A 72,089-nucleotide genomic window follows, 5' to 3' on the forward strand; every position below is an offset into this window, starting at 1 on the left:
TCTTGGACCCCTGCACTATTAAAGAATAAATTTGTCATTTCCAGCTACCCAGTTTGTTATGGCAGCCCTAAGAAACTAATACAGAAGTCAATTAAAATGAGGATCTATGGGATATACAACAGAGAGGTAATTTTCATCTTTAGTAAAAGTGGGACAGTCTCATGGTTGTGTTAGAAGTGGAATGTAAATTAGAGGCTGAAAAATGAAGAAAAAGTGTGAAGTGTAGATAGTAAATGTAAATAGGAGTTTACTTGGGAAACCCTCTGCTTTTTTGTTTGTTTGTTTTTTGCCCTTTAAATATTTTTATTAAGTTAAAAAAATTTATTCCAGTATAGTTAACACAGTGTTATATTTCAGGTGTACAATATAGTGACTTAACAATTCTATCCATTAGGACATCATAAGTGTGCTCTTTAATCGCCATCACCTATTTTCCCCATCCACTCCCCTCTGGGAACCATCAGTTTGTTCTCTATAGTTAAAAGTCTTGTTTCTTGGCTTGCCTCTCTCTCCTTTTCCTTTAAATTCCATATATGAGTGAAACCATATGGTAGTTCTTCTCTGACTTATTTTGCTAAGCATTATACACTCTATTCATGTTGCCCATGGCATGATTTCATTTTTTTTTATGGCTGAATAATATTCAGGGGTGTGTGTGTGTGTGTGTGTGTGTGTGTGTACACAACCTCTTCTTTATCCATTCACCTATTGACAGAGACAGGCAGTTTCCGTAGTTTGACTATTGTAAATAATACCGCTATATTTCCCTGATAAGGAGCGACGTTGAGCATCTTTTCATGTGCCTGTTGGCCATCCGAATGTCTTCTTTAGAGAAGTGTCTATTCATGTTTTCTGCCCAATTCTTCACTGGGTTATTTGTTTTTCGGGTGTGGAGTTTGGTGAGCTCTTTATAGATTTTGGATACTAGCCCTTTGTCCGATATGTCATTTGCAAATACCTTTTCCCATTCCGTTGGTTGCCTTTTAGTTTTGTTGGTTGTTTCCTTTGCTGTTGGCAATGAGAAAGAACGAAATATGGCCCTTTGTAGCAATGTGGATGGAACTGGAGAGTGTGATGCTAAGTGAAATAAGCCATACAGAGAAAGACAGATACCATATGTTTTCACTCTTATGTGGATCCTAAGAAACTTAACAGAAACCCATGGAGAAGGGGAAGGAAAAAAAAAACAAAGAGGTTAGAGTGGGAGAGAGCCAAAGCATAAGAGACTCTTAAAAACTGAGAACTGAGGGTTGATGGGGGGGTGGGAGGGAGGGGAGGGTGGGTGATGGGTATTGAGGAGGGCACCTTTTGGGATGAGCACTGGGTGTTGTATGGAAACCAATTTGACAATAAATTTCAAATATTGAAAAAAAATAATACCGCTATAAACATAAGGATACATATATCCCTTTGAATTAGTGTTTTTTTTTTTATTTTTTGGGTAAATACTTGTAGTGTGATTTTTGGATCATAGGGTAGTTCTAATTTTAGTTTTTTGAGGAACCTCTATACTGTTTTCTACAGTGGCTGCACCAGTTTGCTTTCCCACTAAAAGTGCAAGAGGGTTCCTTTTTCTCCACATCATCCCCAACGCTTGTTTCTTGTGTTTTTGATTTTAACCATTCTGACAGGTGTGAAGTGATATTTCATTGTAGTTTTGGTTTGTATTTCTCTGATAATGATGAGGAGCATCATTTCATGTGTCTGTTGGCTATGTGTATGTCTTTGGATAAAGGTCTGTTTATGTCTTCCCATTTTAGTGAGATTATTTGTTTTATTGTTGACTTATAGAAGTTCTTTATATATTTTGGATACTAATCTTTAACTGGGATATGTGGTTTGCAAATAATCTTCTCCCATTCATTAGATTGTCTTTTAGTTTTGTTGGTTGTTTCCTTTGCTATGTAGAAACTTTTTACTTTGATGTATTCCGAATAGTTTATTTTTGCCTTTGTTACCCTTACTCAGGAGACATATCTACAAAGATGGTGCTATGGCCAACATCAGAGAGAGTACTGCCTATGCTCTCTTCAATGACTTTTACGGTTTCCTGTCTAACATTTAGGTCTTTAATCCATCTTAAAGTGTGTGTGTGTGTGTGTCGGGGGGGGTGGTATAGGCAAGTGTTCTAGTTTCACCCTTTTGCATGTAACTGTTCAGTTTTCCCACCATCATTTGTTGAAGAGACTGCTTTTTTGCCATTGGGTAGTCTTTCCTCTTTTGTGGAAGATTCATTGACCATATAATGTGGGTTTATTTCTGGGTTTTCTATTCTATTCCATTGATCTATGCGTGTATTTTTGTGCCAGTACCATACTGTTTTGATTACTACAGCTTTATAATGTAACTTGAATTGGAGTTGGAATAACTCTAGTTTTGTATTTCTTTTTCAAGACTGCTTTGGCTATTTGGGATCTTCTGGGATTCCATACACATTTTAGGATTGTTTGTTCTAGTTCTGTGAAAAATGCAGTTAGTATTTTGACAGGGATTGCATTAAATTTTTAGATTGCTTTGAGTAGTATGAACATGTTAATAATATTTGTTCTTCCAATCCATGAGCATGGAATGTCCTTCCATTTCTTTCTGTCATCTTCATTTTCTTTCATCAGTGTTTTATAGTTTCCAGAGTACAGGTCTTTCACCTCTTTGGTTGAGTTTATTCTTGTGTATTTCATTCATTTTGGTGCAGTTGCAAGTGGGATTATTTTTTTAAGTCTTCTTTCTGCTGCTTCATTATGTAAAGAAATACAGCAGATTTTGGTACATTGATTTTATACTCTGTGACTTTACTGATTTTATTTATCAGTTCTAGTACTCTTTTGGTGGAGTCTTTTGGGATGTATATATATAGATATATATAAATACATATACATATATATTCATGTCATCTGCAAATAGTAAAAGTTTTACTTCTTTACTGATTTGGATGTCTTTTATTCCTTCCTCTTGTCAAATTGCTGTGGCTAAGACTCACAGTAGAATCTTGAATAAAAGTGTTGAGAGTGGACCTCCTTGTTTTTAATCTTAGGGGAAAAGCTCTCCGTTTTCTCCCATTGAGTATGACTCATTAGCTGTGAATTTTTTTTTTAAGATTGATTTATTTTGAGAGAGATAGAGGGGCAGAGAGAGAAAGAGAGAGAGAGAGAATCCCAAGCAGGCTTCAAACTGTCAGCACAGAGCCTAACGTGGGGCTCGATCCCATGACCTTGAGATCACGACCCAAGCTGTTATCAAGAGTCAGACGCTTAACCGACTGAGCCCCCCAGACAGCCCTGTGGGTTTTTCATATAAGCCCTTAATTATGTCGAGATATGTTCCCTGTAAACCTACTTCACTGAGGGTTTTTATCATGAATGGATGTTGTACTTTGTCAGATGCTTTTTCTGCATCTGTTGAAATGACCGTATGGTTTTTATTCTTATTGACATAACGTATCACATTGTGAATATTGTACCATGGTTGCATCCCAGAAATCAATCCTACTTGATCATGGTTAATGAGTTTTTAGATGTAGTGTTGGATTCAGTTTGCGAGTACTTTGTTGAGGATTTTTGCATCTGTGTTCATCAGAGTAGAGGCTTGTAGTTCTTCTTTTCGCGGCATCTTTATCTGGTTTTGGTACCAGGGTTATGCTGGCCTCATAGAATGAATTTGAAAGCTTTCCTTCCTCTTATTTTTTTGAATACTTTGAGAATAGGTACTGACTCTCTAAATGTTGTTAGAATTGGTCTGTGAGGCCGTCTGGTCCTGAACTTTTGTTTTTGGGAGTTTTTTGATTACTGATTCAATTTTATTGCCAGTAATCAGACTTCAGATTTTCTATTTATTCCTGCTTCAGTTTTGGTGGTTATATGTGTTTCTAAGAATTTATCCAATTCTCCTAGGTTGCCCAGTTTTGGGGCAATTTTACATAAGCTCTTACAATTGTTTGTATTTCTGTGGTATCGGTTGTTATTTATTTTCATTTCTGATTTTATTTGTGTCTTTTTTTTATGAGTCTGGCTAGAGGTTATTCGTGCTCTTTCCAGATTTTTTTCTTGTGGTTGATTTGTAGTTTCTTAGTATTGTGGTCAGGAAGGATGCATAGTATGACTTTGATTGTTTTGAATTTGTTTAGACTTGTTTTGTGGCCTAATATGTGATCTATTCTGGAGAACCTTCCACGTACACTTGAAAAGAATGTGTATGCTGCTGTTTTAGGATGGAATGTTCTTAACATATCTATTAAATCCATCTGTTCCAGTATGTCATTCAAAGCCACTGTTTCCTTGTTGGTTTTCTTTTTATGTATTTATTAATTTTTTCATTTTATTTATTTATTTAGAGAGAGAATATGAGCAAGGCAAAAGGGCAGAGGGAGAGAGAGAATATCTCAAGTAGGGTTCATGCCCAGCACAGAGCTGAATGCGTGATTGATCCCTTGATTCTGGGATCATGACCTGGGCTGAAATCAATGGTCAGATGCTCAACTGACTGAGCCACCCAGATGCTCCTGATTTTCTTTTCAAATGATCTGTCCATTGATGTAAGTGGGGTGTTAAGGTCTCCTACTATTATCGTAATATACTAGTGACTAGTTCATTTATGTGTTATTAACTGTTTTATGTATTTGGGTACTCCTATGTTGGTGAGTAGTCACGTACAAAAGTTATATTTTTTTGTTGGATTGTCCCTTTTATTACGTAGTGTCCTTTATTTCTTGTTACAGCTTTTGTTTTAAAGTTTATTTTGTCTGACATAAGTATTGCTAACTTGGCTTTCTTTTGACATCCTTTTGCATGAGAAATGTTTCTCCATCCCCTCACTTTCAATCTGCATATGGCTTTATGTCTGAAATAAGCCTCTTGTAGGCTGCATATAGATGGGTTTCCTTTTTTTTTTTTTAATTCATTCTGTCTCCCTATGTCTTTTGATTGGAGCATATAGTCCATTTATATTCAAAGTAATTATTGGTATGTGTTTATTACCATTCTGTAACTTGTTTTCTGGTTGTTTTCATAGTTTTTCCTCTGAAACTTTCTGCTTTTGCTTCCTTTCATGGTTTATTGGCTCTCTTTAGCAATATACTTGGATTTCTTTTTCTTTATTCTTTACATATCTATTACTGGTTTTTGATTTGTGATTACCATTAGGTTTGTATATAACATCTTCTGTATATAGCAGTCTATATTAACTTGATAGTCGCTTAAGCTTTAACACATTATTACTCTTCACCCCCCCCCCCCAATCACATTTTAGGTATATGGTGTCATATTTTACATCCTTTTGTTTTATGCATCCATTGACTGATTTTTACAGATACACTTATTTTCACTGCTTTTGTGTTTGTTACTTTTCATATTCTTAATTATGATCCACTCTAAGAGGCCCCCTTAACATTTCTTGTGGGGCTGGTTTTGTGGTCATGAACTCCTTTAGTTTTTGTTTGTCTGAGAAACTCTTTGTCTCTCCTTTTTTTCTGAAGGATAGCCTTGCTAGATAGAGTATTCTTGGCTACAGATTTTTACTTTCAGCCCTTTGAATATATCATTCCACTGCCTTCTGGCTTACAAAGTTTCTGCTGAAAAATCCACTGGTAGCCTAAGGAGTTTCCTTTGTATGTAACCCTCTTCTTTTTTCTTGCTGCTTTTAAGTTTCCTTATCACTACTTTTTGCCATTTTACTTACTATGTATCTTGGTATGGACCTCCTTGGGTTGATTTTGTGGGGGTATCTCTGTGCCTTTTGCATCTGGATATCTGTTTCCTTCTCCAGATTAGGGAAGTTTTCAGCAATTATTTCTTCAAACAAATTTTCTTCCCCTTTTTCTCTCTTCTTCTGGGACTTCTTTAATGTGAATGTTATGCTTGATGGAGTCACTGAGTTCCCTAAGTCTATTCTAATTTAGCATATATTTTTTTTTCACTCACCTGCTCAGCTTGATTACTTTGCATTACTTTGTCTTCCAGGTCATTAATTTGTTCTCTGCCTCCTCTAGCCTGCTATTTATTCTGTCAAGTGTATTTAAAATTTGGCTTTTTAAGTTTATTTTTGAGAGAGAGAGAGGGCAGGGGAGGGCAGAGAGAGAGACACACACAGAATCTGAAGCAGACTCGAGGCTCCAAGCTGTCAACACAGAGCTCGATACAGGGCTCAAACTCATGAACCATGAGATAATAACCTGAGCTGAAGCCATATGTTTAACCAACTGGGCCACCTAGGTGCCCCCATCAAGGGTAGCTTAAAATTTCATTTACTGTGTTCTTCATTGCTGATGGGTTCCTTTTTATCTCTTTGTCAAGAGTAGCATTGATGTCCTCCATTATTTTCTCAAATCTAGTGAGTATCATTATGATCATTATTTTAAATTCTCTATCAGGCATATTACTTGTAACTGTTTCACTTAGGTATGTTGCTCTGGTTTTGTCCTGTTCTTCCATTTGGGACATAATGCTCTGTCTCCTTATTTTGTCTAACTCTCTGTGTCTGTTTCTGTGTGTTAAGAAAGTCAGCTATGTTTCTCACTCTTGAAAGTAGTGGGCAGAGTGCTCACATTTATTGAGGTGGCACTGGCCCTCTTCCACAGGAGACACATAGCTACTGCAGAGACAGGCTGGTGGGGCTGCTGTGCAGTGCATATGTGTGCCTGGGGTACAGTTTTAACAAGGTGCATGCATCCTCCTGAGAGATGACCAGCCACCACTCCTGGGACTGAAGTCCCACAAAATGTGCAATTTGGGAGTTCCAGTGTTGGTGAGGTTTATGCTAATCATCTAGGGGAAGGGACGTTCATGGTAAGGATTAAGGCAATCATGACTGGAAAGGGTGGTTCCAATGAAATGTGGGGAGTGGGGCTTGGTGTAAGCAAGTTAGGTAGTGAGTATTGGCACTGTGCTGGTTTCTGCAGGTGGCCCTTTGTTTATGCTGAGGGGTGAGGGAGGAAAATGGCGCCTGCCAGCTTCTCTGTTCCTGTAGGAGTCTCCTTGTGATCCCTGCCTTTCTAGGACATGCTCTGAGATGATTAAATAATTCCTTCCTGTAAGGCCCAGGTGATTTTCAAACTGTGGCTTCTAAACTGGATTTTCACAGGGTGTTTGTAGTGCTGTCTCTTTAAAGCAGGGACTCAGCTTCCTAAAGCTTTCTGGGCTTCCCCAGAGCTGAGTGAGATAATTTTTAAAATTCAAGACTTTAAGTACCTCTGGTTTTAAGAACCCATGAAACTCATTCCCTCTCTCTCTTTCAAAACAAAATATTATGGGGATTCATCTTCCCTGTGTGGGCTCCCCGGTGTAAGAGTCTGGTTCTTGCCCTTCTCCCTGCCTCCAGCTCCTTCCTGACCCCAGAAGGCCAAGGCCTTCTTATCTCCCCATTTTTCCTACCCTCTTTGAAGTGACCTCTGCTCCACCTTTAGTTGTGGAGTTGGTTCTGCTAGTGTTTGGGTAGTTTTCTGTGATATTTACACTGATGTGAATATCTAGCTGTATTGGTGTGACAAGGCAAGCCATCTTCCCAGACTCCTTCAGAAAAACCTGTTTTTCTTTTAAGGTGAGAAGAGAATTAGGAAGGTGGTCAGCAGAGGTTTTGTTGTTGTTTAACGATGTCTAGTAAGGTATGTGTGGATGCTAATGGCAAGGACACAGTTATGGTAGAAGAGTAGAAGTTGTAAAGCTTGAGAATGGGTTGACCAACAAAAGGAGATTTCTGCAAAGACATCAAGGGAAAGGGCTCAGGTGAGAGTGCTCAGACGCTCTCTAAATTTTAAATAGAGAGAAAGGGTACAAATTCAGCTGGATTTGTACACCAACGACATGAAAGCTATCATATTAATAGCTTTTATTTTCTTTTTAAAAAAAATTTTAATGTTCATTTTTTTTATTTTTTTATTTTTATTTATTTTTTTTTTAATTTTTTTTTCAACGTTTATTTATTTTTGGGACAGAGAGAGACAGAGCATGAACGGGGGAGGGGCAGAGAGAGAGAGGGAGACAGAATCGGAAACAGGCTCCAGGCTCTGAGCCATCAGCCCAGAGCCTGACGCGGGGCTCGAACTCACGGACCACGAGATCGTGACCTGGCTGAAGTCGGACGCTTAACCGACTGCGCCACCCAGGCGCCCCTAATGTTCATTTTTGAGAGTGAGAAAGATAAGAGTGTGAGATGGGGAGGGACAGAGTGAGAGGGAGACACAGAATCTGAAGCAGGTTCCAGGCTCTGAGCTGTCAGCACAGAGCCTGATGTAGGGCTTGAACTTACAGACCATGAGATCATGACCTGAGCTGAAGTTGGACGCCCAACCGACTGAGCCACCCAGATGCCCCATATTTTCTTGATTAAGAATACTGCAAGATAACCTGTTGAGTATTATAGGATGAAGAAAAGCTGGGCATTCCAGGGAAAAAATGGTATGAAATTGTAGGTATGAAGAAAAGAAAACTGGTAAGATTGCTGAGTTGTACGTAGTATTGATTTGAGGACAGAGGTTGCAAGTTGATGGTGAAATCTACCTGCCCAGCTGGGGATTAGAACCCAAAATTTGAAAAGATTTTTGAGAATCTGATGTCTAATACAAAAATCCCTTAATTTTATTCAGATATGTCTTTTGTTTCCCATTTATTGGTGATTATTTTGAAGGATCCTGATTCTTTAAAATAATACAAATGAAAGATTCTGTAGTCCTCAAGGTAAAAACAAAGAATCGCCAGTATTTTTGTTCTAGCTCTTTCTCTTTTTTTAGTGTCTATTTCGAGAGAGAGAGAGAGAGAGAGAGAGAGAGAGAGAGAGAGAGTGTGTGTGTGTGTGTGTGTGTGTGTGTGTGTGTGTGTGTGTGAGTGTGAGTGTGTGAATGAGTGGGGAAGGGGCAGAGAGAAGGAGAGAGAGAATGAGAGTATGAGAATGAGAGAGAGAATCTCAAGCAGGCTCCACGCTTGAACTCATGAACCATGAAATCATGACTTAAGCTTAAATCAAGGGTCCGGACACTTAACTGACTGAGCCACCCGGGCACCTGTGTTTGAGCTCTTGTATTGCTATTAATTGACCTCTCAGTGATCCAGTTTGCACCATTAAAAGAGTTAATACAGTAATACCCAATGGCCAAAACTTAAGAGAAAAATAACTGAGGGACTAGAATATTAAATATGAGCTATAACCATAATCCAGAGTAGTGTAGCTTTTAGGCTATTCTTTTTTATTTTGTAGATCAGTTGATATTTGAGAAGGGGTGGGAAAAATCTAAAAGCTCTGAAATTCCTAAAAATATTTAGAAAGTTAATATCTTGAAAATCTTTCAAAAGATGTGATTGAAAGTGACTTCCCTTGATTGAAAAGTATACTGCTTCCACAATGTAGTGTAGCCCAATAATAATCTATTTTGAAAGCTGTAATTCACTTTTGACATTATCATTTGAAGTCTTGGATGCTGTCAACTATAATGATTGGCTCTGAGCTACAATGGGAGATTTCCTGAGAACATTACTTAATAACAGCAGTCAGAAGAGTGCAAAGTCAAAAATGTGTGGAATCACATGGTTTAAGTCCAAAGCACCCAGTGACATAAATCAGAATAGCAATCTATCATTAAAATCATTGTAATCCTTGGGCTACAAATGAGTGAGGGATGAAAAATAATTTTAAATAAAATAACTGTGAAGGTTAACAATTTTAAAAAGCTTTCAGTTCATGTGCCTTAGTTAAACACCGGAAGCAAAAAAAAAAAAAAAAAAAAAAAAAGAAACAAAGAAAATGGCAGATGAAAATACTGTCTTGAGCCTTTAGATAGCATTTAATAAAGTTTTTAGGCTGTTTAACTGAGTCTGGTATATAAGTTTGGAATTTAGGTTTGTGGTTAATTTAACCTAGCAGTTCACAAAAATACACATCTAGAGGATGTTGTCACCCGTTCTTCAACTCACAATATGATCCTCAAACAGTACGAAAGATTATGCGGGAATAAAGAGATTTAGATTTCATTTTCCTATTCTCAACATGATTATTTCAGTATAGGATTTTGCTGTGGAAGGCCTTCAGGATCACCTATGTATTACTGCAGATGATAGGGAATAGGAATTGAATACTTAATAGGAGATAAAGACCCACTTGCGCCCCATTGGTAGTGAAAGCTGGTTGAATTTGGAATATGTGGAATTAACGTGTGCTACTTTGCCAGAAGGACTTCTGTTGAAGAAGTTTTTAGAGCAATTCTGCAGAACAGAGGGCTCATTACTTTTGCCTAATTAAAAAGGGGAAGAAAACAGTAGGAACTAAAATAGCAAGGCGGTATCACATGATAATCCCTTATTAGGTCCTTTAATTTTTTTCCCAAGTCTCTGGAGAATAAGTAACTCTCCACTACTGAGGCCAAGTTCTATAAGTTTCCATTCATCCAAGCTGTACCTGGAATTGAATGTGACTCTAGTGTTTACCAGGCTGAATGTTGGACCAGAATCTCCCCCCAGATTTAAAAAAAACAGGGGAGAAAAGTAACTATTGAGGTTACAATTGAATGTTCTATATGAGGAATAAGGAAACTGGAAGTCTTTAAGGAGGGATAGGTGAACTGATAGGAAAAATTGAAATGAATTTTGCTAATGCCATCTTTTTCCTGCAGAAGCATGAGGCTAAGACTTAGGGAGGGGAGAAATGAAATGATGGAGTAGCAGTAGGAGGCAGGGAGGAATAGGAGAAAGTGTAGCTGAAAATGTGGGGGGAGGAAAACAGGATAGAACAGGAAAGAAATCTGAGGAGGGAATGCAGTGGGAATCTCTGAGCAATGCTTGGGCTGTCAACCGCCTGTTTAAAACCTCTTGTGTGGCTAGATTTTAATCACAAATAAACGATAACCTCAAAGCAGGAAACAGATTATTTTTTTTTAATTTTTTAAAACATTTATTCATTTTTGAGAGACAGAGCATGAGTAGGGAAGGGGCAGAGAGGGAGACACAGAATCTGAAACAGGCTCCAGGCTCTGAGTTGTCAGCACAGAGCCCAACGTGGGGCTTGAACTCACAAACTGCGAGATCCTGACCTGAGCTGACGTGGGACGCTTAACTGACTGAGCCACCCAGGTGCCCGGAAAGAGAAATTTTTTTTAATTTAATATTATATAACTTAAAAATTCTTCCTTCTGATAGATAAATGCTCCATTTACACGATAAATACCTTATTTTCATTACCCAGGAATGTAAGTTCTTTTTCCTTGTTAAAAACAATGCATATTTGCCTCCCATTCTCTATCTATTTTGTAGATCTACAAAGAAAGCCTCAGTTGATTAATGACTTTGATCATCAGTTTGGGAGGAAAATCTGCTTTGATAATTTAAAACATTTTCTAAGGAATCTTTGCACATCTTTAAGAGTGGAAGGTTGCTTGGCCTTTATTATGAAATATATGTAGACCGCAGAGGCGCCCACAGAGGGAGTCCTGCAAGATCATTTCATTGCAAGAGATGAGCACCCAAATTTGCAGCACTTTATTCTCATTTTCTAATGCTGCCTGATTGTCTTCAAGTTTCGGCAGTTTAATGATTTAATAGACTTAATTATGTAAAAGAAATGTCGTTTACTGTTTAAAAAATGCCTCCCTTCTCTCTGACCTACCCATTCTCCTTGGATGAGGTTTCTTTTGCTCGATATAATCGTCTTCAAAAGTATTTCATTATAGAAAAGTCCCTAAAGTTTCCGTGAAATATTATGCTTGGATATACTGTGCTTTAGGCATGTAAATTATTGAAAAAGTAAATTAGATCTTATAAGGGTCTGTTTTCAAATTGGAGTGTGCCCTCTTTTTGTTTTACCCCTTCGGTGCTAGAAACTGTAGCGTAAAAGTGGCATGTCTTCTAGAAGCATTCATGGAAATTGAAAATGCATTAATTATATTAACTCAAATGTGTCATGGAAACGGTATAAAACTAGTTGGCATTTAAAAAATAATATAGGAGACTTCAAAGAAATCTGGAGGTTAGGGCAGACTTCGACTGTTCTCTCTTTTGAGGGTTTCTTGTCAAAAAAGGTAAGGTAAGCACTGTTACAGGGTTTAATAATTGTAATTTATTAGTCCCTGCTAGATAACTAAAATGTGCTCTGCTTCTCTGAAAGAGTTGCCATCATTCAGGGACAAACATTTCCCAATTGAAAAAAGTTTGCATTTGATGACTCAGATGAGTAGACTCAGAAACCAAAAATGTTCCTGCTCACGTGAGTAATACAGACAGGTAATAGATTATTACAGTGTTGAGCTAAACGCACTGTCCACGTGGATTACTCTGAATTCAGCTCCTCACTATTTTTCTCTTCTGTTCTGTTATTACCAGCTGATTCCGGCAGACAGTATTGGGAGATAGGAAACATGATTAAGACGCACTGGCATTTTTAATCCTCGAATACATACAATTTTCTAGTATCTTTTTATTTCACTGTATACAGGTAGAATAGGAACAATAAAAATTCATTAGAATTTCTAAAATGAAATAATAATGTATGAAACAGATGATTAATTTGACTCTTGCAAAAGCAGCAGGCACCCTTAGTTTTTTTTTTTTTTTGGTAGCCTTTAATATTATAAGTACGTTAATAAACATTTTTTTAAATTGTTTATTTATTTATGAGAGAAACTCACAGTGTGAGTAGAGAAGGAGTAGAGACAGAGGGAGACACACAATCTGAAGCAGGCTCCAGGCTCTGAGCTATTAGCACAGAGCCCAATGTGGGGCGCGAACTCATGAACCACCAGCTCATGACCTGAGCCGAAGTCGGACACTCAACTGACTGAGCCACCCAGGCGCCCCTAAGTACGTTAATAAAGAATAGGAAACAGCAACCCTTTAAAATTTACCAAATGCTTGCAAATACTAAAAACAATTTTTTTTTCACACACCATTCACTTTCCTAAATTCTTAGGTAAAGATAAAAGTAGTTCTTTTGTTATTTAAATATATTTAAAGTAAGTTGGCCCTTCAGAAAATTAATATTAATTTCCTTTTTCTAAATATTAGGACTTTCTTAATCTCATCAAAAGGAAATGCATTTTAAACCTTCTTAAATTTAATAGGGTTATTATTTTGCATTGTAAGCAACTCATGTAAGTAATCCTCAGTCTGACAGGCTGGCACCATTAGAGACTGGTTAAATCAAATATTTCCGTGACCTATAATTTCAAGAGCAGACGAATTCTAGTTCTGATTTACAAAGCTTTTCTGTATCTTGTCTTCCAGGTAATTTTCAACTCACAAAACCAATGTCGGATCCTGTCAAGTCTTCTCTTTCTTACACAATCTCTCAGAATTAATATGTAGCCTGTGAACTAGAAACTGCTATTAAAGTGCTTTCTTCTTATTCCAAAGCATTATGTGGATTTTTCTGCTCTTAACCATTGGCGTTCAGGGGGATGTTTAGTCACATGACGTACCAATGCTTTCATATCTCCTCCTCTTTTCCTCTGAAGCTGCAAAGGAATGTGAAATGATACACAGCTTGCATCTGCTCTCCATGCCTCACCACCTCTCAGCTTTACAGACCACATGCCTTTGTTCTTCCTCCTAATTCATGAGTACTGGAGTTTATAGCATATTCTCTTACGCATTTGTCATTCTCTCTCTTTCATATTAATATTTCCATTTTCCCTTCAAACTTCAAAGTTATTCACTTACACCTTGGATAATGCTGGTCAGAGTAGTGTTAAACTAAATGAGTTTTACTTTGTAAATGTATTTTCTGCATGTATTGAGATGATCATATGGTTTTTATCCTTTCTCTTTTTAATGTGATGTATCGTGCTGATTGATTGACAAATATTGAACTACCCTTGGATCCCTAGACTAAATCCCACTTGATTGCGGTGAATGATTTTTTTTAAATGTACTATTGGATTCAGTTGGCAAGTATTTGGTTGAAGATTTTTACACCTACGTTTATAAGAGACAGTAGCCTGTAGTTTTCTTTTTTACATAGCGTTTCTCTAGTTTTGGTATCAGGATAATGCTGGCTTTGTAGAATGGATTTGGAAGCTTTCCTTGCTCTTCTATTTTTTGGAACAGTTTGATAAGAATATATGTTAACTCTTTTTTAAGTGTGTGATGGAATTCATCTGTGAAATCACCTGGTTCTAGACTTTGGTTTGGGGGGAGTTTTTTGATTACTGATTCAATTTAATTGCTAGCAATGTCTGTTCAAATGTTCTATTTCTTATTCATTTTTGGAATGCTATAGGTTTCTAGGAATTTATACATTTCTTCTAGACTGTGCAATTTTTTGGCAATAATTTTTCATAATCTCATAATTCTTTATATTTCTATGGTATTGGTTCTCCTTCATTTATAATTTTGTTTGAATCCTCTTTTTTTAATGGAGTCTGGCTAAAGTTTTATTAACTTTATTTATCTTTTCAAGGGACCAGCTTCTGGCTTCATTAATTATTTCTTCCTCCCTCCCTCCCTCCCTCCCTCCTTCCCTCCCTCCCTTCTTCCCTCCCTCCCTTCCTCCCTCCCTCCCTCCCTCCCTCCCTCCCTCCCTCCCTTCCTTCCTTCCTTCCTTCCTTCCTTCCTTCCTTCCTTCCTTCCTTCCTTCCTTCCTTCCTTCCTTCTTTCCTCTGTTACAGCTCTTCTCTAATTGTTATTATGTCCTTTCTTCCATCAGCTCTGGGTTTTGTTTGTTCTTTTCTTTCCTAGATCCCTTAGGTATAAGGTGAGATTGTATTTGAGATTTTTCTTGTTTCTTGAAGTAGATCTATATTGCTATAACCTTCCTTCTTAGAAGAGTTTTTGCTGCAACCTAAAGATTTTGGATTGTTGTGATTGATTTTCTTTGGTTTCTTGGTAAACCCATTCATTATTTAGTATCATGATAAAACTTCCATGTATTTGTGTTCTTTCCAGATGTTTTTCTTGTGATTGATTTCTAGTTTCATATCATATGGTCAGAAAAGACGCATGATATGATGTCAGTGTTTTTGGACTTGTTGAGATTTGTTCTGTGGCTTAATATGTGATTTATTTTGGAGGACATTGCACTTCAAAGAATGAATAATGTTCTGTGTGTATCTATTAAGTCCTTCTGGTCGAATGTGCCATTCAAAGCCACCATTTCCCTGTTGATTTCCTGTCTGAATTCTCTCTCCATTGATGTAAATAGGGTATAAAGTCCCCTACAATTATTGTATTACTGTCAGCCTCTTTCTTTAGTCTGTTAACTGTTGCTTTATGTGTTTAGGTGCTCCCATATTGGATGTGTAGATATTTATAATTCTTATATCCTCTTTCTGGATTGTTCCCTTTATTATTATGCAGGGTCTTTCTTCATCTTTTCTTATAGTCTTTGTTTTAGTGTCTATTTTGTCTGATGTAAGTATCGTACCCCAGCTTTCTTTTTACTTCCATTTGCAGGGTGAATGTTTTTCCATCACTTCACTTTCAGTCTGCATTTGTTTAGGTCTGAGGTCTCTTGTGGGCAGCATATAAATGGGTCTTATTTTTTGTTTGTTTATTTTTTAGCTATTTGGTCATCCTATGTCTTTTGCTTGCAGCATTTAGTCCAATTACATTTAAAGTAATTATTGATAGATATGTAGTTCTTGCCACTTGTTACTTATTTTATGGTTGTTTTTTATAGTTCTTCTCTGTTCCTTTCTTCTCTTGCTCTCTTCCCTTATAGTTTAATGGTTTTCTTTAGTGTTGTGCTTGGATTCCTTTCTCTTTATTTTTGTGCATCTCTTACAGGTTTTTGATTTTTGGTTACCATTAGGTGCATATATATAACCTCTTATGCCTGTAGCAATCTATGGTCAGTTGATGGTTGCTTAAGTTTGAACCCATTATAAGAGCACTAAATATTTTATGTATATAGTTGTCATACTTTACATCCTTTTATTTTATAAATCTCTTGACTGATTTTTGTAGAAATAATTGATTTTACTGTTTTTGTGCTGTAACCTCCATATAAAATCCATTTATATTAAAAACTCTCAACTTATTCATGTTAAAAATTCACAAGTAGCTTTAGAGGGAAACTGAACATAATAAAGACCACATAAAAAACCCCACAGCTAATGTCATATTCAATGGTGAAAACAGAATTTTTCTTTTTTTTTTTTTACTTTTTTAAAGTTTATTCATTTTTGAGAGAGAGACAGAGACAGAGACAGAGAGACAGAGACAGAGCATGAGCATGGGAGGGGCCGAGAGAGAGGGCGACAGAATCCAAAGCTGGCTCCAGGCTCTGAGCTGTTGGCACAGAGCCCCATGTGAGGCTTAAGCCCATGAACTGGGAGATCATGATCTGAGCTGAAGTCAGACTCTTAACCAACTGAGCCACCCAGGCACCCTCAAAATTTAGAGCTTTTCTTCTAAGATCGGGTATAAGACAGGATGTTCACTTTTAACACTTTTATTCAACATAATACTGGAAGACCTCACTGTAGTAATCAAGCAACAAAAAGAAACACAAGGCATCAAAATTGGTAAGGAAGGAGTAAAGTTTTCATTATTTTATGATGAGATGATACTATATATAGAGAACCCTAAAGACCCCACCAAAAAATTCTAGAACTCATAAATTGAGTAAAGTCTCAAGATATAAAATTAATATACAGAAATTGGTTGCATTTCTATTCACTAATAATGAGGTAGCAGAAATGGAAATTAAGAAAATCTCATTTACAATTCCACCAGAAAGAAGAAAATATCTAGGAATAAACTTAAACAAGGAGATGAAAGACCTGTACTCTGAAAACTATAAAATATTGATGAAAGAAATTGAAGATGACAGAAACAAATGGAAAGATTTATGATGCTTATGGATTGGAAGAACCAATATTCTTATACCCATATTACCCAAAGCAATCTATAGATTTAAAGTAATCCTTATGAACATACCAAAAACATTTTTTCACAGAACTAGAACAAACAATCCTAAAATTTGCATGGAACCACAAAAGATCTGGAAGAGCCAAAGCAATCTTAAGAAAAACAAAGCTAATGGTATCACAATTCCAGGCTTCAAGTTGCATTACAAAGCTGTAGGAATCAAAATACTATGGTACTTGCAAAAAAATAGACAACACAGATCAATGGAACCAAATAGAAACCTAAAAATACACTCACACCTATGTGGTCAATCTATAACAAGGGAGGCAAGAATATACAATATGGAAAAAGGAGTCTCTTCAACAAATGATGTTGGGAAAACTGGAAAGATACATGCAAAAGAATGAAGCTGGAGCAGTTTATAACACCTTATACATAAATAAACTCAAAAAGGATGAAAAGACCTAATGTAAGACCTAGAACCATAAAATCCTAGGAGAAAACATAGGCAGTGATTTCTCTGACATTGGCCATAGAGACATTTTTCTAGTTATATCTCCTAAGGCAAGGGAAACAAAAGCAAAAATGAACTATTAGGGTGATATCAAAATAAAAACTTTTTGGACATTGAAGGCAACCATCAATAAAACAACAAGACAAAAAATAGAATTAGTATGTGATCCAGTAATTCCACTACCAGATATCTACCCAAGGAAAATAAAAACACTAATTCAAAAACATATGAACCTTGTTTATTGCAGCATTATTTACAAGAGCCAGGGTAAAGAAGCAACCCAAGTATCCATCAGTAGATGAATGGATAAAGAAGATGTGTGTTTGTGTTTGTATACTGGAGTATTGCTCAGCCATAAAAAAGAATGAGATCTTGCCATTTGCAGCAACATGGGTAGACCTAATGGGTGTAATGATAAGTGAGATAAATCAGAGAAAATAAATACCTTATGATTTCACTGTACTAAATTAATTTCTTCTAATAGTTTTTTGGTGAAATCATTAGGATTCTGTATGTGTAGTATCCTATCTGCAAATAGTGACAGTTTAACTTCTTTGCCAATATGGATGCCTCATATTTCTTTTTCTTTTCTGATTGCTGTGGCTAGGATGTCTAGTACTGAGTCGAATAAAAGTGGTGAGAGTGGATGTCCTCGTCTTGTCCTAACTTTAGAGAGGATGCTTTCAGTTTTTCACCATTGAGGATGATGCTAGCTGTGACTTTTTCATATATGGTCCTTATTATGTTGAGGGTATTCTTTTTAACCCCTTTTGCTGAGAGTTTTCTAATAAATGGTAGTTGGTTTGTCATATGCTTTTTCTGTACCTGTTGAGATGATCATATGATTTTTATCTTTTATTTTGTTGATGTTGTATATGACATTGATTGATTTGCAAATATTGAGCCATCCTTGCATCCCCAGAATAAATCCCATATGAATGTAGTGAATGATCTTTTTAATGTATTGATCTATGCATTTTGCTAATATTTTATAGAGGATTTTTGCATCTATGTTCCTCAAGGACATTGGCTTGTAGTTTTCCTTTTTTGTGACGTCTTAGTCTGGCTTTGGTAGTGATTAATGGTGGCCTCATATAATGTATTTGGAAGCTTTCCTTCTTGTATTTTTTGGAATAGTTTGAGGAGAATCATTAGTAATTCTTCTGTGAATGTTTGGCAGGATTCACCTGGGAGTCCATCTGCTCCTGGACATTTCTTTTTTGGTAATTTTTCAATTACTGATTCAATTTAGTTACTTGTAATTGGTCTGTTCAGGTTTTCTATTTTTTCCTGGTTCCGTTTTGAAAAATTGTATGTTTCTGGGAATTTATCTATTTCTTCTAAGCTATCCAGGTTTTTGGCTTATAATTTTTTATAATAGTCTCATAAAATCCCTTATGTTTCTGTGGTAACAGTTGTTACTTCTCCTCTCTGAGTGATTTGGATACTTCCTCTTTTTTTTTCTCAATGAGTCTGTTTAAGGGTTTGTTCCTTTTGTTTATCTTTTCAAAGAACTAGCTCTTGGTTCCATTGGTCTTTTTCTTTTCTTCTTCTTTTTCTTCTAGTCTCTACTTTTATTTCAGCTCTGATATATTTATTATTTCCTTTCTTCTACTCACCTTATTCTTTATTCTTATTTTTCTAGTTCTTTTAGGTGCAAGGTTAGATTGTTTGAGTCTTTTTCTTGTTTCTTGAGGTAGGCCTGTATGGTTATATACTTTTCTCTTAGAACTGTTTTGCTGCATCCTGGAGATTTTGGACCGTTGTGTTTTCATTTTCATTTGTCTTTATGGATTTTTTAAAATTTCTTCTTTAATTGCTTCATTGACCCATTAGTCATTTAACATCATGTTTTTTTGCTTGCAATTATTTGCTAGTTTGTGCTTTATTGCTAATTTTCATACTGTTATGGTTGGAAAAGATGCATGATATGATTTCAGTCTTCTTAAATTTATTAAGGCTTGTTTTATGGACTAATATATGATCTGTTCTGGAGGATTTTCCATGTATACTGAAAAACAATGTGTATTCTATTGTTTTTGGATGGAATGTTCTGTATGTATCTGTCATGTTCATCTGGTCCAATGTGGCAGTCAAAGACATTGCTTCTTATTAATTGTCTGGACGATTTTTCATTGTTCTTAGTGGAGTGCTAAAGTCTTCTCCTATTATTGTATTACCATTAACTTTTCTCTTTATGTCTGTTAATATTTGCTTTATGTATTTAGGTGCTCAAGTGTTGGGTGCATATATATTTAAAATTGTTATATTCTCTTCTTGAATCGATCCCTCCATCATTATGTAATGCTCTTCTTCATCTTTTGTCACAGTTTTCATTTTAAAGTCTATTTTGTCTGACTTAAGTATTGATACCCTGGCTTTCTTTCACTTCCCTTTGTATGGTCAATGTTTTTCCACCCCTTCACTTTCAGTCTGTATGTGTCTTTAGGTCTGAGGTGAGTCTCTTATAGGCAGCATGTAGATGGATCTTATTTTTGTATCCTTTTGATCATCCTATGTCTTTTGATTGGAGCATTTAGTCCACTAACATTTAAAGTGATTATTGATAGATATGTACTTACTGCCATTTAAAAAATATGTTTTCTGGTTATTTTTGTAGTTCTTCTTTGTTCCTTTCTTCTTTTGCTCTTTTTTTTTATGATTGATGAGTATAAGCAATGTTTTGTTTGTCATTTTTTCTCTTTATGTTTTTGTGTATCATAAGTTTGGGGTTTGTGTTTACCATGAGGTTCATATATAACATCCTAAGTAAATAGCAGTTCATTTGTTGAAAAACAGCAGTTAATGTGATCATTATTTAAATTCAAACATATTCTTTAAAAAAATATCAGAGAAAGAAATAATCTTTTTTCCCCTTCTCTTCCCTTTTTACTCCCTTTACATTTTATGTACATTTTGTCATATTTTATACCTTTTTACTCATATTTTTCTTGTGTCTAATTATGGCCATTTCTATTCTGCTTAATGAAGTCCCTTTGACATTTCTTGTAAGGCTGCTTTAGTGATGATAAACTCCTTTATTTTTCTGGAAAATCTTTATCTCTCCTAATCTGAATGATAACCTTACTGGGTGGAGAGTTTTTGTTGTAGGTTTTCTCCTTTCAGCACTTTGAATATATGTGCAACTTGTTCTGGCTTGCAAAGTTTCTGCTGAAAAATTAGCTGATAGCCTGATAGGTTTTCCCTTGTAAGTAACGTTTTGTTTCTGTCTTACTGATTTTAAAGTTCTCTCTTTATCTTTAACATTTTAATTATTATGTGTCATGCTGGGGACTTCCTTGGGTTCATCTTTTCTAGACCTCTTTGATCTTGGATATCTTGGACTTGTATATCTTAGACTTGGTTATCTATTTCCCTCCCTTGTTTAGAGAAGTTTATAGTTATTATTTCTTTAAATAAGTTTTCTATACTTTTCTCCCTCTCTCTTGGACCACTATAATATAAATGTTTGCTTGATGTTGTCCAAGAGATTTCTTTATCTCTTCTCATTTTTAAAAATTCCTTTCTCTTTTTGCTGTTCAGCTTGTGTGCTTCCATTACCCTGACTTCCAGGTCACTGATATGTTCTGCATCCTCTGATCTACTGTTGATTCCCTCTGGTGTAGTTTTTACTTAAGTTATTGTATTTTTCAACTCTGACTGGTTCTTTTTAATATGTTTTATCTCTTTATTAAAAGTCTCCCCGAGTTCTTCCATTCTTTTCTCCAGCCCAGTGAGTATCTTTACAATCAATCATTTCTTTAAATTTTTTATAAGCATGTCGTTTATCTCAATTACATTTAGTTCTTTTTCTGAAGTTTTTTCTTATTCTTTTGAAGCAGATTTCTCTATCTCCCCATTTGGCTTGACTTTCAGTGTCTTGTTTCTATGAATTAGGCAAAATGCAACTTCTTCTAAAGTTGAAGTAGTGATCTTGTGTAGGGTGGCCCTATGCAGACTGTGCTTTGTGATTTTTGCTGGCTGGCTGGAGTTGGCCATATTGAACCCTGGCTTTTTATTTTTATTATTTTTTTTTAATTTTTTTTCAACATTTATTTATTTGTGGGACAGAGAGAGACAGAGCATGAACGGGGGAGGGGCAGAGAGAGAGGGAGAGACACAGAATCAGAAACAGGCTCCAGGCTCTGAGCCATCAGCCCAGAGCTTGACGCGGTGCTCGAACCCACGGACCGCGAGATCGTGACCTGGCTGAAGTTGGACGCTTAACTGACTGTGCCACCCAGGCGCCCCAAACCCTGGCTTTTTAAAGAAAGAATAAAAAAATAATAATTATAATAAGAGAAAGAAAGTAAATAAAATAAGAAAATAAAGTAAAAAAAAGAGTAAAAAGAAGAAAAAAACAAGACCAAAAATTAAAAAAAAAAGAAAAGAAATTGATAAATTTAAAAAAGTAAATAAAAGTTAAAAAAGAAAAAAAAAATTCCACAAAACTGCAGCTTGTTTTCATGCCCTATCACCACAGGGTGGCTTATGTGGGCTTGTGGATCCTGGGCTCATTGAGATCTCAAGTTCACCATGAGATGGACCCTACTCTAGCCTGTTCTTATAAGGTGGAGGGGCAGATAACATTCCCGTAGCTTCTTGGCCCTTTTAAACTGTGTCACCTTTCTGTGTCCCAGTGTAGCTAGGACTGGTATGGGCTTGTGTACCATGAGTTTGCTAAAGCTGCAAGCTTCTTGTGAGGATATGACCCACCAATCATGGCACCAGGGCCCACTTATTATTGCATCTGAACCCACGAATATGGTGTCAGACCCTGCTCTGGTCTGGGGTTGTAAGGTGGAAGGAGAGAGTATCCCTACTGCTCCTTGGCCTTTTTAAACTATGGTTTGTTTTCTGAGCCCTGGGCTCCCTGAAGTTGAAAAATTCACTAAGATGACCAGACACAGCTGTTCTAGTCTAGCTTTTAAGGTAGACTTTTAAGGTAAACAGTGTTGTTCTCCTGTCACTCTGACCTGGAGAGCTTTCTCACAGAATTCTAGTATTTTCTCTTTTATATGCTAGTTGCTCTTGTAAACTGTGGCATTTTTTCTGTGTCCCAGGAGAGAGGGAACTGTTCTCCATTCCCCAGTATTGTCCCTCCCCACTGCTATTTGCAGTGTTGGGGGCGGGGCTTCCCTTTGTTATTGTGTTTCTGTCTCATTTGCTGTTTTCTTGCCATTTTCTCTGTATTTGGTTGTTTAGTAGCCATTAAGTCAGTGCTCAATTCTTCAGGAGGAGGAAGGAGGCGCACTGAGATCTCAAGGTCACCATGAAATGGACCCTTCTCCAGGGTGTTCTTGTAAGGTGGAGGGGGAGAGAACATTTCCACAGCTCCTTGTCTTTTATTAATTGTTTTATTAATAAGCGCAAATTGGTGTGTTCCGGAGGAGATGAGTTCAGGTTTCCTACATCACCATCATGAACCAGAACTTGCCACAAAAAACCAGACTCTTAAATACAGAGAACAAACTGGTGATTGCCAGAGCAATGGTGAGTAGAGGAATGAGTGAAATAGAGGATTAAGAGTATATATATCATGATGAGCACTGAGTAATGTATACAAATGATGAATCATTATATTGTACACCTGAAACTCCTATAACACTGTGTGTTAATTATACTTCCATAAAAATAAACAAAATGAGTTTTTCTCCCCATAAAATATATTCAAGAGGTTAACTCTGTTTAGAGATGAGACCACTTTCTTTTCTTGTGTTTACGGTCTTAATTTTGAGTCTTTGTGGAGGTAGATAAATGAACAGCTTATTAGAAAACTGTGCTGTCCTGTGTATTCTTTTCAGTTAAAAATTTTTAGTACACATGTTGAGAAAATGATGATCCAGAAGCCAGAAAGCCACTAGGGGTCAAACAAGCTGTTTTAGGATCTAGTACCACTATTAAATAAAAGAGATTCTTTAAACTTACATTTTCTCTTATTTGAAAGTGACTTTTAATGAGATGGCTCTAGCAGAAGTTCCTGATGCCCTTTATGTACAAAATGAATGGCTTCTTTCCTGGTTATTAACCTGACTCACATTGTCATTTGACATTGTTGCTCATATTGAAAGTCTCTCTAACTTTGGTTTCCTGTTTTCTTCCTTATTCCTTCTCTATTATCTTTTTGGTTCTCTTCTGTTTTCTACCACAGTGTAGACATTTCTCAGGATTTTATTCTTGCCTTTATTTTTTTCCTCGACATTATTCCACTTGGCACTCTACTTTCACCACTTCCATTTGCCTTTACTTAGTGTTTTCCAAAATTGATATTATAATTCTTGAATGCTCTTCTATTTCTGATGTCTTGTGACCTATTTCTCCGTTGTTATTTTGCTAACATCTGAAACAAGAATATTGGTAAATGGTTATTTCCTAGTATCTAATTTTTATAACTCATTCTTATTTATTGTTGCCATGTTAATCTTTGCACTGTAACTTCCTATTTCTGAAACACGAGTGGTTTTTGAATGCTTTCTTGCTCTTCTCTTAACATGAACTAGATTTTCCCTCCTGTATGCTTTGCTTTCCTCAAGTTCCCATCACCACCATGCCTTCTCATTTTATAAATGCATATAAAAATATTGTGTTTTCAAAATTCAGTTAATACTTCATCCATCCTTAATTTTTTCAATCAGATGCTATCTTTCTCTCCTAAAGTTTGCACTATGTATTGTGATAGCATTTATGTGGAATCATGGAATCTTTGATTCTAAGATGCACATACGCTTTAAAATCATAATTTAATGTCCCTGAAATTATGAATCAACTGATAGTCAAAGGTAGATGTAATAAATTCTAGTATTTGCTCTGGATCAGATTGTCATGGCCCTTAGGAAGAAAATATTCAATTTTTTAACTCCCATATTTCCTTTTCAGTAAAAATCTGTCAAACTCATATATGCCACCATGTTTCTATTCTAACAAATCAAATGAAAGTGTGAGAGCCATCAGGTACTGTTCTCACAGGAAAAAATAATCAGAGGTTGATTTGATTTAGATTCTCCTGTATTTTTAGGAATATTACCATATTAACAATATTAAGTCTTCACATCCATACTCATGGTATCTCTTTTTATTCAGATCATCTTTAATCTGTTAACAATGTTTTCTAGAGTTTAGTATACAGATCATGTACTTTTAATGATAAATCTATCCCTCAGTATTTTATTCTTTTTGATGTTTTTATAAATGGAATTTTCTTAATTTTGTCTTTGGATTGTTCATTACTAGTGTATAGAAACACAATTGGTTTTTCTATATTGATCTCATATCCCATAAAATTGCTGAGTTCATTTGTTCTTTCTTTAAAAAACTGGATTAGGATTTTCTGTGTAGGTCAAGTCATTGCAAATAGAGATAGTTTTAGTTCTTCCTTTCCCATTTGGAAGTCTTCCATTTCTTTTTCTTGACTACTTGTCCTTGGTAGGAATTCCAGTACAATGTTGAATAGAAGTGGTACAAGTAGACATCTTATTCCTCATCTTAGGGGAAAAGCATTTAGTCTTTCACCATTAAGTATGATGTTAGCTATTGGTTTTTGATAGATGGACTTTGTCAGGTTGAGAAAGTTCTATTCCTAGTTCGTTGGATGTTTTTATTATGAAATAGTTTTGGATGTTTTCAAATGTTTTTTTACTGCATCCATTGAGATGATCATGTGGATTGTATGTGGTCTGTGTGATCCCAGAGTACCCAAAAGGAACTTGAGAAAGAAGAAATGGAGAACTCACACTTCTTACTTTCAAAACTTAACACGAAATTAAAGAAATCAAGACAGTGTGTATTAGCATATAAATAGATATATAGACCAATGACATAGAATTGAAAGTACAGAAATAAACTCTTACATAGATGAGCAATTGATTTTTGACAAGGGTGCCTAGACCTCTTAATGCGGAAAGAATAGTGTTTTCAACAAATGACTTTGGGAAAACTAGATATTCACATGCAAAAAAGATGAAGTGGGAATCCTATCTCACACCATATACAAAATGAACTCAAAATGGTTTACTGGCACAAATCTAAAAAATTAAAACTGTAAAGCACTTACAACAAATTACAATAGTATGTCTCTGAGACCTTTGATTAGGCAATGATTTCCTAAATGACACTAAAAAAACAGATACAACAAAAGGGGAAATATACCTAAATTAGACATCAAAATGAAAAAACTGTTCTTCAAAGGACACCATCAAAAAGTCAAGACAACCTACAGAATGGAAAAAATACAAATCATGTTATTGGTAAGTGATTTGAATCTAGAATATATTGAGAACGCTTATAATTCAACAATAAGTCAAATAAATAATTAAAACATGGGAAATGGGTTTGAATAGACATTTATTCAAAGAAGATACACAAATGCTCAAATAGATGTCTTAGCATCATTAAGCATTAGGGAAATGCAAGTCAAAATCACAATGAACTATCATTTGATACAGGATGGCTAAAATTAAAAAAAAAATTGGTAATGGTGTTGACAAGAATGTGGAGGAACTGGAACACATGTACTGCTGTTGGATGTGTAAAATATGGCAGGCACTTTGAAAAACATTCTGACAGTTCGTCACATGGTTAGTGTACATTTCCAGGTGTATACACAACAAAAATGAAAACATATTCATACAAATACATACAAATACATACAAATGAATGTTCATAGGAACATTATGCATAATAGCCAAAAAGTGGAAATAAATGTTCATCAGTTGAAGAATCAATGAACAAAATGTGAACTATTTGTGCCATGGAATATTATTCGCCTATAAAAAGAATTATGTCCAGATACATATTACAATATGGAGGAACCTTGAAAACATTTTGCTAAGTGAAAGAATCTGAATAACTACTGGATTTTATCTATTATATCATTCCTATAGGCATACATACATGCTTTAGGAGCTATTAAATAAAACCTCCTTTTGGTCCCAAAGTGTTCCTCTAAGTGCCCCATCTCATTTTCCACATTTACAGAAAAATACTTCAAAATACTTTTCACTCATTAGTTTTGCTTCTTCAACTCCCATTTTCTCACTCTATCTAGTCTCTTAATCTACCACCATTATGTTGAAAGAGCTCTTTTTAAGGTCATGATGAACTTTTTTTTTTTTTTTTTTTTGGGACAGAGAGAGACAGAGCATGAATGGGGGAGGGGCAGAGAGAGAGGGAGACACAGAATCGGAAGCAGGCTCCAGGCTCCGAGCCATCAGCCCAGAGCCTGACGCGGGGCTCGAACTCACGGACCGCGAGATCGTGACCTGGCTGAAGTTGGACGCTTAACCGACTGCGCCACCCAGGCGCCCCGTGGTCATGATGAACTTTTGACAAAGACAATGATTACTTTTCTTTTATTATCTTAACCTCTCAGTAACATTTAATATGGTTGACCATAGCCTCCTTCTTGGGACATTTTATTTTTCAGGCTTTCAAATAACTGTATGTTAAGTTATGGTTTTTCCCCTATCTCACTGTTCCTTTTTCATCTCCTTTGATAGCTTTGCATATCTACTGAACTTCTAAAATGTTGATGTGGCAAGATTCCATCTTTGTTCTTCTCTTTTTGTCTTGATGATTCTTCTAGGTGATCTCTAGTCCCATGACTTAATAACATCTGCCTTAGATCAGGTGGCTTAATATACACCTCAACATCTGAGAGTATGTTAAGAGTAAAAATGGAACATTTACCCTTAGTAGGCTGCTGCGCACATGAAAACAGAACCTAGTAGGGAAGGCAGAAATGTACATGTATACTAGGTTGCCATAAGTCCATTGAATTAAACATTATTGATGTTACATTGTGGATATTAAGGCAAGTTTTACTAAATATTCAAGTAACAAATATTTGTAGGGAGTATAAAAAGAGCAAAAAACCTGTAACTCGTTTAGGAATCTAGTACAACCTTAATAACAACTATGGAAAATGACAGTAAAAGAAAAGAAAATCACTTATTATAAATGCAAAATTCTTAAATATAAATAAATTTTGCACCTATTTAAAACATGTACAGGGGCGCCTGGGTGGCACAGTCGGTTAAGCGTCCGACTTCAGCCAGGTCACGATCTCGCCATCGGTGAGTTCGAGCCCCGCGTCGGGCTCTGGGCTGATGGCTCAGAGCCTGGAGCCTGTTTCCGATTCTGTGTCTCCCTCTCTCTCTGCCCCTCCCCCGTTCATGCTCTGTCTCTCTCTGTCCCAAAAATAAATAAACGTTGAAAAAAAAAATTAAAAAAAAAATTAAAAAAAATAAAACATGTACAGCATTGTGATATGGTTGCTCAATAGATACCAAAAAGTATTCTTTATCATTGAACACATATTCATAACAAAAATAGGGGGAATCTATTTCACCTAATAAACAATATCTACCAAAATTCCATAGCAAATACTATATCTAATAGTAAAATTTTAGATTGAATCTTTCACAAATAGAAAAAAGCAAGGTTGCCTACTATTTCCACTTGCATTTGATATTAGATTAGAAATTCTATCCGGTGCAATAAGGCAAGGAAATTAAACGAGATATAAGAATTAGCATAAAAACTAAATTGCCTTAAATACACAGGAATTGATTATATGAAATAGCATAATTTACATCCATATATATGATTCATATATTTACTTACTCTGTCATCATAATAACATCGAAAATATATTAAGTACCCACTAAATATATGTTGGATTAATGGATGAAATGTGCAATCAATTATTACAGCTAATAACAGAGCTCAGCGAGTTTGTCAGACTGAAAATAAGTATACAGAAATCAAAAGGATTTTTACATGACAGCAACAACCATGAAAAAATGTAATTAACCACAGCAAAAATACATACGAAGTAGTCATTAATATTAAAAAGTTATTTGTACAAAGAAAACTAATTGAAGGACACAAAGCCAAAGAAGAGAAATACATGGCACTTAATAAGACATTATAATTAATATTATAAGTATATAATATTATAAAGATATAAATACCCTTCCCCAAATTAAATTATAAATACAATTTCAGTCAATATGGATTTTGACATACCAAGATGGTCCTAACACTTACACAAAAGATGAAATAGTGTTTGTTCATAAAAAAGCTAGCTTCAGCCAGTCTGCCTATTTTCAAAAAACGACTTAACCAGCTGTTACCTGGGACATGATAATTAAACACTTTCTGGGTCTCCTTATCTGTATCTTGGAAATGAAAAATACTATCTTCACAAATTGTGGGGGCCATTTTTGGCCCTTTGTCATTGCTTATAAAAATTAACTTTATTAAATGTTTTGTGCTCTTACCACAGTGAGTAGAGGTAGCAGCAGTGAGCATCAAACATATAATTAGGTAAGTCTGATAAGTGCTTACACTGATTTATGTTTTAGGAAAATCACTCTGACTAGTGCTTGCCCTTAGAGGAAAGGCAAATGTAAAGAAAGACATCTCAGGAGGCCATTGCAGTGCTTTAGGCAAGAGTTTAAAGAACTTAAATTGCAGTCACAAAAATAGTGCAAAGTGTTCACATTCATAGAGTGTTATGTATATATGTGTTTGATAGCTAACAAGGCTTACTAGTTGATTGGATGTGTGGAGTTTAACAGAAAGATAGCAGTACACCAAATATTTTGACCTGAACTACTGAATAGATGCTGCTGCCACTGGCTGAAATGAGAAACACTGAATTGGAAAATAGAAAACATAGAAGACATGAAGGAGAGATATGGTGTACTGTTTTGGCCAATTCAATTTGTAATACTTACTAGAAATCCAGTGGATCTGTTGGGTATGATGTTGGGTATACATTTGGAGCTCAGAAGAAGAGATACAAGTGAAAACAAAAAATTAAGAGCCATCTCATATGATATAAGAAGTACTATTGGTTGGATTCCTTGGAATTTCCTTTACTATCTCAGTTGAGAATTCCCATTCTATAGCTGCTATCAGTACTTCAACTAATGGTCACATCTGTCATTTTTTTCAGATGTTTACCTTGGACAACTTTAACCTCTTTATACACATTTTACCTTTAGTAGTAGAGATAAAATTATTCTAGCTTAATGTTCATTCTCTAGTTTGCTCCCCTTTTTGTGTCCAAACATTTTCTGTGGATGTTGATTTATTCTTGTTATTATTGCTGTTATTTTTAAGTTTCTATTACTCTGTACCTTTAATTAATATCCCCAGATTGATTGTAAGCATCTGTAGGGCAGAGACTGTGTTTTATTCTTCTTGTTTGTTTTCACTGCAAATTCTGGCTGAGTGCTTTATAATGTGTTGGTATTCAATAATATGCTGTTTGCTTGATGAATCACTTGTCTCTGCCTGATTAACTTAGTTGTTGAGTACAGGGTGTTAATGAAGCCAGGGTCATAAGAACAAGCCCTGTGTGGATCAGTTAGCTTTGGTTTATTTGATAATCCTAGTATGTACTTTACCCTAAATCAACATTTACAGAAAATGTGTTGGACACAAAAAGGGGAACAAAGTCGAGGATGAACATTAGGCTAGCATAATTTTATCTTCACTGCTAAAGGTAAAATGTCCAAATGGTAAAGGCTTTTCCTAATGATGGATCTGCAGTACTTTCAGAATATTTTTCTTTCGTTATTCATATCAAAATCAGTAAGCTACTTAATTTGTTTATAAAGGTAATCTCAAAAATTCCTAAGTGACAGGAAGGTTAAGTTTCCCAGTCATATAATTTATTGCAAATTATTGCCATCATAGTCCCATCTATTATTTTATAACAACCTCTTTAGTGTTGAATTTTCAAATATTCAAAAGCAATATACTTGATCAGCCATTTCTGTGACCTTTAGAAAATATCAAAGTTATTTTTTTCTAAAATTTCTAATGTTTAAGATTTATAGATCGATATGGCACAAATTGGTTTTTGCACTATGAGGTGGTTTCACATAAATGTATAATAGTCATTCTTTTTTATATTTACTATAAGAAAATCTCAATCTACAGAGATATAATTGTAAGATGAAATAAGAAACAGAGCTGTTAGGATCAAACGATTAAACAGAAAAATGCACATGCAATGTGGGGAAAAATGTAAAAACAAATTACTACGTGATGTTCTTTTTAAGCCCTATTTGATAGGAAGCTAGTAGAAAGATAGCACTATTTTTACTTGAAAGGAAAACATAATAAAGAACAAAGTAGACAAAACATTGAGTAAAAATATTTTATGCTTTCATAGGAAATTATAATATGTAGTTGGAAAAAAGTAATTGGAAAAATGTAAAGTAGATTTGTTTAAATCAACACATTTCCTACAGAATTTGTAGAATTTTTCAATGAATCATTAAAAGATAGTTTTTAAGATTCCTTAAACATTATAAGCAATCTCAAATCAGTATGGCACAATGAGGCCACAGGAACAAATAAAATTTTGATTTTTCTGAGCTGATGGATATTGCCTTTCATTTGTCTTGTAGGAACAGAAAACACACACACACACACACACACACACACACACACACACACACACACACACACTAGCCACTTCCCCAGGGTACCAAACACATAGTCCAATAAATTGTCCCTTTGAAATACTATGTTGAGTATGTACTCATTTTTCTACCTAGTAAACTGAGTGACTTCCCTATTTCTAAATATAATATCACAAACTTTTATTAATGTTAGAATTCTGCTTCATAGCTTGAGTTGATCAGAGATTTCTTATAGGAAGATAAAAATGTTCACAGGAATTTGTTTTGGATTATCCTCATCTGTTTGTAAAGTACAGCATATTGATTGAGAGCACAGGCTTTGGGTGATTTTCAGACCTGGTTCTTTGGCTCACTAGATGTCTGACTTTGGGGCAAATTGTTTAACCTTTTTGTGTGTCATGGCTTCATCTGTAAAATGGGACTAATAATTGTGCCTACCTCAAAGGACTATTCTGTATCTTAAATGAGCTATTATAGTTTAAGGGCTTTGAACCATGCCTGGCAAACAGCAGATACTCAGCAGATGTTAGCTATTAGCTGTAATGTTATAATCCTGGTTGGAAATCACCGAGGTGGTCATCACTCCCCCTGATCCTTGTTCCCAGTGGTATTTGTGCTCTGGGCCTTAAGGCCTTGCATGGTTCAGTTGTCTTTAAACTTCTACCACAGCCCTCCCATGTGCACAGGAACAATGGACTATTCTCCTGCATGTCTCTGGGCTTTGAACAACTAGTGGTATTGAAAATTCAGTGGCTTAACCATAATCAGTCTTAAGTTTATAATACTTGAGATGTAGAAAGCCAAAAATCCCAGGGACCACAACACTTCACAGCTATCATTGTTTGTAGAAAGAAAAAGACATTTTCAGTACATAAAATATTAGTTAAATTTTAGTGTTTGGTAGGGAGTACTTTGTAAACTTCATGTTGGGGATAGTGGGAGACATGCAATGAACAAAATGTAAATATATCTTTTTATCATCGGGGTAAATGTAATCAGAAAAATAAAGCAGGGATGGGAGATAGGAAGTGTCTAGAATGAGGTCGGGGTAGCATTTGCAATGGAAGGAAGGTTTCAATCCAACTTTTTATTGGATTATTAAGCAAGTTTTCACTGAAAAGATGAAAATAAGATCTGAGGCAGAGAAAAGGGTGAGCCATGGAGATCTTGGGGAAGGAATGTTCATGGTGGAAGGGACAACAGGTTCAAAGGCCCTGAGGTTCATTTGTGTGCCTTATGTTTGAGGAACAGGAAGGAGGCCAGTGTGGCTGAAACACAGTGAGCAGTTGTTAGGAGATTATACACTGAGGGGGAAAATGGAGGCCAGATCGTGTAGGTCTTGGATATAAACATGTCATTTCTCTTTACTTTGTTTCAGTTAATCATTTTATTATCAGTACTTGATTTTTCAAACTTCTACTCCACTTTTAAATGGTTTAAAAATCCCAAAGGGTAAACCCAGCTCCAAGGAGTGTGGTTGCCAGTTTTCTTCTATGCCAGAGGGACCTGGGTTCTCGAGTTCACTGATGTATTTCTTCCTGCTTCCCCACTGTCCTACTCTTCTAATGCAGTCTTCTAAGTTCTGAGGGATACTCTGCACCTATTTCAGGTCTAAGTCACTGCCTACCTATAGCAGGGCTCATGCTTGGACTTAGAAGATACCATGTTCCTAGACCACAGTTGTATGCTCAGCCGTAGTTTATTGAATCCTATCTCCTATGCCATCGTGGTTGGGTCTGGTGGGGTAACTTCTAACAAAAGTCTCAGGCTGCACCTAATCTGGACCTCCCTTTGATTGTTAGACCCTTGACTTGGGCCTGTGTGGTCAGACAAGCCTCCTCTAGCCCATGCAGTGCCTTGGTGTGCATTTACAAAGGCATTTCCTCATGATTTCATGATTAAGTGACACCCTTGTGAGAATTAGGATGAAATATTTCTTTTCTCTAGATACATACAGCTCCAAGGCTGAATGAACATCTGCTGGACTTCAGCTTCAAACCACCACTTCTCCAGCTGGTGCTTTGTGCAGGTCACAATCCACCTAACCTTAAATGATGGTGTTAGCCTAGACTTTTTCCCTCAGGTCCTGGGACTCCTTATATAAATAAATCTAATCCTTGCCTGGCTATGTTTCCAGTGGCCTCAGGGAGCATCAAATTTAGAAATGGAAAGGGTCTATTCTACTTGAATCACAGGACAAATGGTTGTATCCTTAGGCTACCATTAAGAACCCATAAAAGACTTCCAAATAATATTTTTTGAAAAAACAAGGTGATCTGGGATGCCTGGGTGGCTCAGTCGGTTAAGCGGCTGACTTCAGCTCAAATCATGATCTCGCAGTCTGTGAGTTTGAGCCTTGTGTTGGACTCTGTGCTGACAGCTCAGAGCCTGGAGCCTGCTTCCGATTCTGTGTCTCCCTCTCTCTCTGCCCCTTCCCTGCTTGCTCTCTGTCTCTGTCTCTCAAAAATAATAAACATGAAAAAAATTAAAAACAAGGTGATCTGTGCTTTTTGGCTCTAAGCCTCTGAGAAGCTAGTATTTTCATTCTCTCCTTAATGGGTACCATATTTAAATACTAATTTGTATCTTCTCTTTTTATCTTTGTCAGTCTTTCTAGGGGTTTATCAACTTTTTGCCTCTTTCCAGGAAACAGATTTTGGTTTCATTGATAACTGTCTTTATATTTATTATTTCTTTATCCTCGCTTTGAATTTATTTCGCTCTTTTCTCTTAACATGAAAGCTTAGATTATTGTCTTGAAAACTTTTTTTCTAATGTAAGCATTTGATGCTATAAATTTCCCTCTTAGGCCTGCTTTACTTGCATCTCACAAATTTTTTTTGTGTGTTGCATTTTCCTCTTTGTTCAGGTCACAGTGTATCCTAATTTCTCTATAGACCTCCCCTTTGATCTATGAATCACTTAGTAGTGTGATGTTTAATTTCCAAGTATTTGGAGATGTTTCTTTATCTTTCTGTTACTGATTTCTAGTCTATGTTCATTATGTTCAGTGAACATATTTTGATTTAAATTCATCTAAATCTATTAAGATTTGTTTTATTGACCTAGGATATGGTTTATCTTGGTAAATATTCCATATGCAGTTGAAACAAATGTTCATCTTACTGTTGTTGGGTAGAGTGCTCTATAAACATAATTTAGACCCAGTTGGTGGATGGTGTTGTTTAGTTCTTCTATGTCCTTGGTAATCAACTGCTGACAGAGGAGTCATGAAGTCTCAAATTGTAGTTGTATATTTATCTCTCCTTTTAGTTTTAGCAGTTTTTTGCTTCATTATTTTGAAGTTCTGTTTTGTTGTATATTCACTTTTAGGATTGTTATATCATGTTGGCGAAACAACTCATTTTTTTAATTAAAAAATTATTTATTTAGAGACAACGGGAGTGTGCATGATGAGGAGAGGGGCAGAGAGAGAGGAGGAGAGAGAGAATTCCAAGCAGACTCCATGCTCATCACAGAGCTGAACACAGGGCTTTATCTCATGAACTGTGAGATCATGACCTGAGCCAAAATCAAGAGTCGGATGCTTAACAGACTGAACCACTCAGGTATCCCTAAAATTTATTAATTTTTTTCTATTTTATTTTTATTTTAAAAATTTTTAATGTTTATTTTTGAGACAGAGAGAGATATTGTGAGTGGGAGAGGTGCAGAGAGTCAGGGAGACACAGAATCCAAAGCAGGCTCCAGGCTCTGAGCTGTCAGCACAGAGCCCAGGCAGGGCTCAAACTCACAAACCACGAGATCATGACCTGAGCCAAAGTTGGATGCTAAACCGACTAAGCCACCCAGGAGCCCTCATATTCACTCATATTTTAAAGAACTCAATATAAGAATGGTCTATTTACCCGGATAAAAGCCATTTGTTTATACTTCATTTTGATGTTACAAATTCCCTTCTGGAATCATTTCCCTTATGCCTGAAAAATATTTTTAGCATTTTTTTGAGCAGGTTATATGTCAGCAAAGTCTCTATTTTCCTTTTTCATTTATTGCTGAAGGATACTTTTGCTAGGTATAGAATTCTGGGCTGACAATTCTTTTCTTTCAGCACTTTATAAACATTATTTTACTTCCTTCTGGTCACTACCATTTCTGATGTGAACTCTGAAGTCACTTAAATCCTTATTGCCCTATCATTATGCTGTTGTTTTCTTTAATTGCATTCAAGATCTTTCTTTGCCTTTTGTTTTCAGCTGTTTAATTATGATATATATGGTCACAGATTTATTTGTGTTTTTCTTGTTGAGATGTACTAAGATTCATGAATCTAGAGCAGGTTTGTCTTTTTCTCCTTTTTTTTATATCTTTGTCTTTTCTAAAATTTAAGTTTTCAGTCACTATTTCTTCAAAGTTCTGCATTAACTAACTCTATCTTGTCTCCTTGAGAGATTTCAGTGACAAAGATATTTTACTTTTTGTTAAGTTTCCACAGTCACTGAAATTCTGTTCCTTTCTTCTAATCCTTTTATCTTCGTTGTTCAGATTTAATAGTTTCTACATATTTTCAAAGTTCACTGATTGTTTCTTTGGTCATATTCATCTCTTTTGAACTCATTAAGTGAGCATTTTATATGTCATTGTATTTTTCAATTCTAAATTTTTTTTGTATCTTTTACTACTTGAGACTTCATTTTTCCATTTGTTTAAAGAGTATTCTCAGAGTATAACAACTAATTTAAAATGTTACATTATTTCAAAAGCTGTTTCACCACTGGGGTAGTGTTTATTGAATTTTCTCAAGTAAGTTATGACTTTTCCGCTCTTTATAGGTGGAGTAATTTTCTATTGTACCCTGGATATCTTGAATATTGTTATAGTATTTTAGGTCTTATTTTCATCCTACATAAAATGTTGACATTTTTTTTTATAGGCTGTTGACCTGGTTGAGTTTAAGCTACAAGTGCCACCCATCTCTATAGATAATGACTTCATTTTAAGTTCTATTTTTAAGTACTTTTCAGTGTTGTTTAGATTTGTGTTTCATGTGTGTCATCCATTGGCCAATCTGGAACCAGGGCAATGGTCTGTATGTTCAGTGTTTAAAGTAATTGGTGCCATGAATAGCATCAGATCCAGACATATATAGCTCAGGGGTAAGCCAAGTCCATAAAAAGTTTTCTGAAGTCCCTTGACTTGGGGATCCCCTTTACCAAGTTCCTCCCTCTCCACAGTCCCCTGGTATCTTCTGTTTCTTTGGGACTTTTTTTTTTTTTTGGTTCTGTCACTGGAAAGCTGGTACTTTATTTATCCTGTTCTGACTGTGCCCATTTCTTGGGATGACAAAGAAAAAGAAGGAAGTACACCTTACATTCCTCAAGTAGTAAAGGAAGTTTTCTTTCCATCAGAGTTTTTAAGCTATTGTGGACCTCTATTTACACCATTGTCATTGCCACCATTTCTTAGATGCTAGAGAATGGGAAAAAGAGGAAAAGGTAAAATATGGGAAATCTTCCTCACTCTCTGAGCATTAAGAGACACCTTTCTTGCTCCTTGTGCCAGAATTAGCCTTTTGCAACTTCTTCCCTGTCTGTGTCACTATTGTCTTCATGTTTCAAATTGTGTTGAGTTTAGACTGATAGACACCAGTAGGAAATAATAAAGTAAAATAAATTCACGCCTAGTTTGAAAGTACTTCTAATTTTGGTCTTCTTCTGCACTGTGTCTGGCACTATTTATTTTTCAGAGTCCTAAAATGGATGTTCTATGTATCCTATTTAGATTTTATAGATGCATTCAGAAGGAGAGACAAGATGGAGTGTGCTTACTCCATTGTAAGTAGAATTGAAAGTCTCCATCCTATTTAACCACTGAAAGGAGAAGAAAAACATCTTCCAAATAGAGATGCATTGTGGCCATTTTAAAATTAAGTGCAACCTATTTAGTCAACCAATTTTAGACTGTTGTAAGTGCTTTGGGTTTTGTATGTTGGAGGGAAAGAAGTCAAGTCCTGCAGGATACACTTCAAGGAGGAAGATTAAATGTAGCCATTCCTTTTTTAACTGCCATCTTTTGTCTTGTATTGGTGGAAATCTCCAGATGGCCTATGGTGTGGCGAATCAGAGTATGTGAAGATAAGGCAATTGACAGACCCAGGCACAAGTCTTGCTACAAATAATCAGAGTGCTACTCTGACTCTGGCTTAGAAAATATATGTCTAATGCTATAACTTTGAGATTATGCTTGTAATAATTCCTCAAAAATCATGCAGCCTCACTCTTCAAGCACCAGAATTTACCCAGCATGTGAAGAGGGTTAGATATTGACATGGGCTCCATGCCTTGCCATGTATTTTTGCATGTTTTCATGTTTCTCTCCCATTCCAGAGCTTATAGTGGCTCCCTAACCACCTTGACTAGGTATCAAAGCCCTTTGCTAACTCGTGGTTACAGATTAATTTCTTTCACCTTTTACAGTCCTACTCAGAGGATTTCTTTAGTCTTGCCTTGTGTCTATTGTTATTTCCTATACTGACTTAGCAACTTGATTCTTTTAAGAAATTATCATATTTAAATTGGTATGTTTAATAGAATGGCCATGATTAAATAACACTACACTTTTTCACATGATTATTACCGAGTCTTCTCCTGGACACTACTCTTTGGCTATTCCAAAGGGACTTCAAATTCACTGTGTTCAAAATTGAGCTCATGCTCATTCTGATATGCTTTTCTTCCTACTTTCACTATTGCAGTGAACCCTTATTATTCAAAACCTGTGTTATCTCATACCTCCATGGTTAATCTGCAACTAAATCCTAACAATTCTATTTTTAACTATCTTTTGACTCTCTTTTCTTAATCCCACTGCTATTTGCTTTATTAGGCTTCTACAATTTCTTCTTTAAAATTTCTTAAATGTTTATTTTTGAGACAGAGAGAGAAAGACACAGAATGTGAGCAGGGGAAGAGCAGAGAGAGGGAGACACAGACTCAGAAGCAGACTCCAGGCTTTGAGCTGTCAGCACAGAACCTGATGCGGGGCTCGAACCCACAAATGGGACAGCAAGATCATGACCTTAGCCGAAATCGGACGCCTAACCGACTGAGCCACCCAGGAACCCCTACAATTTCTTCTTTAAAGTACAGCACTAGGGGCACCTCGTGGCTCAGCCACTTAAGTGTCTGACTTTGACTCAGGTCATGATCTCTTAGTTTGTGGGTTCAAGCCCTGCATCGGGCTCTGTGTTGACAGCTCAGAGCCTGGAGCCTGCTTGGGATTCTGTGTCTCCCTCTCTTTCTGCCCCTCCCCCGCTCACGTTCTCTCTCTCTCTCTCTCTCTCTCTCTCTCAAACAAAAGAAAACAAAACGTTAAATTACAACACTAGTTTTCTTACTGATTTTCTATCTACAGTCTTGATCTTCTTCAATCCGTTTACAGCATTACAGCCTTAGTAAGTTTTCTGTCATAAAATAGATCATGTCACTCCCTTGTTTAAAACTTTTAAAATCTTTCAGTGACCTTTCCAAAAATTCAGAGTAAAATTACAATTTCTTAGTGTGATATACAAGGCATTCCCTGATCTGATTCCTATCAGTTCATTTAGGAAGCCTCCTTTAATTTGCCTTCATCAGTACTAACCCTCACCTCTAATATGGACCAAGTGCTTATTTTTACAATTCTATAGTATCACTCTGCACTATCAGAGCCCTCATCATATAATATTGCCACTGCGATTATTATTATTTTTTTGCCATTTAAATAAGGTTGCCATTTAAATAAGGTCTATGTCTAATTTTTATATTTCTATTTTAGTGCCTGGACTCAGTCCCTGAAATACTGGGATTTGGGTTTGTTGAATGCATGTGTGAAAGAATAAGTAAAAAGTTTTGAAACCTAAATTAAAGAATTTAGGTTCTTGAGCAAGAAAATGACAAAAACATAATTGAAGAACATTAGATAAATAGATAAGGATATCTGGAAGTATATAGAGATGGTGAGAAAACTGAACACCACAAGGGTTTTGTAACACGCGTGATGTCAAAAAGACTTGAAATGGTAGGTTGGGTAATAAGTGAAATAACTAATAATTTCCTTTAAACTTAAATTATTAAAGTCCTAGAATGCATTATTTTATTGGCCCCATAAAATATTATAGAATCACCTTTCAATTCTCAAAGCAGTATCCCAAATTTATTTATATATATGTGATATATAAATTGTATATCATGAATTACATATATTACCATATATGTAATAAACAGAGTAGAAAGCAAACTAGTAATGCTTTAAACTGTATGAAACTTATGTGATTATAATTTGGTTTTTTTTTTCAACGTTTATTTATTTTTGGGACAGAGAGAGAGACAGAGCATGAACGGGGGAGGGGCAGAGAGAGAGGGAGACACAGAATCAGAAACAGGCTCCAGGCTCCGAGCCATCAGCCCAGAGCCCGACGCGGGGCTCGAACTCACGGACCGCGAGATCGTGACCTGGCTGAAGTCGGACGCTTAACCGACTGCGCCACCCAGGCGCCCCGATTATAATTTGTTTTAAACAAGCTTCTGTCTTTTATGTTTTCATTTTTCCCCATTGGGTCCTCTAGGTAGAAGAGCCTGAAGGGCTTAAAGTTGTCTGTTTTATCTGTGGCATAAGTTCTATTTTCTTCATATGTGCTTGCCAAATGCTGCCATGATTGTGCTTTTAAAATGAACCACTTTGCTCATTTAGTTTATATCAACAGAAAGCTTAATATAATTAGACTTCAAATGAAGTCAAGTTCAGAAGACTGGTATTTATTCTCTTTAAGAGGCCTAAAAATATGATATGTCATTTTGTTGCAAGTGCTAACTAACATTTGTTAAATTTGAACAATCTGATATTTATTTTCAAGGTCTATTATGTTTCAAACAATTTAAAATATTTCAAAAACTATGATTTAACTGTTTTAAGTTAAACAAGTATCACTTAAAATTTTACCAGTATTTGCACCAATAGAGAGCAATAGGTATTGCCTATTATTCTGATTCTCACTGGTTAGTTTAGAAGCTAATTTTTGTCTTTATTTCAGTTAGAGCTGTTCCAGTATGTAACTTAAAAAATGTTTAAAAAACGTTTAACTCAAGCAACATAAGGTTTTTAGGCATCAATCTATGCATTTTCTTTTCAACAGTTCAAGTGGTTTCCCTCCTTAATTCATTTATAAAGTTACTAAGATTTTTTTAATGGCCCATATTCTATTTGCAGGCTGATCATTTAGTTCAGTAGTTACTAAAAAGCATTAGCAGCCTTATATAATTCAAAAAGTTCCCAAGTAGGCAAAAAGCACACCATTCTTGTTAAATGATTATGACTAACCAGTCTCTAGAGAAACATTAGATTTTGTAGATACTCTTCTTTCTTTCTTTCTTTCTTTCTTTCTTTCTTTCTTTCTTTCTTTTTCTTTTCTTTTCTTTTCTTTTCTTTTCTTTTCTTTTCTTTTCTTTTCTTTTCTTTTCTTTTCTTTTCTTTCCCTCTCTCTCTCTCTCTCTCCCTCATTCTTCATTTCTTTATTTCTTCAGTGAGAGAAAGACAGAAAGAGAGAGAGAGAAGGGGCAAAGAGATTCTTAAGCAGGATCCCCACCCAGCATGGAGCTTGATCTCAGGACCATGAGATCATGCATGACCTAAGCTGAAATCAAGAGTTGGATGCCTAACCAACTGAACCACCCAGACACCCATACCATTTTAATTTATAAATAACTATCTCTTGAAATAACCATTTCAAAGGCAGATAAGAATTTCGCACTTCATTTTATCTATTAAATCATGATGAATTATTTGTTTCCTCTAAGATAAATTAAATTCTTATTATTTTAGTACCAAGTCAAACTATTAACTTTGTATTATTCTACAAACTTTTTCTCACAACCCTTTGTTATAAGTAAAACATAGATACAGAAAAACACACAAATGTTTGGCTTCATACATTTTGTTAAGGAGAACATCACCTTAACTACCAACCTGGTCAAGAAATAGAGCTTTCCTCCCCACCTCAAGAGCTCCTCCACTGGGACTCACAACTTAATCCTCTTTCTGAAGAACAACCACTAATTTGACTTGTTATAGTTATCACATCCTTATCACTGAAGTGTTCATCCCTGACCCGATGATTAATTTTGCCCAATTAAAATTTAAGTTTTTTTTAAAAATTTTTAACGTTTCATTTAGTCTTGAGAGAAAGAGAGACAGAGCATGAATGAGGGAGGGGAAGAGAGCAGGACACAGAATCGGAAGCAGGCTCCAGGCTCTGAGCTGTCAGCACAGAGCCCGACGCGGGCTCGAACTCACGAGTGGTGAGATCATGACCTGAGCTGAAGTCGGATGCTCCACTGACTGAGCCACCCAGGCGCCCCTTCACTGTTTATCCAATATAACTATATATATAACTATATAACTATATAACTATGTTCCTTCCAGGTTCATCTTTTTCCCCAGACCTGGAATGACCTCTTTGTCTAAGAAGTGCTAGTTTCTGGGCACTGGGGAAACTTGGTTAGTCATTGTTTCTAAGCATCTTCATGGAGAGAGCTAGGATCTCTCTCTCTCTCTCTCTCTCTCTCTCTCTCTCTCTCTCTCTCTCTCTCACACACACACACACACACACACACACACACACAGCATACAGTACTACATATGATGAACTCATATGGGCATTTCCTATTCAAATTCAGGACTACAGATTTTTTTAAATATAACTTACTTTATATTTTACTCCAAGCTGAGAATATTCTTTGTCAAGTATACAACATATGACAGAATTGGAGTAACCCACAATTACTTTTGCCTTTGACATACATTATTTCTGGAGGAATTTTTGGTTTAATAATCTCCTTCTAGGTATATTACCATTTATAAATGTTCCAGGAAATAACTGCATCAAATTTGTCCTGAATTTCTTTGTCAGATTCCTATAATTTTTGTTCTTTTAGAGTTATTTTATATTTTAGTTCAAGGTAAGTTTTGCCATCTTCCCAGATCTTTGGTCTTCTCATTCTTCTGTTTCTTCAACATGTTAGCCCCAGGAGATCTTTCTACAATCCTACATAAGCATTTCCTTTAGAATGTCATCAGCTTAGGGTCTGTTACTCAGATAAATATTGGATTGGCACCTGTTGTACACTTTACTGAGCTCTGGATGGTCAAATAATTAATTAGAAGTGAGTTCTGTCACTGTGATCAGCAGGTGTTAAACAAGAAGAGGAATCAGATAATTGCGAAATAAAATTCTTTGCATAGCACAATTAGTGGCTCTTGTTTAATTTATGAAAGAAAGATTCCTGTTAGTTGATAAAAAATACCTTTGTTCCCCTGCAATGGTGGGCTTTCCTAAATATTTGCATTTCAACATATTTTAATACTGTAACTGGCACAACTTGGTTGTATCATTCACAAAATAAAAAGGAAGGGAAGTAACACGATATTTCTATGTGTCATTACAATTATCCAGACGCTTTCCCATCATGATAGTTCTGCATAACAGTTGTGACCAACTCTTTTCTATAGAGGCAAAGAGTTTATTTCCATTGTCTAATATAAAGATTGTTTTTCATCATAAAATCCAATTAAGACCACGTCGACAATTATGTCCGGAATGACTTATTGCTATATACAATTTAGATCTTCAGTGTTTTCATATTGAATTTTATGTTCTGAGTTTAAAATAAAATTTTTGGAGTTGTCAGAAAATTATACATTTTAATATAAATATATCTTGAAATTATTTTTAGAGTATTGGCTAAATCCTTAAATTAGGGATATGAAATGACTTTTACTCCTAAAATTTTAAACCTATTTATTACATCAAGTAGAGAGTGACTGGGATTATACTATATTTGCTATTACTGCAGAAATGGGTTTTGAATAGTAAAAAAAAAAAAAAAGTACCTAAGAAAGAATATAGAAAAGTGTATCAAGGAGCTTCTGAGCTGTTCCAAGCCTGTCTATCCCAGTGATTCATCTGCTACGTCCCAACACTGCATTCTATTATCGTGACTTGGTGTTCCCTGAGCACTCACACAAGAGTCCTCCCTCTACAAACTGATGCTAAGGATGCCATTAGGACTCTGTAAACTGCTCCTTGAAACAGCAAAAATTTTAAAGCAAGTTAAATAACTTTGAAAAAAGTTTTAAAAACTTGACAGCAAGCCTAATATTCTTCTCATTCAAAGGCTTTTAGTGCTAAAAAAAAAAAATCAAATGTATGCCGCTGAGGTCAAAGTCACATTACAATTTCAATAAAGATACTCTCCCATAATGTGAAAACATGATACATTTTTAAAAATTTATTTATTTATTTTGAGAGACAGACAGACAGAGAATCCCAAGCAGGTTCCCTGCTGTCAGCACAGAGCCCGAAGGGCACTTGATCCCATGAACGGTGAGATCACGACCTGAGCCGAAATCAAGGGTCAGATGCTTAACTGAGAGCCACACAGGCACTCCAAAACATGACACGTTGTTAATCTCTTTTGAACAGAAAACCCTAGTAGTTTCATTATTTTTAAAAGGAAATACTGGTAACTGATAAATGAATGAGTGATTAAAGGAAAATTTAAATACCACAGCAGCTTCAAAAGTTTTGGTGCTGGATTTTGGATAGTTAAAATATAAAAAAAAAAGTTTGGGGAGATAAGCCAACACCTGTTTTATGGTGAGTAGACATTATCAAAGACACATAAAAATGCAATGTAAATGATGATTAATTAGACTTGAAATGACTAATTTCTTTCATCTTTTTGGTTTTTGTGACAGACAAGTTGTAGTTACCACAAATAAAGTATAGGGAATATGGTAGGGACTTATGTTGAATGTGATGCCAGCAATTGGTTAAGCCTTTTTTTTTTTCAAGTTGACATTACTGAGGTCCGGGAAATAAGGTGACTTCTCCAAGGTTACACAGGTAGTTAGAAGCATGATTAGCAACCATGATATCTGACTTCCTTTTTTAGTGTTATTTTTCTAGCACCTGTATGCCTCCTAATGTTTCTACATACTGAAAACCCTATGGGTGAGATAGGTTGATGTACACAGAGATTGGAAACAAGCCAGGTATAAGACAGGAGGGAATAGCAACTTCTTAGGAAATGTGAGGATATTTTGTCTCCTTGAAAGTATGAAGATTTGAATATTTAAAACATTGTGACATCCAACTAGAATATGCGTACAGCCTAGCCAGTTGCCCTTTTGATGCTCTGAAGGCATTTTTTTTAGCTGCTTAGATATATTCAGTATCTAAAATGGGTTCACATAGGTATGTTTATAAACAGGAATACAATTTCAATTATAGGTTAGACATTTTGTTTTGTGGAATGGATTATAAATAAAAGGTTTTATAAAGAGCACTGAGTAGTTGCCAGTGTGCCCATCATTGATAGGATTCATTCGTTCATTTATTCATTCATTCATTCATCCATTTTATTGATGGCTTTGGAAGAATTTCAGGAAGTTTGTTTAAACCCAATCAATCGCCAGTCTCATGATTTGATCACTTTTCATAGGGCTGTGTGGTGCCTGACAGAGCTGTAAAGCCTTATGTTTTTAGATGCTAAAAAAAAAAAAAAAAAAGATTTGATGGTTGAAAACCTGCCTACAGAAAGTAAATAATGGTTCTCAAAGTGTTTTGCTAGCCACCTACATAACTTGAATTTTCTGTTCAAACACAAAAACATTAAAAGTCCTAAAGCACAATAAAAATAACCCTCAATATATTTAATCTTCATCTCAAACACTAGAATCTATTTCCACTATGAAATATGTTCTAATTATATATTTAACCTTTGTGTTGATGCAAAAATCAAACCAGTTTCTCACCAGGGCTTTTATTCTAGAACAAGCATAAAGGGGGAGAGAGGTAGGACAAATATTTAATGATTTTTATTTAGAAACATATACTATTTACTTATATACAAGACCTCATAGATGCAAAGCAGTATGTTAAAGAAGTTAAGGAGTCTACTGTTGGTTGGGGAGATAACATGAGTTCACAGAAAAAAAAACCCAGCAATAGATGCTAGTGAACTAGAAATATCAAATGTCTACTGTGGTGTCATGGCTATTAATACATTTGAAAGCATACCTCATCCTGGTAAAAGCTAAGATGGTTTTAGATAGGAGGAAGAAATTTAGGGTGAAAGGGGTAAAAAGTATCTACAAAGGCATAATCATGGGAATCCATCTGAGCTCTCAGGGATATGGGAGAACCTGTCTTTATCCAGAGTGTACTAAACCACTGAGGGCATTGTGTAAGAAAGGCCAACATGTTTTGTGTATGTATAATATGCCCCAAAACTTTTCAAACACTATTTTACTTCAAATAAATTTATACATAAGTATTAAGACCATCCTCATTTTATTGATTCAGAAAACTGAGTGAGGCTTAAAGAAAGTGAAAAGATTGTTTTGGGGTTTCTTGGTCCATGGCTAATAGTCTTTGCATGGAAATACATCGGTGTTTCTTTGTCTGACTTTGGGCTGGAAATGTAGAAAATTTTGTTTTGATTGTCTCCTATTCACCATATTGGTGAGGAAAGACTTCCACCCTAGGGTTATGGGAATGGCCAAACACACTACACTCAACACAAGACAGATGAAATTGATAGCAATTTATTAGTCACATAAACACACAGTCTGGGGGTGGAGGAAGACACAGTCTGGGGGTGGAGGCATTGCAGACTATACATAGCTACACATTGGTTGTACTCAGAAGTGGAGTGAACCAGCAGAAGCTGTGGAAGGCAGGCTTTGTAGTATTAAGAGGGTGAAGTGACCTCTGGTTCCTTTAAGAAGCTACAACTGGCTGCATAGAGTAATTCTGAGGGCTGCAAGGTACTGAAACTTGCTACTCAAGGATAAGCAGGAGGTGCATTTTTGGTCCAATTGACAAGGAGACATTATGCATAGGAGAAGAGTGGGGAGAAGCACTTGACTTGAGGGCAACCAAGACTCCCCTTGTTTCAGATGGCAAGACAGCACATAATATTAATTTAGGTCTTTCACCACACTTATAAAACTGTAGGCTGGGTTTATCTTTCTCGCTTTATGTTCCTCAGAAAGTTGTTTTCAGGGTGTGTGTGTGTGTGTGTGTGTGTGTGTGTGTGTGTGTGAATGTAGGAGCTTCTGACTATTTGTAAGTATGCTCGTTTCCTTTTGTATTTCTGGTACTTGACATTCTCCTCTTACTATTTTCTAGTTTAAGATGCTTTTTTCCTTCAAGGCTACCCCCAAATAAGGTAAGCTCCATAAAGGCAGGGAAACTTTTAAATTATCTTAGTCATTGCTGTGTTCCCAATGTCTACAACAGTCTCTGGCACAGAAAAGATAAATAAATAAGTTTTGTCAAATAAAACAAATAAATATAGTTATAAATTAGAGACTTACAGGTAGTTTTTATTTGATGTTGAGGCTTCCCTCAATCAGGTTTACACACCAAACATACATCAAGGACCTTACTTGGACCAGCTTGTATTCTTAGAATACAGTTTCTACCATCAAATAACTTACAGACCCAAGGAGGAGACAAATTAGTAAAAATACAATCGCAGTACTTGGTGACAATAACTGTGAGAAAAAAGAGCACAGGTATTTGGTGGCTTTAAGGTGAGGTGGTACTTGAATAACCAGAAAAGGATCTCTGATTTTTTTCAATCCAGACAAAGGAACCCCCCAACTTTTCTTAGCTACATATTCCTGTTTTCTGAACTTCTTAAAAACATGAAATATCAACAAAAACATGTTGTGATGGAATTTGTGGAGATGAACGACAAGTTACAAAACTTAGGGGGGTTGTTTTTTTATGAGCTTTGTCCACATACTAAAAGAAGTAGGGAATTAAAGTGAAGTAATTAAAATAAGTAATGAAATGTCTGTCTAGTATATGTAGACACTGTTGCCTATTTCATTTATATCTGTGGAACTGTGATATTGATTTGTTAGAATGGTTTTTATGGGGTAGAAGTTGCTTCTCTTCCATTCCATAGAGTTGAAAAATATTTTTCCTCATCTGTTCCTGTGCACTTTACAGAGGTGTGTGTTTACAAATAGAATGTGGAGTGTGAGATCCTGCTCAGTATAATTCCAATTCCTTTATGGCCCTTTTTATACCCTTTAGCAATACAGACTAGCACAGAACCATCACCAAAAGGTGGGTTTATGTTCTCATATGTATCCCTGGTTTCCCCTGTTTGAAAATTTAAGCAGGAAATTTATAGGATTTAAGTCAAAGTGCCCTATTGGGAGTCTTAACAATCTTCATAGTGTGATAGAAACATATTGAGGCTGTGTTCCTTCTGTTTGAAGGTGATCTTGGGATTTTACTATTTTGTAAATTAAAGAAAGGGATTGATGTCATAAATTTATCCTGGAATTCAGTAAAGGTAAAAGTGCTTACTACAAAGGAGGTATCCCATATAAAAGAGGCCTTTATATTGATCTGAAATAGAAGCTGTAAATTTTTTCCCCTTGTTTGAAAAGTACATTGGCTAGGTCGGCACCAGCTTCATTACCATTTATTTGGGGACTGGGGAGTTAGGTTCTTAATTGGACATGGGCCTGTTTGTTTTGCCAGTTTTGAAGATGGCAGAAATGGAGTAAATGGACTTCATAAATGGAGCATACATTTAAAATCCTTTAAAACATCAAGTGATGGGGGCGCCTGGGTGGCGCAGTCGGTTGAGCGTCCGACTTCAGCCAGGTCACGATCTCGCGGTCCGTGAGTTCGAGCCCCGCGTCGGGCTCTGGGCTGATGGCTCAGAGCCTGGAGCCTGTTTCCAATTCTGTGTCTCCCTCTCTCTCTGCCCCTCCCCCGTTCGTGCTCTGTCTCTCTCCCAAAAATAAATAAACGTTGAAAAAAAAATTAAAAAAAAATAAATAAAATAAAACATCAAGTGATGTAAAGAACAGGAGGATTTGGTATATTTTTCTCTGTGTCCGAGATCCAGTTTTCTTCTGATTTTTTGCTGTCATGGCCTTAGGTAAGAAGCAAGTTGTGTAGGTAAACCAGAAAGAGGCCAGTTAGGTAAGGATAGACTTTGAAGCCGTAAAATTGATCCTATGCTTTTCAAAGAGTAACACATCCCTGATCCTTTTTCTGTCATATTTTTTTTAATCTATCATAAGTCAAAATTTCAGATGAGATTTTCCTTCTTATTTTCTCTGTGCTTCTTTCTCCTTTCCTGACCACCGCTTCTTTCTTTCTCTCTCGTTTTTTGACCAGGTACCCTAATGACTGCTAACGGATAAGGACTAATTTTGAGATTTTCAAACTAAACTTCGTAAAACTTTAGTTATTTGCTTCTTTCATACATAACTACCAGCACCTTAACTTCTTTACAGATGGCTGCTTTCATCACAGATACAAATTATTTCTACAATTCACTTTTTTTTTTGTAAATTCCTCTTTTGAAATCAAAATTAAACGGTAGCTCTTTCTTTTTTCCAGGGTTAATTTTGGGGGCTATATGATTTTGGTCTCCACAATTATTCTTTTATGCCCTCTAATGGCAGCCCGAGGAAACTCCTATTGGATCCAATTTCAAGAAAATAAACTTAAAAAAAATAAACAAGCAATCACTTGAAGATTTTAATACAAATAACTGTCACACACCAGATATTTTCACTGTAGGAAAAAGATCATATGTTCATTTGCTAAAGCTTAGAAAGTAGATTTTCTGGTTGATTTTTCATAGTTTTAAAAATATTTATTTGGGTGATTATTTAAAAAAATCTACTTCTAGTTATTAGAATGTTTATATAAGTGTATTAGAGTGATAGATATTTTTCCTAAGTGCTTATTTGCTTTGGAATTAGTAAATAGGCTTGTATATTCATGTATAGATAGATACACTTTACAAATCAACTTTGTATTTGTTGTTAGATATGAATGGGAGGAGGAAGATCCAAATAGGGTGAGGAATAGGAAGATCATAACCTTTTACTGTTTTAGCACTATATGTGCTAGTGAAGGTGGCCTGAATCTCAAACATCATGGACCCTCATAGGAGATTCACTTTCAAGGTTAAAACCTTGAAGATCGACTTTCACCACATCTTAAAAATGTGCTTATGTTAGCTGGTTCCAGCTTTATATTATAAAATCTTTTTATTTTTATTTTTATTTTTGAGAGAGAGGGGGACGCAGAGAGAGAGGGAGACACAGAATCCAAAGCAGGCTCCGGGCTCTGAGTTGTCAGTACACAGTCTGATGCAGGGTTTGAACTCAAGAACCATGGGATCATAACCTGAGCCCAAGTCAGATGCTTAATCGACTGAGCCACCCAGATGCCCCCAGGTTTGTATTATAAGGAAGGGTGATTTGTTTTCTTGATTCTACCTTTTAGTCCTCGTTTTTGCTATTTTTCTTGCTTTCTTCCTGGCTCAAGACTGTTGCCTTATACCCAGTTGCAGTTTTTCTGCTTCAATACCAGTCTCGAAATGGAGCTTTTGTTCTTGATGATGGAGGAAACAGAATGGAGGCATCTGCCAGCTGATTGGAGAATAACTTTGTCTCCACATGTCAGTGCACCTTTGTTCATTGCCCCATAAGAACTACATTGTTTTTGCAAAATGCTGTTAGAAAATTTTCTTGCCTATAGTGTTTACCTAGAATAATACTTAAAAACATCACTATAGCTAAATATCATTATATACATATCCTAAAAAAGATATGTTCATAAAATTGTTGTCTCCTTAAAAAAATTTAAAACTTCTATGATATGATATTCTACCAATATTGAACTATTCTCCAGAATTACATGCAGATATAAAATAGGCTGAACACGCAAAAGCTCTCTGAGCCAGGGACTATAATCCTAATTATAATAGCTCCTGTTTATTGAACACCTACCACAGTTTACCTAGTCTTCGCCTCAGCTCTACACAAAGAAGTCTCTGTTCTCATTTGACTCACCAGAAACTGAGGCTCAAAGAGCGGGAATAATTTGCCGAGGGTCACAGTGACATCAGGAGGCAGAACTGGGCTTCTGACTCCCCTATGACCTTCGTGAGAAGGTTGTAGGAGGAGAATGGAGAGCTGAGTGTGACTTTTCATTTTCTCCCTACTGTTCTTCAAGATGTTTGAATGATCTTCATCTTTAAAATTTCATTTGAGGTAAGAGACCAGTGTTGCAATAGAGCTTGATGAATTAGTGCTTTGCAGCTAGACCAGGGTTCAAATTTAGGCTGGGCCACTTCCCAAGTGTGAGACATCCAGTATGTTATCTCTTTCCATCGATAGAAAAAGAGAATAGTAGCCACTTCATAGGAGTTTTGTGAGGATTAAATAATATACACTGCCTAACTCACAAAAAATCCTTTGTAAACAAAGGTTATCTTGTTGATATTTTTGAATTCTGGTGTCTTATTTTAAGGATTAATGATTCAGTTTTTAAAGGAGGGACTAAAAAATACATGCTGTATGTGAATATTATTTTCTAGATACTTCTTTATAACTGTAGGTATTGCCATACGCATTTTATTCTACTTCACTGAATAAGTGAAAGCACCAAAATATATTTTACTCTATGTTAATGAGTGAAAAGGGTTTTTAAATAATAACAATAATAAGTAACACAAATAAATAATTGAAATAATTACTATTACGTAAAAAATGTAAAATTCCAACAAACTGCTCATCTAATTTTTTAACGCAACTGAATCTTTGGGCCAAAAGTGTAGCTTTTACATCTGGAACTCTGGTTTTATACTGGTTTGGAACATGTGAAGAGATGGAAATGTTTCCTGAAATACTGTGCTGGGCATTTTAAATGCATCGTCGTATTAGAAACTCACAATCCCTGTTGGATATGTTTTTCTTTTTTAATCACCCAGTTTGCAGATGAGAATCTGAGACTTTTTAAAATTCTTTTTAAATGTTAATTTTATTTCTGAGAGAGAGACATAGCATGAGTCGGGCAGGGGCAGAGAGAAAGGGAGACAGAATCCAAAGCAGGCTCCAGGCTCTGAGCTGTCAGCACAGTGCCTGATGCAGGGCTCTAACTCACGTACCATGAGATCACGACCTGAGCCAAGTCAGACGCTTAAGCAACTGAGCCACCCAGGCACCCCAAGAATCTGAGATTTAAGAGTAGCTAAATAACTTGCCTAATGTCACACAGCTAATAAGAGACACAGCTAGATGTTTACCTCCAGAGTTGATAGTAATAACATCGCCACATTCTTCTAATTGGTCAAGCCATTTCCATTTTAAAATAACCACTTACAGAAACAAGCATGAAATAAAAGGGATACAGACACTGCTTCAACTAGGTTTGTTGGAATGAACAAAGGAAGGACAGTAAAAATGAAGCGTTCTAGGATTTGGTACTGCTAACCTTCCAGCACACATGCTTCTTGAAGAATCATTCCTTTAAAGGAATTGTCATATTAAATTAAAAATCATTAAGTGACAGAGAACTTAAAAACTGCATGGTAAATTATTTTCTGCTTTTGCTGTATCCTGGGGGGCACCCAGAATGATAATGCTATAATTTTAAGTAGGCTTGCATGTGGCTTATGGTAGGTAACCATATTATCATGCACCCCTTTCATTTGAATAAATTACTTTTTTTTTCATTTTATGTCTGAAAAGCTTACTGCTATCCATTCTAAGTATGCAGCTGTCTTATTGATTCCTCCTGGAGGAACTCGCTGACTTCAATAGGTGATATAAGAATAAAAGAATTTAGCTGTTCCTATTCCTCAAGGGCAGAGAAGTATATGTCTTCTTTATCCTCCAGCCATGCAGACCCCTAAGCATTTTTCATAATGCATCTGGTTTTTCTATTTGAGTCATTCTCTTATCTTCAAATACCTTGTAACACTTCCCCAATGGGGCTGCAGTTTGCTGCCTCAGCAAGTTAACTGTAAAACTAAAAACTTTTTATGTTTAATAGTGTGAGGCCACTTGGGTCTTTCTCCGAAGTGATGAGTATGATAAAACATGGCATTTTGTTAATTTCTGGTACTATTTACTGGCTCTTTGATTAGAACAGGAAATAAGTCTTAACAATAAAGTCCAGATCTTAGAATATAAGATTTTAAGTTTTCATCTGAACCTTAAAGAATGAGTTCACTTACCTTTTAATCTGGGTTTTAGAAACATCATTATTAGCTTTGGGGGCCTTTCAGCAATCATGGGGGAAAAATCATGCACATGGAGTTAAAAAAAAAAGTACCAGTTTCTGGTCCTGGTTCGGCCATTTCATAGCTTCAGGAAGTAATCTGCCCCACTACGTCTTAGCATCTTCATTTACAAAGTAGCCTATCTTTCGATCTCACAGGGTTGTTGTAATGGTTAAATGAAGTAGTCTGTAAAAACACTTTATAAATTACAGTTCTATAAAAGCATAAAGTGTTTCTATTTTTTTATGACAGCCACACATACCTGGTTTTAGAAACTTCAATGGCTTTATTATTCCCAGTTAACAAGAAGAGTTTATAAACATGCACTGAACTCCGATTAAAGACCAGCATGGTGCTAGATACCTAGGAAAGTTTCCCAGCTTCCATGTTTTGACTTGGCCTTCAGAAGGGCAGGTCCTGGAGTAGCCAGAAATGTGACCAGGAGCAGTCACATACACTTAATCAAGTACTGTATAAATTATATTATTTTCTGTGCGTGCCATAACGTGAGAAAGTTGGGAAGTCCTGCCAGGATGTTGAAGAACTAAAAGCACATACATCCCCTGTCTCTTTGAAGTTTATAATCTGATGGGGCAGCATACCAGATACTTCAGATGATTTAAGAACAATGACAAAGCACAGTACTGAATCTGAAAAGCTAAAGTACTGTTTGGATACAATTGTAATGAGAAAGATTTGAACTGGTAAAATGAATTTAGAAATTAAGCTTTCAGTAGGCATTGGTGATGAATTGCATACAGAAAGAGACGGTTTATCACTAGAATTAGAGATAGGTAAGAAAAAATGTAAAAGGCAAGAAGGTTGTACTGATTATATTGCTGTTTTGTTGAAAACATTTTTATTTTTATTTACTTTTTTCTTTTGAGAGAGGGAGGGAGGGAGGGAGAGGAAGAGAAAGAACAAGCAGGGGAGGGGCAGAGAGGGAAGGAGAGAGAGAGATTCCCAAGCAGGCTGCATGCTGTCAGTGTGACCCCACGAACTGTGAGATCATGACCCGAGCCGAAACCAAGAGCTGGATGCTTAACCGACCGAGCCACCAGGAGCCCCTATACTGCTCATTTAGATGGGCCAAGTTAGGCTGCCATGGGAGACCTGCACTGTGATCGTTTGGAAGAAAGCTGTGAAAGCTACCCTGAAGAGTTTGGATTTGCCAGCTGTATTAATTTCCTATTGCGGCTGTAACAAATTTGGTGGCTGAAAACAACTCAAATTATCTTAGAGTTTTGGAGGTTGGAAGTCTTATCAAATGGGTTGAGAAGACTGTGTCCCTTTTGGAGGTTTTAGGGGGAGGTTCCACTTCCTTTTAAAATTTCTAGGTGCCACTTGGATTCCTTGATTCATGATCTCTTCTGTGAATCACTCTGACCCCCCCCCCCGTCTTTGATCATCGTATTGCCTTCTGTCGGGCTGTGACCCTCCTGTGTTATTAACTTAGACCCACACATCTAATCCAGGGCAATCTCCCAATCCCCAAATTCATAACTTAATCACATTGCATAATCGCTTTTGCCATTCAAAGTAACGTATTTGCAGGTTCCAGGGAATAGGATGTGGACATCTTTTGGGGAGGGCACTCTTCAGTCTATTGCATCAGTATAGTTAATATGTAGTTCTAGGTTTTGAAAAGGAAGTTTAGGTGATTTTGTTTCTGGTATATAATATTTTCATGTGTGTGTGTGTAACCACTCATGTGCATATATACAGGCAATGTTTTCAAAAAAAGTATTTTACATCTGACCAAATACACTATATATTAATACCTGTATTGTATGAATGAATTGTATTTATTTTATTCTCCATTGTATACCCATTGTATGTTGAAATGTCAGGCACATAGTATATTCATAATACTTCAATGAGGTATATTGGGTAAGGAGCCTCTCTCTGACAAGAAAAATGGTATTTACCAGCTAGAATAAGCCCTTCTATCATATGAATGATTTAGACTAATTATTTCAGGGAATAAAAACCTGTAAAGACAGCAAAGAGAGTGGATAGATAGCCATGACTGATGAGTTCACCATCATGCCCTCTGTCTCATACCTTACCACATTCTGATGTTATCATTGATTTACACAACAGCGTCACCGATCTAAATAATGGGCAACTTAAATTAGCACTTTCTCTTCCACCTCCTCCTCCACATTCTTCTCCATCTTCCATCTCTAGTGCCTAATAAAATTACAAGTTCATAGTAGATTCTTTTTTTAATTTTTTAATGTTTATTTTTTTATTTTTTAGAGAGAGAGACAGAGCGCCTACAGGGGTGGGGGCAGAGAGGGACACACAGATTCCAAAGCAGGTTTCAGGTTCTGAGCTGTCAGCACAGCAGCCGATGCGGGGCTCGAACCCACGAACTGTGGACATCGTGACCTGAGCCTAAGTCGGATGCTTATCTGAATGAGCCACCCAGGTAGCCCCATAGTAGATTCTTTATTCAGCTTTCCTATAGATTTCCAACAACAAATTATAAAATACAGTGACAAAAGAATCCTATTTATTTAGCAAAAACATCTGGAAATAAACCGTGTATCTAATAACTACTAATAGACTATAAAAGATGAAGAAATTTCTAGTTCAGAAGTTTCAATAAAATTGAAGATCCTAGTCCTAAATGAATACCCAAATTTAAGGCATTTCCAGCAACTTTTCAATGGAGTTATTTTTGTAATTTGACAAAATGATTAAAAAAGTTATGTGAGAATAAAGCTACAAGAATTAATTTTGCTTACGAAAATAAAGATGGATAATTATATTATCAGATATTTATAAGTAATATAATATTAAAACAGTGTGGTTCTGACATTATAATAGATAAAGATGGAACAGAAAAGAGACTCCTAAAATGTGTGTGTGAGTGTGTGTGTGTGTGTTCATGTCACAGATATTATTTCAAATCAGTATAGAAAGGCTAGATGATTCCGAAAACAGTTTTGGGACATGTGAAGAATCGTATAGGACAAAAATTAGATCCCTACCTACCACTATAAAAAAATGCAGATTATCGTATTTTGGAAATTAAAATACATGAACTAGTGAATAGTTAAATAATCCTGTAGTTGGGAAAGCATTTATATGCAGGCCATCTCTACAGAAAATCACATTATAAAAGACGAGGAGATTTGATTATGGAACAGAACAGGACAAAGGTGACTAATTTGGGGGCACCTGAGTGACCCGACTTCGGCTCAGGTCATGATGTCCACAGTTCGTGGGTTCCAGGCCCATGTCAGGTGTTGTGCTGACAGCTCAGAGCCTGAAGCCTGCTTTGGACTCTGTGTGTCCCTCTCTCTCTGCCCCTCCACTGCTTGCACTCCGTGTTTCTCTGTCTCTCTCTCACAAAGAAATAAACATTAAAAACATTTTTTTAAAAAAAGTGACTAATTTGGGAATATGTTTAATTTAGGCATCATACCTTTTCCAGATTATCAAAGAGAACCCATAATTGCCAGCCAAATTTAATGTCACCCCTTTCTCTTTTATAGAAGTTGCATATTTCTTCTTTGAAACAGTCAATGTGCTGGGGCACCTGGGTGGCTCAGTTGGTTAAGCCTCCAACCCTTGATTTCGGCTCAGGTCATGAACTCAGAGTATGTGGGATAGAGCTCCACATTACGTGGAGTCTGCTTGGGATTCTCTCTCTCCCTCTCTCTGCCCCTCCCCTACTTGCACTCTCACTGTCCCTCAAAATAAAAATTAGTCTCTGTGCACAATAAACTTGAGATTGAGAGCATGCACGCGAACGGGTGCACCTAAGGGAACTCTTGTACAGGAGAAGAGGAGAGAAGAAGGAAGGGAAGGTGGGATAGGACAGGGGGAAGGCAAGGTAGTGGGGAAAGAAAGAAAAGTGGCAAGCTCTGAGATCTCAGTAGTGGAGGAGTATCTTTTGGAAGGTGCATAAGGAATGTCACTAAGGCAGCTGCTGAGTTTGAGTTTCATTTATTGGGAACACGAATGAATATGAGGTGACAGTCTGCAGCCCCATATTTTATTGCAGGGATGCATGCATCTCAAGAGGGTGTAGAGGAGAGAGAAAAATGTGGAAGCAACGTGTCACCCTTTAATATCCCTCTCTTCACTTCCGCTGTCATCCAAGTGACCCAATCTCTTAGCCACTCAATATTTGGCATGCTTCCTCTCAGACAGCTCTTGATAGTCATTTCAAACATTCTTCACTTGGGTGTCAACTTTGTGGTAGCACGGAATGAGTTGTCCCCAGGCCCATGTCACTTTGGAGATGGCTCTATTGGTAAATCCTTGCTCTAAGAAGCAAGAATGGAACAAGCAACATTAGGTCCTAGAGATCTTACTACACGAGTGAGTGCCCCAGAGTTTGCTGCTTCTTTTAAAACTATGTGAACATGATACACCAAATGAAACCCCAAGGCCAAAGTCTCATCTCAATGGAATCTGTGGTTTTAGACTTGTGAAACTTATTTAGGTGAAACTTGGGTTTCCCACAGCTGCGCCTGAATCTTCCCATGGCAAGAGCCTTTACATCACTGAAGACTGAAGCTTAGGGAACACATCTGCTTAATTTATTGCTATGGTCAGTTCTGTCAGCAGAGGGAAGAATGGAGATAAACCTATTAGACTATAGCTATAGAATAAATCAAAATAGTCATTTTAAAAGCTGAGTTTTAAAACATAGACTGTAAATCAGTGTGATGATGCTAAGTATAATGAATACTTACAGGAAAGAATACCAAGGAAATTCATTCTTTATAAAATGATTCTTTTAGTTATGGCCACTGCCGGAATAGTAGAAATATCACCTTATCCTGTCTCATGTCCATAAAAAGATTTTATGAAGGGCTTGTTTATGGAGAAAGGTAATACACAAGTGGTAGTTAAATAGAATTACAGCTAAGCCAGTGTATTTAAGAGCTGGTATTGCTAATGTTTAATAGAGTACTAGAGATTTGTTTTAATTATTAATCCCTAATGTAAAGTATCATTTTGACATAGGGTTTTTCAATCGCTGGAATTGATAGATTAATTATTTAAAACAGGCTTTACCATCTTAAACTTTTATAGTTGCCACACGATGTCACAGAGTTGGATCTTTGAACAAATCACCTCACCTCCCTGTGCCTCCGTTTTACTTTTATTGAATACGAGTATGAAGTAGTTGATCTCTAACTTTTTTCTCACCTCTAAACTTGAACAATTCCAATGGTCTTTGAAGATACAGAGCACTCTGTATATCTCTGCTGTTACTAACCAAAGAAAACAAAGCAAAACAGAAGTCTAGAATTTCTCTGAGGACGTTTATGGTGTGTGGCTCATTTAACACATATTTATGGGATTCCTACTGCCACAGTGCAATTTTAAGGGAAACCTTTTCCCCACATTTTAACACGTATGAATTTGAGATTAGTTTTACATGTGATGGCATGCAATAATTATATCTTTAACAGCATTTCCCCCCTTATGGGTACCTAAATAAGGGCTCAATTTATTCTTTATGGAGTCTTAGGGTTGGTGAAATTCAAAATATGCCAGGCAATGTGCTATGTGCTGAGGATGCCTGGTCTCTCCTCTTAGAAAGCTTTCATTCTAAACGTAGAGCCACAGAAAGAAGTGTTAAAGCTGCAAGGGTGTGGGGCGCCTGGGTGGCGCAGTCGGTTAAGCGTCGGACTTCAGCCAGGTCACGATCTCGCGGTCCAGGAGTTCGAGCCCCGCGTCGGGCTCTGGGCTGATGGCTCAGAGCTTGGAGCCTGTTTCCGATTCTGTGTCTCCCTCTCTCTGCCCCTCCCCCGTTCATGCTCTCTCTCTGTCCCCCCAAAAATAAATAAACGTTAAAAAAAAAGCTGCAAGGGTGTTACACGTGTTGTGAGATTATATCACCACAACTGTCCTCGTCCAGTACCAGCCTTATTTCCACCCTCTGCTCTTTCTACTTCTCTGCGGTAGGCTGTTCTATCCACATCATAAATAATCTCTATGCTAAATTGTGTGTGCTTCAAGAATACACAATAATTTTAACTTACAATAATTTTAACTTATTATTTCTGGATTAATTTTCTGTACCAGTGACATACCCATCTGACCTGGTTGGGGGGGTGGGGGAAATGTGAGTGATTTCTTTATAATAATATCTGTCAATAATTGTGTACTTGTTTTCCAGCTTCCACCCTAAATTTAGTGGTTTTTTTTTTAAGTTTATTTATTTATGTTGACAGGGAGGGGTGGGGGAAGGGCAGAGAGAGGAGAGAGAGAATCCCAAGCCGGCTCAGTGCCATCAGCACAGAGCCCAATGTGGGGCTCAATCAATCCTGCGAACCAGGAGATCATGACCTGAGCTGAAATCGATTCAGATGCTTAACTGACTGAGCCACCCAGGCGCCCCTAGTGTCCATTTTTATGGACCAATTTAATCCTCAGTTGACTTTTTAAAAAAGTTCACAATTTATGTTGTTCATTATCTCAATCTGTAAGTAGTTACCACTCTATAATATCTTTCCGATTTTTAAAAATTAGGACTTTGGCAACAGGGTTTGGCACTGTGGACTTGTATTCAGAAATGAGATGTGTTACAAGATGAGGTCAGAGGTAAAAATCACACTTTTCCTTGGGAACCATAGCCATGGTACGAGATGTATGCCAGTTACAGGTAGAGCTGCTCTGCCTGGTAAAATCAAAATGATTCATTCTTGTTATTGAAAATGCTGGGAGACGCAGAATAGGTGGACATGAGAAGGGAAAGGGGGGAAGGGAAAGAATAGAGGAAGTGGCAGGTGGGTGGAGCCTTAGGCAATCAAAGCTTAGTACTTGATGTAAAGATGAGGAGATGAGCCTCAGCCTGACAATGCGGAGTCAGATGCACAAGGCATAGTCCCTCATGCACACAACTGGTTTTGGTTCTCTTTATAGAACATGACAGACGACTTGTAAACAGAAGTAATCTTCACTATGTTTGTATTCATTAATTATTTTCCATCTTCTAATGTATTTTTTCCGTAGCAGCTATAGACAGATTTCTGTATTTACTTTGCTGCTAAACTTGGTACTTTGCAACAAAAAATATTTTTGTCATTTCATTCCACAGGGTTTCAAATTATAATGCTCATGGCTGCACCATTCATTCATTCAACTGATACATTTTGAGTGTCTACTCTATATCAGAGTTTGCTATTGGTACTGAAAAAAAAAAAAAAGCCATGACTTGCATAAGATTTTAAGTAGAAAACGAGCTTAATTAATTATTCCCACATTGCTAGGCATTTAGGTTGTTTAAAATTTCCCCCTACGGGAACCTCTTTGATATATATATATTGAATACACACACACACACACACACACACACACACACACACACACACACACACATATATTTCTTTCCTTTCTGTTGTCTCCTTAGAAATAGAATTGCTTCCAAAGAGCATTTGGGGGGGGGGTGGGGATAAGTGGGCTCTTGATTTACAGTAACACATTTTAATGTTTTGACATCAAAATTATTTGCTTACAAATAATGACAAAACTTTACTATTGTTTTGCTAACGTCATTTAAGATGGAGCTATAGAGACATTTTATAACTATGGGCCTTTGGTAAATAATTGGTTTGAATTAGTTATATTATCTTAATTGCGTTTACAGTCTTCTAATTAAAAATGTAGTTTTAGTTCTTAAAGGAATTAATGGGTATGGGTTCCACTTGTGGATACCTAGAACTAATAAGATGGAAATGATCAAATAAAAATAGACATGATTTTTAGAAATGCTACTTAAGCAGAGTCAGTGACATTATGGAAAATGGAGAAATGCTCATTACCAAAGAAACCTGAACTTTAAAGAAGGCCTGGAAGACATCCTCTTGGAATGAATCCTAATTTTGTGAGGGATGTAACAGATGATCTAAGAAGTCCTTTGCTTTCTGGGACACTATAGTAAAAAGATAATTCATGTTCTCATTGTGGTACATAGGGATTTAGAAACATTACTCATACCCATCACCTGCTCATTGGTGAAAGATTAAAATCCTTGTAAATAATACGCACATGTATGTAAGCATCATACATTCCATATAACTGCTTCTGATGCAAGCATCTCCCTCTGATAAAACCACCTCCAAAGCTTTATGGACATTCTTTCTAGTTATTCGCATGGGATATGGGCATGAACGTATCAGTTACCTCTTTCAGCAGACAACCAAAACTGAGTAAAGAAAGTTAATACAGCAGCTTTAATTTTTAAAAAATATAAAATCAAACTGACAAGACAATTAGGCTGTTAGGAAAGGCCTGCAAACAGTGGATACTGTTTTATAAACAAAAACCAATAAAAAATCTACTTAAATATCAAAGAGATATCGATCATAGATCATAGACTTCCCTTTAACAGGGTAAATTGGTCTGTTTCATTCTTTATTAAAGAGAGATAAAAAGGTTATTCAATATTTCCAAATATAATTTTTTTTACTTCAGTGATATTAGTTCCCAAACCACTAAACTGCTTACTTTAGTAGAATTCCAGTATTATCAATGTTTCAGAGAGAGAGAAAACAGGAGAGCACATTTCAGCAGGGAACATGACTGCACAGATACGCCATTTGAAGATACTATAAAACAGTGTTTTTCAAATGACCTAATCTAGTGTGGGTCCTTTTACCTTGCAATTTGCTTTCAAAAGTTGCATACCCACATCTTTAAAGTAGAAACTCTGTATAGTTCTACTTTAACTTTCTGGCAAGAAGTTGAGTTCTGAACCATTTAGAGATGTTGTGTATGACTCCATAACTAATTGAGGGAAATACCTATCCCACTCAAATAGTGGGTAGACCTCAGCTTGCTCGAGCATCTGAACAAAACCTAGTGTTTCTACCTGTTGTTTCTCAGAGGTCACTCACTATATTTACTCTCTCTTCGTGATAGTTCCATACGTGTGTCACTTTAGCTTTGTGAAAATCTTTCACTTTGTGAAAATCTTGATGGTAAACTTATGGTGTGATTAGAGGGCTATTTTATTGGTAGGGTTTTAAAGATCAAGCCAGATTTATGTATGTCAAAGTCTATTTTCCTTGAAAGTCTAAAAATGGGAGTGCCTGTGCTGATTATGTTTATCACCATGGTTGTGTCAGATAGCTGTGATAGGTCCCTCAAATGAGAAGCCAGACAGGAGGGTCACAGGATGACTAGAACGTAGAAACTTGGTCTTCTGGCTTTGAATACTGCAAAGACAAACCAATGAGCAGATTATTTAGGAAAATGGAAGTAAAGATGCCACCTTCCATTCCCACCTGCGGTACTATGACTTCCTCCTGACTCTAGCCTCTGGCTTCAGTTTTATTCTCTTCATTCATTCTCCAACCGGCATTCACAAACCCAATTCTGACTCTGCTTAAACCCTAAGTATTTCCCCGTAACTACTCACCACTGAGTAAGTGTCAACTATAATAACTTATATACTCCATCTTTCTTCATTTCACCACTTCAATTGTTGAACTCCAGCCACACTGGATTAGTTGCAGAGCCCAGGAAGCACTCTACTCAAGATGGTGCACATGCTACTTCCTCTTGGTACCAGTTACAGATTTCTAGGCTACAATTTGTAGAAACCTCAATCCAAACTGGCTTCGACAATAAACATATTATTTCACATATTGAGACACTCGGGACAGCTCCCCATAACAAAGAATTCATTCGACAAATGTCATCAAAGACAGTTTTTTTTCCTACCTTCTGTCTATTATCTTTGGTTATTACATTTTTCTTCAGGCTGGAAACAAGATGGCTGAAGCATTTCCAGGACAAAGTTCCAGCACAAAAATGTGAATATCAGCAGAGTCAGAATTTGATCACATATGCATTCCAGAACCATTGGACTTATCCTTAGATCTGTGGTTCTCAACATGGGGTGGGGGGTGATTTTGTCCTCCAGCTGAGTTTTAGTAATGTCTGGAGATAATTTTGGTTGTCACAGTGAGGGGAGGAGGGCGTACTAATGCCATCTAGTGGGTGGAGGTCAAGTATGTTGCTCAATATTTTACAATGGACAGAACAGTCTCCCTCCTTCACCCTACAAAACCCAAAACAAGGAATTATCCAGCACCAAGTATCAATAGTTCCATGGTTGAGAAACTCTACCTTAGACCAGTTAGAACCATGCATGGATCTGGGGATAGGGTTTGCTTCTTCTGAGGCATATGGTTGTGTATGGGAATGTTGGATGTCTCAGCAAAACTAGAGTTCTGTTAAGAAGGAATATGAATGGGAAAGGATGTTGGATTTGTAACCAACAGAGTCTACTATACCCTGCCTGGGTTCTTTTTGTTCTTCATCAGTTGTCCAACTCATATCTACACCACAGACAGTACTTTCTTTGGAACATCTCCTCTGAATATCGTCTCCTAGTTTCTCCTGTCTGGGTTACATATTTCCAGTGGACTCTTTTTTTTTTTTTAATGATTTTTTAACGTTTATTTATTTTTGAGACAGAGAGAGACAGAGCATGAACGGGGGAGGGTCAGAGAGAGAGGGAGACACAGAATCTGAAACAGGCTCCAGGCTCTGAGCTATCGGCACAGAGCCCGACGCAGGGCTCGAACTTGCAGACCATGAGATCATGACCTGAGCTGAAGTCGGACCCTTAACCGACTGAGCCACCCAGGCGCCCCTCCAGTGGACTCTTTTTTTTCTTAATTTTTTTTTCAACGTTTATTTATTTTTGGGACAGAGAGAGACAGAGCATGAACGGGGGAGGGGCAGAGAGAGAGGGAGACACAGAATCGGAAACAGGCTCCAGGCTCTGAGCCATCAGCCCAGAGCCCGACGCGGGGCTCGAACTCACGGACCGCGAGATCGTGACCTGGCTGAAGTTGGACACTTAACCGACTGTGCCACCCAGGCGCCCCTCCAGTGGACTCTTAATATGGGTGCTACCTCACATCATTATACTCATTCCTTGGAATTTCAATTATCCTTTTTCTAAATCTTTCAACAGTGTGTAATGTTTTCAAGCGGTAGGGACTACGTCCTTTTTATGTAAAAAAGGTTCATTAGGAAGCAAAGTATATACTAGATAGTAGATGAGCAAGAAGTGCTGGTTCAGTGAAGAAAATGACTCACATTCCTAAATTTATTTCCTTGTGACCTAAACCTCTGGGGAGTTCCTGAAGTTCCCTAAGTCAACCCTGGCTTTGACACTTCAAACCTGACACAAAAATACCACGGTGTGACTGATTCTAGACTTGCTCTCTGGCTTCTATCACTACTCCCAAATGGCTTTTAAACATGTTGACTCTTCTGTGTTTAGCATATGGGTCGTTGTATTCACTACTGTCATGAAAACATCATGAGATATCATTCAGGCCTCCACTGAGGGAATACTTGTGTCGTCATATACTCATGGTAAGAAAGGGCAAAACAGAAGAAATGTTCATGATAATCAATACTGAAGGGTTAAGCTGTAAGAGTTCTATAAGAAAACTGGAACTTTGCCTTTTTTAATGTAATTTTATTTTTTACTTTCACCAGTTGGTAGAAGGGGAAAAGGAATATTGTGACATGCAGTAGGTACTTCGATTAGATCCTGACAGAATCAATTGCTATTTTTGTTGAAGTAATGAAAACAGCATTTTGATTTGAACCTCATATGATACGAATGTAAACAGCCATGTTTCATGTTCCTTCACAAAAGCTTTATTTTCTAAAACAATTGGTAATATCACAGTGTATCTCGCCTTTCAAAAACAGAGGGTTCATAATGGATTTGTATTCATATAATTTTATTGTATATCAGAAAGCAGAATATATTCTCATTAAAACAGCAGGAGAAAAATAAAGAAATCTCAACTTAATTAAGGTGATGTTAAAGCTGATGTACTTAGAGATATATATGAGTTTTCAATGTAAACGTCTACTTTCAGGGGTCTGTAAGATGAGGGTAAAGTCTTCTTAAGCAGAAAGTTTTAATAAAGCCACAAACCAATTTAGCATATTCCTGGGAGAAAATATTAAAGAGAAAGGAAGGATATAGGAAATTTATTTTTAGTGCACTATTTGAAATTGCTTTTTCTACATGTAGTACACTTAACATAATATTCTTTGAAATAATGCATATTTGAATCTTTAGGTCAGACACCACTGGCTTTTTTCAAACTACCATAAGATCGTTAATCTGTTAGTTTTCTCCATCATCACCATTATAATTTTGCTTACAGCGTTATTGCTTCCTCTAGAGCTCCTGCTGGGGCCTTCCGACTGCTCACTCTCCTTCCATACTTGTTTCCCACACAAGCCTTTCACCTGCTGAATCACTGAATTGAGTATGTCACTCCTTTTCTTGATAACCTTCAATGATTTCTCATGGCACTAAACCGTAAATTCGTTAGTCTAAAAAGACCCTCATGATTTCGTCCACCTCTCCAGGTTCTCTCACTCTTGCTATGAGGGTTCTTGAGTCCCCCTCAAGTGTAAATTACACGTTACGGCCCTAAGGCTCACCTTAGTGAGCTGTTCTAACGTTGCTCTTCTCTCTAGTCTGTTTCAGCCGTCCTGGCTTTTGATTGTTTGTTGCCTAAATGCACCAAACCCATTTCCATCAAATTGCTCTTTCCTCCGCCTGGAATCTTCTTCCCTCAGATCTTTACTTGGCTGGCCCATTTTCATTAGTCAAAATACAGTTAAAATATCACCTCCTCAGTATGTAAGTATCGAATCACTAAATTGTACGCCTGAAACTAATACTACACTGTATTTTTTTTTTAAATAAAAACTTAAAAATATCACCTCCCCAGAGGAGCATTTGCTGACAGAAAACCTAAAGTCATCTTTCCTAACCTCAGTTACTTTCTATGACGTATTCCAGTATTAAAAAACATGTTTTTCCTTATCCTAAAATTGTAATCTCCCACTCTTCCCACGTCTTACCTCCCTTCTTCTTTTATGTTTATTGTTTCCCCTACTGGAGTGTGAGCTTCAGGAAAAAACCTTTTTTTTTTTTTTTTTTTTTAGTGTTTATTTTTTTGAGAGAGAGAGAGAGACACGGAGACAGAAACAGAGTGTGAGTGGGGGATGGGCAGAGAGAGGGAGACACAGAATCCGAATCAGGTTCCAGGCTCCGAGCTGTCAGCACAGAGCCCAACAAGGGGCTCAAATCATGACCTGAGCCAAAGTTGGGCGCTGAACCAACTGACTGAGCCACCCAGGCGCCCCCCCCCCACCTTATTTTTAAATATCGGTACCAAGAATGGAAGTTGGCCTATAATAGACAATTACTGTTTTTTGAATCTTGGATATATAAAGCTTCTCTCTGAACAGGAATTCATACAAATTGATTCAGATTCTTCGCTATACAATATTATTCTCCAACTTTTCACCTGGCTAACTCCTACTAATTTTTTTCACGTAAATTTAAAAAATGACTCTTAAAGCTTTGCAATCGTGTATTTAGCTAAACTTAAGGCCAAAATTTTTAGAATTTCAGTATTACATTTTTCTCTTTCCATTCTCATCTATTTATAACCACCCTGCATAGTTCCGAGGTTTTTCTTCAGTGCATATGTTCAGTGAAGATTCATGCATATTTCACTTAATAGGATTAATTATCAGCCTTCCACTAATTATAATTAAAGTCTCCTCAGGTAATTGTGTAAGTTAACTTCAGTAATTCACACATACAGAAGAGTATTTGGTAGAATAATAATAGGGCATTGTGCCGCGAAATACTGTAAAGAGCATAATGGGTATGAACACAAAATAAAAGAATGCAGAGTTCTAATATATTAAGCTTTCTTATGTGTGTTGCATTGTATCTAATTGCAAATTGTGCTACTAAATATATTGTCTATATATAGCAATGATGCCTTATTGCAAACCTTATGACAGTAGGTATTTCTACTAAAAATTACTTCTAAAACGTATAACTATTTCCCTCCTCTTAATAGATATTAGTATTCTAAGTTCTTGTTAAATAGCTTATGATTTAGAAGATAAATGCCCTGAAAATTGGTAATTTATATGCAAAACAAATGAAAAAGGCTTTCTTCAAAGCATCCATCCCTGAATGTACAAATTAAGGCTTTCTCCGTTTATGAAGCTTATTTTTTAACTTTTATTTATACCTAATGGCTAGTTTATATGTTACTACATTAAGAAGTCAGTGTTTTGAAGATGCCATATGACACTGAAATGGCCATCTTTTGAAATTATGGGATGCTTCATTGCAGAGTCAGACTGTAATCTGCAACCAATTTGTGTCAGCTTTCTGCATAGAAAAGATCTCAAATCCTCTCTTAAACCGGGAATCAGCTGAAGGTTTGTCTTGGTTTCCTGAGCCCAGTGCAATTAGGCAGCACGTGAATGTGGGCCACATGCGTTTATTGCTCTTCCTAGCATGTGTTACTTTGATGTGTTAGGTCGGAAGGCTCACTCTTTTCTGGGCAGCCTTCCTCCTGGGTCTTTATACTGCTTAGCAGTTGAGTCCAGACTTTGAAACACAGCCTAATTTAGAGGCGGATGCTGCAGCTGCTGCTGTCATTTCAGATGATTTTTTTTTTTTTTGCTTTGATGTCAGCTTAGAATCTTGGGTGTTGTATCAGTAAAGCAGTGTCTGCGATTCACAAAATAGAAAGCGCACCATTTAAGCTTTTGTTTTAGCCTTTAAATTGAATTTCAGCACCTCCTAAATGATCAAAAAATTGTGTCTGAGCAAAAATACGTGGAATTTTGCATGCTATTAATTGAAAGAAAGGTATGAATAAAGGATATGTAGCTCCATTGGTATTAATTTAATACCCGAATTGCTCAATATCTGCTAAACGCTGATGATAAAGTGTGTGAAATATAAATAAAGAAACATCTTCATCTTCTTCCCTCTGTATCTGATCAAGGGTGGCACAGAGGTTTTCCTTCCAAATGTTTGTCTGACGCCTCTTTAAAGCACTTTGTATTAATTATTGTTGTTTTATTATTGTTGAACCTTAGCAGAGAGCTTACTAAATCCTCTAGGGACAAGACCAATCATGGACCTGCTTATCTTTAATTTCTCTAATTGAAAACCCTACGTCTGAGAAACTTTAAATCTACTGGCCTCCTAAATAGGAAATAACTTCAACATCTCCAGATTGTCTGTTACTTAATAGGAAGAATAGGTTTAAAGCCTAGAAGAGGTGGACATTTGGGAGTTAAATGCTAGTGAACCTACAAGGCCATACGGGTAGGTTTCCTCAGCTGACTCAAGACCAAAAAGGCATATGGAGAACTCCTTTCTACACTTTCTCTGTTGACAAGAAACATGTATCATTGAGGGGTTTTAGAACAGCACCTGCCTATGTATACAGAGGCTGGTTTTTCTAATAGGTTGGGAAAAGGTAAATTGCTACTGTCTGTGAGCAAAAAGAGGAAATACAGTGTTTCTCTGTGTGATATAACTGCATGTGCATTTACAGAGAAAAACTGAAGGTGACTTTATTGTGGTATTTGGCAATAACAAAAGTCAAAATTTTAGTTACCTAAACAAATTTTGTGAAAATCCCTCCTTTCTTCCTTCTGTCTAGAAATTGTCATTATAATATATTCCACAGAAAGTTCTTTCAGAAAAGGGCCAATGTAAGTTTTGTCTAAGAACAAAAACCATATTTATTGTTGATAGTAACAAACCACTTTTAAAAGTTAGTGAATGAGGGGCATCTGGGTGGATCAATCGGTTAAGCGTTTGACTTTGGCTCAGGTCATGATCTCACAGTTGGTGGGTTTGAGCCCCGCGTCGGACTCTGTGCTGACAGCTCAGAGCCTGGAGCCTGCTTCGGATTCTGTGTCTCCCTCTCTCTGTCTCTCAAAACTAAAAATAAACATTAAAAAATTGGTGAATGATAGCCTTACTTTAACATGAAATATTAGAAATAATATTAGAAATATTAGAAATAATTAGAAATTAAATGTTGCACAATCACTAAATGGAATATTATACAGTCATTTAGCATGTCTATGAAGAATTTTTAGTAATATTGCCCAATTACTCAGGAAAACATAGCAAATGTAGGTGAAATCATAAAGGAAACATACAATGATGATAGTGGCTGTGTTCAGTTAATTGGGATATGGAGTTTTTCTACTTTCCTGTATATTCAAAACATTTTTATATACTACAGTGACATAACTTTATCAAGTATAATGTACAGTTATTTAAAATATCTACAAATGTCTCATTATATACGATGTAATGCATTTGTAAAAATGGAAATTATTTACTGTGTTTTGTAACTTAAAAAATGAAAAATCCCATTTAATTCCTTAGGTTTGGCAGGGACACGAAATGTTCTTTTCTTCCACTATTTTGGGGCATTTTCCAAACAGAATTTTAGCCTTCATATTTTTGATTAGGCAAGTATTTTGGTACTATCTTGCATTGTAATATGACTTTATTTTATTTTAAAAATTGTGTTGGACTTTCTAAGTATGTTTGGCAATAATAACTATTTTCCCTTGAAAAATCTTATAAATTATTAGTTTTTTATTATAAAATTATTTTAATAATAATAAGAACTTATAGCTAAGCATTTATAGGAAGTCACCCATGGTTATCTTGAATTCAGGTCAGATTTGAATAGACCTGCATTGTTTAATAGGGTCGCTCATAAACACAAGGCAGATTTTGACTAAATTTAAATTCATTGAAGGTACAAAAATTAAAAATTCAGTTCTTCGGTCACATCAGCTTCATTCCAAGTGTTAAATAACCCCATGTGGCTAGCAACTATGGTATTGGGCAATGCAGATATAGAACATTTCCATCATCACAAAGAGTTCTATTGGAAATGCCAATATAGACCCTATTCTGAATAATTAGTGCTGTACGCCTAATTTTATCCTGTGTAGCATGTTTAAAGAAGCAAAATTCTAGATGATTATCTCAACTTTCTTTTTTAATTTTGTCCTTATACAGACAATTTTGAGAGAGAGAGAAAAAACTCTCTCAGCGTGTTTTGTTTGCCATGTGTGTTTATGTGACAAAAGAAAGTCATATGACTGAACAATAGTCTGTACTAAAATAAAATCCATCTTTCATGCCTTTGTTCTTACAATATTTGCTTTTTTCAAAACCCAGATGTTTCTTTTTTCCTACTTTAACACGAGCAATAGGGCACAGAGCCCTGTGCAAATAGGAAGTGTGGGAAAAACCTGGAGGCTACCAGCCACTTAAAATGAAAGGTGAAAGGAGGAGGAACCTTAATCCGTACAGGATAAGAGAGAAGATAAATCCCACTATGAAAATACCGCTTTAAGTGGAAAAAAATAAAACATTGGCATAAATATAGCAACCATCTTTTAGATTGTTATGTGTAACCATTTGTAGCACGCTAGAGATCTTTTTCTAAAGACAACTGTGCTGAATGTTGTACAGACAGTGAAATTTAAGATCAAAGTAGAGAGCAGAGTAGTATTTTTTAAAAGAACACTTTTCTTTAAATCATAAATATAATATTTCCCCCCCCAAAATTAGAGAATACAGGAAAGCAACAAAAAGGAAGTAAAAACCACTCATTATATTTTCACTTAGTTATTATAGTGCATAATTCAGATATATTTTTACAAGAATGCTTTGTTCTAAAGAAATTCTCACTTAACTTTCCATCATAAGCAGCTATCAAAACATTAAGAGTTCTTCATAAAATGTAATTTTAATTATTTTACTTACATACAGAATTTATTTAACTAATCGATCACTTTGGAATACTTGGGTTATTTTGCATTTGGTTGTTTAAACATGCTGCTATATAACCAGTTTATTTGCTTGAATCTTTGTCCACGTCTGTCATTATTTCCTTAGAGTAGGTTTCCAAAAAAGAATGACTAGATTATACAGTGCAAATTTGTAAGTCTCTGCTTCTTATTGATAAATTTCTTTACAAAAATGTGGCAATGTACATTCCCACTAGTGACTATAAATATCTTTTTCCTGACATACAATTATTAGAATGACAAGTAATGGAGTACTATTTATAAAGTTGGAAATTATTCCATATAAACTTATATTCATTCATTACAATAAATTCCAAAGGAGATGCTATCAAATGTATTTTGACATGATAAAGTATCATATATTTAGTTTTATTTTTTAAAGGATAAAATATTATCAACTAATAAACAGAAATGGAAATAATTTCCTTTCCTATTTATTAATCCAAATCTCTTAAAACTATGGAATACATATCAAGTAAACAATAGCATTATGGTGTAGCATTAATTTTTCTCCTGCAGCTTATTGAGGTATAATTAACAAAAGTTGTATAAATTTAGATTTTTATATAGATCTATCTATATGTACAGATAGTGAAATAATTACCACAATCAAGCTAATTAACATATACATCAACTGACAGTTTTTATGCATGTGTGATGAAAACATTGGAGATCTACTTCCTTAGCAAATTTCAAGTATGTAATACATTATTACTGTTTACTAGTCACCATGTTATGCATTATGATCAAAAAATTATCCATCTTATAACTGAAAGATTGTCCACTCTGACCAACATGTCCATTTTTAACCCTCCTTACCTCCCCTAACCCTGTAGTAACTACCAATCTTCTGCTACTGAGTTCAAGGTTTGTTTGCTGTTGTTGTTTCTTTGCTGTTGTTGTTTGTTGTTTGTCTTTGACTCTACAAATGACTGAGATCATGCACTATTTGTCTTTCTTTGTCTGGCTGGTTTTAGCATAATATCCATAATATTTCACTTACTTTGAAAACATACCCATAAGTGGATCATCTGGTAGTTCTATTCTTAATTTTAGAGAAACCTCCATTCTGTTTTCCATAATGGCTGTACCAATTTATATGCCTTGATATCATACAAGGGTGCCTTTTTCTCCATATCCTTGACAACACTTGTTATCTTTTATCTTTTTGATTATGAGCCACCCTAACAGGTGAAAGATGATATCTCATTGTGGTTTTGAAATGATAAATTATGTTGAGTATATTTTTATATACATGTTGGTTGTATGTCTTCTTTGGAAAAATGTCTACTCAAGTACTTTGCCCATTTTTCAATAGTTATTTTTGTTTTTTTACTATTGAGTTATAGGAGTTCCTCATATATTCTAGATATTAACCCTTATCTGATATAAAGTCTGCTAATATTTTCTCCCATTGCATAGGTTGCCTCTTCATTTCATTGTTCCCTTTGCTGCTAGCTTCTTAATGATTTTACAGTATAGATGCTGATCATTTTTCGAAGTATGTTAATGAAACCAATTCCATTCCATTCCAAAATAGAAAGCTTTTAACTTTAGTTTCACTTGTTTATTTTTGTTTTTGTTGCCTGTGTTTTGGTGTCAAATACAAAAAAATCAATACTAAAGCCAATGTCAAGGAGCTTTGCCCCTTATGCTTTCTTTTAGGAGTTATACAGTTTCAGGTCTTACATTTAAATCTTTAATCCACTTTGAGTTGATTCTTTGTATGGTATAAGATAAGGGTCCAATTTGTTCTTTTGCATGTAGATATCTGGTATCTTGACCATTTATTGATGAGGCTATCCTTTTCCATTGTTTTCCATTTCCATCTTTGTCAAAGATTAGTTGGTTATACATGCGTGGGTACATTTCTGGACTCTCTATTCCATTGACCTAAGTATCTGCATTTATGCTAGTCCAATATTGTTTTGATTACTATAGTTTCATAATGTAATTTGAAATTGATCTTTTTTCCCCTATGACATATTTTTTTTTTTTTTTTTTGGGACAGAGAGAGACAGAGCATGAATGGGGGAGGGGCAGAGAGAGAGGGAGACACAGAATCGGAAACAGGCTCCAGGCTCCGAGCCATCAGCCCAGAGCCTGACTCGGGGCTCGAACTCACGGACCGCGAGATCGTGACCTGGCTGAAGTCGGACGCTTAACCGACTGCGCCACCCAGGTGCCCCGACATATATATATTTTTTTAATTAAAGAATACTTGACACACAAGTTACATTAGTTTCAGGTGTATAACACAGTGATTCAACAATTCTATACATTAAGTTACACTCACCAGGATAAGTGTAGTTACCATCCGTCATCATACAATGTTATTACAATATTATTGACTAATTTCCCCATGCTGTTCTTTTAATCTTTGTGACTTATTTTATAACTGAAAGTTTATACCTCTTAATCACCTCCACCTATTTTTTCCTTCCTCCAAACCACCTCCCCACTGCAAACCAAGTTTGTTCTCTGTATTTATGAGTCTATTTGTGTTTGTTCATTTGTTTTGTGTTTTAGATCACACATATAA

Source organism: Felis catus, chromosome C2 (assembly GCF_018350175.1).
Source record: "Felis catus isolate Fca126 chromosome C2, F.catus_Fca126_mat1.0, whole genome shotgun sequence".
Taxonomy (NCBI): Eukaryota; Metazoa; Chordata; class Mammalia; order Carnivora; family Felidae; genus Felis; species Felis catus.